Source organism: Triticum dicoccoides, chromosome 4B (genome assembly GCF_002162155.2).
Source record: "Triticum dicoccoides isolate Atlit2015 ecotype Zavitan chromosome 4B, WEW_v2.0, whole genome shotgun sequence".
NCBI lineage: Eukaryota > Viridiplantae > Streptophyta > Magnoliopsida > Poales > Poaceae > Triticum > Triticum dicoccoides.
In genome coordinates this window covers 652,528,771-652,600,859 of record NC_041387.1, presented here as the reverse complement: position 1 = coordinate 652,600,859, position 72,089 = coordinate 652,528,771, and the positions used below count along the sequence as shown (strand labels likewise).

Here is a 72,089-nt window from a genome sequence, read left to right as displayed (position 1 = left end):
TCGAAGAAGGCAGCGAGCGCCGCCGGAGTGGCTCGGGCTGAACCCATAGGACAGCGAGGATTCGGCTGAAGTAATCGACTCCGGCGATGAAGGGGAGGAGGAGGAGGAGGAGGAAAGCAAGGATGACATGTCGGAGGTTGGAGCGGATGGTCAGCCTCAACCTGACCGGGCCTCAAGCAATGATCCACGCTCCAAGGCGCCGACCGCTGCTGGAGGCGGCCAGGCGGAGACCGACCAGACGCCCGCTCCACCAACGGACGCCACCGACTCTGCCGTCCAGCCGTTCGCCGCCCCAACTGGCGCCGCTGACTCCATCATCAGCCCAGAGCCTTCTGCTGCACCAACCGGCACCACCGACTCCACCATCAAGCCGGAGCCTACTGCTGCACCAACTGGCACCGCCGACTCCACCGTCCAGCCGGAGCCTTCTGCTACCCCTTAGGATGTTGTCTTTTTCTTTTTCTGCTTGCTAGTCTAGACAACTTGGTTAAATTCACACAATTCCACCCTTGGGGTGTACATCAAACTTTGTTGAATGTTGGCCAATAGGCCTTTTTCTATGTAAATATTTTATCGCAATTCATGCTTTGCTTTGCCGGCTTCTAACTCCTCTTGCTTTAAGCTCCTTGCATTTTTCCTTTGCCGCCCTCCCTTGGCTATTCTCTTACCAGTCGAGCATCCGCTCTGCTGACTGTGGCTGGGTTGAGTACTTAGCTTTTAAGAGAGGGAAAGTACTTAGCCGTTTGGAGTGTTGGCAATACAAATAGAAACCGACCGGCTCGCTGCTCAGCAGACAGTCGAACAGGCGCGATGCTGGCCTCGACTATATGCATTCTTTCCTTAGCCATTTTTCATGTGTGGGCACTGTTTTGCAACCCTTGCCCGCCATTCAGTCGCTCTGCGAGCTGCGGCTTCTGACAAGGGAAGCTTTTTGGTGCCAACACATACTTGTCCGGATGCAGGAGGCGGCATATAGCAGAAGGCGGCGAGCCTTCGGGCCGACTGGTTGAACCCGGTGCTAGGCGGAAATAACAAAACAATACATACTCATAGGCATAACACTTATCATATAGATAAAAGAGGGTAGTCCCCGAGTTCTTCTCGGGGAATCCGGAGTCTTCGTACATAATACAAAAGGTAGCGTGATACATACTGCTCTCAACTGTAAAATCTTCGGAGGAGGTTTGCGTTCCATGGCCTCTCCGTCTCCTTGCCTGAATCATCTCTTTTGCGTGCTCTGGGCTTCTGAGCATCGATCAGATAGTAGGAATCGTTGCCCAACACCTTGCTGATGATGAAAGGGCCTTCCCAAAGTGCCGAGAGCTTGTGCTGGTCGGCTGTTTGCTGGATCAGCCGGAGCACAAGGTCTCCCTCTTGGAAGGATCTTGGCTTCACCTTGCGGTTGTAGTATCGGCACAAACTCTGCTGGTAGATGGCGGACCGGCTGAGTCCCAACAGCCGGCCCTCCTCCAGCAGGCCGTCTTCTCGTGCCTCCTTGGCATCCACCTCGGTGTACATGGTGACTCGTGGGGAGTCGAACTCTATGTCCGTCGGGATGACGGCTTCAGCACCATAGACGAGGAAGAAGGGCGTGAAGCCGGTCGACTTGTTCGGAGTCATGCGCAAGCTCCAGAGGACGGCCGGCAGCTCATCGAGCCAGCAGCCGGTCGAACGCTCTAAAGGCTCGACCAGTCGGGGCTTGATGCCGGACAGAATGAGGCCGTTTGCTCGCTTGACTTGGCCGTTTGACTATGGATGGGCTACAGACGCTAAGTCCAGTCGGATGCCCTGCGTCGCGCAGAAATGAGCCAAGGCTCCTTTGGCAAAGTTTGTGCCGTTGTCGGTTATGATGCTATGTGGTATGCCATATCGAGTGGTGATGTCGGCGATGAAAGTCACGGCAGTCGGCCCGTTCAGCTTGTTGATTGGCTTTTGAAAGTGCAACTATCCTTAGGTGATTTTGGTAATTCCTAACAACATATAGCTCATTGAGCTAATGCTATTTCTAGATAAATATTTCAGGAAAGCTCAATGAATGGCATGGCATGGATGAGAAAAGTGGACCCCTCAAAATGCTAAAGACAAAAGGATTGGCTCAAGCTCAAAGCTCAAGACTCTACATTTTATATTTTAGTGATCCAAGATCACATTGAGTCTATAGGAAAAGCCAATACTATCAAGGAGAGATGAGGTGCTGCTTAATGAGGTTCTTGCTCAAAGTGCTTAGTGATATGCTCCAAAGCCCTCAACTACTTTCTCACATACACATATGACCTAAACCAAAAGTCAAACTCGGCCCCACCAATTCTTTCTATCCGGCGCCACCGAGTTTAGATGTCATAGCCACTGCCACAAACCCTAGGCAAATCGGTCTCACCGATAGGGATCTCGGTCTCACCGAGATGGGATTGTAATCTCTCTGTTTCCCTTCATAACGTTTCGGTACCACTGAGATGAGCGATCGGTCCCACTGAGATTGCAATGTAACCTCTCTGTTTCCCTTTCGTAACATTTCGGTCTCACCGAAATGAGCGAACCGGTCCCACTGAGTTTACCTGACCAGCTCTCTGGTTAGCTTATTACCAAAATCGGTCCCACCAAGTTTGTGTAATCGGTCTCACCGAGATTACATTATGCCCTAACACTAACCATATTGGTCCTACCAAGTTGCATGTCGGTCCCACCGAAAATCCTAACGGTCACTAGATTTGTTGAATCGGTCCGACCGAGTTTCTCAAATCGGTCCCACCGAGATTGGCAAGTTGTGTGTAACAGTTAGATTTTGTGTGGAGGCTATATATACCCCTCCACCTCCTCTTCATTCTTGGAGAGAGCCATCAAAACAAACCTACACTTCCAACTTACATTTTCTGAGAGAGAACCACCTACACTTGTGTTGAGACCAAGATATTCCATTCCTACCACATGATTCTTGATCTCTAGCCTTCCCCAAGTTGCTTTCCACTCAAATCTTCTTTCCACCAAATCCAAATCCTGTGAGAGAGAGTTGAGTGTTGGGGAGACTATCATTTAAAGCACAAGAGCAAGGAGTTCATCATGAACACACCATTTGTTACTTCTTGGGGAGTGGTGTCTCCTAGATTGGCTAGGTGTCACTTGGGAGCCTCCGACAAGATTGTGGAGTTGAACCAAGGAGTTTATAAGGGCAAGGAGATCGTCTACTTTGCGAAGATCTACCGCTAGTGAGGCAAGTCCTTCGTGGGCAACGGCCATGGTGGGATAGACAAGGTTGCTTCTTCGTGGACCCTTCTTGGGTGGAGCCCTCTGTGGACTCACCCAGCCGTTACCCTTCATGGGTTGAAGTCTCCATCAATGTGGATGTACGATAGCACCACCTATCGGAACCACGACAAAAACATCCGTGTCTCCAATTGCGTTTGAATTCTCCAAACCCTTCCCTTTACATTCTTGCAAGTTGCATGCTTTACATTCCGATGCTTATATACTCTTTGCATTCTTGCTTGAATTGTGTTAAGATTGCTTGACTTCTGCTAAGTTAAGTAAAATCTGCCAAAGACTAAAATTGGGAAAAGGATAAGTTTTTATTTGGTCAAGTAGTCTAATCACCCCCCCTCTAGACATACTTCTGATCCTACAAGTGGTATCAGAGCTTTGGTCTCCATTTGCTTTGATTTCCATAGCTTTTGGTGGTCATAGCCTTGGTTTCACAACCTAGGAGAGTATGGCGTCTAGCGAGGGAAACTATCACCGTAGAGGTCCTTACTTTGATGGTACTAATTTTGCTAGTTGGAAGCATAAGATGAAAATGCATATTCTTGGACATAACCCTGACGTTTGGTATATTGTGTGTATTGGCTTGCAAGGTGAATTCTTTGATGGGAGAGAACCGAACCATGAAGCTAGCACGGATGAGTTGAAGATGCTACAATACAACGCTCAAGCTTGTGATATCCTCTTCAACGGATTGTGCCCCGAAGAATTCAACAAGATCAGCCATCTTGGGAATGCAAAAGAAATTTGGGATACGTTGATTGATATGCACGAAGGTACCGACTCCGTCAAGGAATCCAAGTTGGATGTGCTTCAAAGTTAACTTGACAAGTTCAAGATGAAGGATGGTGAAGGCGTCGCTGAAATGTACTCTAGGCTTGCTCTCATTACAAATGAGATTGCCGGCTTGGGAAGTGAAGAGATGACCGACAAATTCATCATCAAGAAGATCCTAAGAGCTTTGGATGGAAAATATGATACCGTGTGCACATTGATCCAAATGATGCCCAATTACAAAAATCTCAAGCCAACGGAAGTCATTGGAAGAATTGTTGCTCATGAGATGTCACTCAAGGATAAGGAGGAGCTCCACAACAAGTCAAGTGGTGCTTACAAAGCCTCATGTGAAGCTCCCACATGATCAAGTGAGAAACAAACCTTCAATGAAGAATTGAGCCTAATGGTGAAGAACTTCAACAAGTTCTACAAGAGTAGAAGCAAAGAGAGAAGCTCCAAGTCAAGGTCCTACAATGACAAAAGATCTTCTAGTCGAGAGCGTAATTGCTACAATTGTGGAAGACCCGGACATTATTCCAATGAGTGTACATATCCCTACAAAAGAAGAGAAGAATCACCTAAGAGGAGAAGTAGAAGAGAGAAGAATCACCACCAAGAGAGAGAAGGAGTAGAGATGATCGTTATGAACGAAGAACATCCCGGAGAAGCAAGGATTCGGAAAGGAAGGACAAGTCATCAAGGAGCTACACAAAACGAAGACATCAAGCTCATGTTGGTGAATGGGTATCCGGCTCCGACTCTGACAATCACTCCGAGAGAAGCTATCACTCCGACTCCAAACATATTCAAGATGAAGGTGTTGCCGATCAAGCACTTGTGTCAACCAACTCCTACGACATATTTGATTCATCAAATGAAGGACTTGGAAGATACTTCATGGCTAAAGGCCCAAAGGTAACACACCCCGAGTATGTTGATTTCAATAGTGATGAAGATGACTTGTTAGGTGATGATGATTTACTTATTGACAACTCTAGTGATGAATACTATGATGAAATGTTAATTAATCATGCTAATCAAGATAAAACGAATGACAATGATTGTCGATGTCAAAACCGGCGGATCTCGGGTAGGGGGTCCCGAACTGTGCGTCTAGGCGGATGGTAATAGGAGACAAGGGACATGATGTTTTACCCAGGTTCGGGCCCTCTTGATGGAGGTAAAACCCTATGTCATGCTTGATTAATATTGATGATGTGGGTATTACAAGAGTAGATCTACCACGAGATCAAGGAGGCTAAACCCTAGAAGCTAGCCTATGGTATGATTGTTGTTCCCTCCTACGGACTAAAACCCTCCTGTTTATATAGACACCGGAGAGGGCTAGGGTTACACAGAGTCGGTTACAATGGTAGGAGATCTACATATCCATATCGCCAAGCTTGCCTTCCACGCCAAGGAAAGTCCCATCCGGACACGGGACGAAGTGTTCAATCTTGTATCTTCATAGTCTTGGAGTCCGGCCGATGATGATAGTTCGGCTATCCGGACACCCCCTAGTCCAGGACTCCCTCAGTAGCCCCTGAACCAGGCTTCAATGACGACGAGTCCGGCGCGCATATTGTCTTCGGCATTGCAAGGCGGGTTCCTCCTCTGAATAATTTATAGAAGATTGTGAACACCAGGATAGTGTCCGGCTCTGCAAAATAAATTCCACATTCCACTGTAGAGAGAATAATATTTACACAAGTTCAATCTGCTGAAGTATTTTGTGGCACGATGTCACACCACAACCAAGCCTTTACTTGAATCGTTTTTGTTATACCACCTCATCGCGTTTAGCGAAGCGGTTTCCTTGGCACGTCTTATCGAAGCAGAGATCGTGTTCCCCTTATTCCGGGATTCCCATCAATACGGACGTGGGTAACCCAACGGCGCCATTGATTGTGGCGCTTGGGAGAAAAGCGAGTTTTACCAGGCTGGTGGGGACACATAGTTTCGTCCGCCCATATATAAGGGGATTAGGATCCACCTTTTTACCTGCGCCTTCTTCCTCCTTTGCTTATCCATCTCCGCGCACTCGAGCTCCAGCGCCCAAGTCAGCACATCTTACCTCAACCTTCTCCAACTATGTCCGGAGCGGGAGGCAAGTGGATGGCCTCCTCCGTTACGGAGGAGCACATCAAGAAGCTGCGCAGCGTCGGATATCTGTCGAGCGACATCGCGCACCGGCTCCTCGACGAGGGGCAGCTCATCCCCACCCCTGGGCCCCATGAGAGGGTGGTATTCCTTCCCCGTTTCCTCCGCGGACTGGGCTTCCCACTCCACCCCTTTGTCCGGGGGCTCATGTTCTACTACGGTCTGGATTTCCATGATCTGGCCCCGAATTTCATCCTCAACATCTCGGCGTTTATTGTCGTGTGCGAGGCCTTCCTCTGCATCCAGCCCCACTTCGGCTTGTGGCTCAAGACCTTCAATGTCAAGCCGAAGGTTGTGAAGGGCAGCATGGCGGAGTGCGGAGGCGCCATGGTGGGCAAGATGCCCAACGTTATTTGGCTCGAGGGCGCTTTCATGGAAACCATCAAGGGGTGGCAATCGGGGTGGTTCTACATCACCGAGCCGCGTGACCCTGAATGGGCAGCGGCTCCCGAATTCAGATCTGGCATCCCCACACGGCTCACCTCTTGGAAAGAGAGTGGCCTGACCTGGGGCGATTCGGCGGAGCTGACCGGACTCCAAGCCTTCGTCCAAAAGCTAGTGAACAAGAAGCTCAAGCTTGTCAACGTAGTCCAGGTCATGCTCATCCGCCGGATTCTCCCGTGCCAACAATGGGCCTTCAAATTGTGGGAGTTTGATCCGGCCCAGCACCGAACCTTGAGCAGGCTCTTCGACACTACGTACGAAGATGCCTGGAAGGTGCTGTTTAAGGGCGCCGAGGCTCCCGCATCCGCTACCAAAGATCGCGGATTCAGCTCGCAGCGCCAGGCTAGCGAGGTAAGCAATTCTACCCTTTACGGGACACTTGTTTTCCATAGTTTGACTCTATGCGGGATCTAAACTCCCTCTCCTTTGATAGGACTGGCTGAAGAAAGCCGAGCTGACTAACTGTCCAGCCCCTTTGCCAGAAGACCCAGCGGACGCCCGCTTAACGGGGCTGCTGGTTCCGGCACCCCACGTGGTGCCGGAGAAGAAGGCCAAGAAGAAGGCCACGGGCACTCGAAAGAGTTCCCGTTTTCATGTGTTATCGGACTCATCGTTCGATGACTCCGAGGCGGACTCCTCCCACGAGGACGAGGAGGAGAAGAAAGAGGCCTCTCCCCCAACGGGGGGAGGGAAGAAAAGGAAGGCCTCCCCAACAAGGGAGGCCGAAGGGTCCAAGAAGGGAAGGACTCTTCCCCCAGACTGTTCCACCAACGCCCGTGACGACGACGAGGATTGGCCTTCAAGGGCCAAGCCCCTGGCGAGATCGTAAGTATCCGGACTCCCGAATAACTTCATGATTTTTCTTTTTGCCACACGGTGTCTTTCTAATGCCGCATACAACCCTGCAGTCCGCCCAAGGACGATCTTCCTGCTTTGTCGAGCGGGTCCTTGGGTACGTCCGATGTGGATAGTACTTCACTTCCAACCGCCTCCACCCCCCGTGACACCGACGACGCCAAGGTGGGATCCCATAGAGGGACCCACCCGGAGGAGGAGGCCCCGGAGGTGCCATAGGGCAACCTCCCGGACTTCGTACCGGACTCCGCATCGGAACCTGCACTGGTTTCGGAGTCCGGCGGGCAGCCCCTTCATAAGAAGGGCAAGACCGTGACGCCAGCAGCCTCCGTCCAACCGGAGGCACCGGATAACTTGCTGGAGGCGCTCAATGGCGCTTCCATCGAGGAGGAACACTGCACTGTCATGAGTGTGGTGATTCAGAAGGTTCGGCTCACCAAAAGCGGGCTGACCGAAGCCTGCAGCAGCCTTCTAACAGGCTTTGAGGTAAGAATATTAATATATGTAAAATAGTACCGCATAGATAGTAGCCCTTGATGCTCGGTTCGGTGTTCGGAAAGAAAAGCCGGACTGAGGATCTAAAAAGATATACGCATGAGTCTTAAAAAATATGTCAATATGGGATTGCAGGCTGTGCTGCTAGCCTCTACCGCACTGACTGCGGAGGTCGATGCTTTGAAGCAAAGCCTCGAGCGGTCCGAGAACAAGCTCGGCCGTGCCAAGAAGCAGCTCGAGGACAAGGAAGGTGAGTAACACCTTATTAACGTTGTACCTTACAGAAAAGGATTTGGTTGCAAGAGAAATGACAAGGATAACGTGGGTACTTCAGGGGCCACGAACGAGGTGGCGACCCTAAAGGAGGCGGTGTCCGCGGCCGAACGTAATGCGGCCATGGAGCGTGCTGGGCGAGAGAAGCAGGAGGCGCGGGTGGCGGAGGTACAGCAAGAGCTCCAGGCTCTCGTGGAAAAGCATGAGAGTTTGGAGCGCGACTCGAAGACTCGAGAGTCCGAGCTTGCATCGGCTCTTGAGAGTGCCAAAGCCGCTAAGGCCGAAGCCCACAAGGCCCTTCAGGAAATCGAGGCGCTGAAGAAAATAGCGGCGGGTAAGGCATTTTTCATGCAAAGCAAGCATGTGAATGTGAATTACCTGTTACTTACCCGAATTCGGAGCTCTCCAGGAGCGTTCGCAGATCTGCCCCGCAGCGTGTCCGATGCTGCCGCTTTCTACAGGGCCGAGGAGGGGAGCTCGATGGAGAAGGTCTTCTGGTCTCAGTATGCTGAGGCCGGACATCCGGTGCCCCTTAGCGACCAGCTGAAGCAGCTGGTCGAGCTCCACAAGGTGGCCGAACAGGCCATGAAGGGCCTCATAGTTCGGCTGTGGCCCAAGGAGGCCATGCCTGGGAGCTACTTCGGCCTGGTGCGGCGGCTGGTGGATGCTATGGGTTGAGGTCATCAAGCAATCCGCCTGTATTGAAGGTTCCCGTCGGGCCCTTGCCCGTGCTAAGGTGCACTGGGGCAAGATGGATGCTGAGAAGCTTGTGACGGACGCGCCACCGCCGGGCAAGGAGTATCGCACGCCCGAGATGTATTATAAGGGTGTCCTGAAGGGTGCCCGCATTATTGCGGGTGAGTGCTCCAAAAATGTAATATTTGAGTAGACTCGCATTTTGTTATCCTGTGCGCTGAAAACTTTGTTCATATGCGCTAAGCAACGCTTGTTGATTTAAAATATTACCTTCTGTGCGGCTGTTTATCAAATCTGAGAGATGGCAAGTCGTCGGCTTCAGCCCCCATGCCACGATTGCTGGGGTGTTCGGGATAAATTTGAGCTCTTGTTCCCATATTTGGGTCCATCTAGGGAGGTGCTCAACACAACGAACGAGGCAACTGGACTTATAATGCTTGAACACTCTCACTTAGCCATAAAATTCTATAATTTTAAATTTCGGTGAAGCCCCTAGTGTTCGGAAGGCCGAATTCGGGGCGCTATCCACGCCTGGGCCGGACAAAGCCGGTTCCTCGCTCTAAGCGGCATAAGTCTTTAGGGACTCGAAAAAACCTCTCGAACAGCGACCGGCTCTCGCCTTATCATGACGGTCAGTTTTAGCTTTCTCCACTGAGGCGCTCGCCCAGCTCAACTGGGGCGCAATCACAGTGGTTCTCCCAGTGCTACCTTAGCCGATACAACGGAACATAAGGTACCAAAACATGGGAGCCGGACAAACCCAACTATTGACCCAAGACATGATTCGGAGCCGATGCATATAATGCTATAAGTTCGGGGTGCCGCGCTTGTGAAAGTGTTCGGACTTATCACACCATAATGTGGGGAACTTAAGCCCCTGGTGTATTTAGCCGTACCAAAGTGTACGGATGCGACATGTCATAAATGAACATATGTATAAGAAAGGAATGCAAAGCAAAAAGGTGCTACATTGTTTATTTAAGTAATACTGCCATGAATGCAGAATGATACAAATAGTGCGGTAAGCAAGGGATGGGACTATTAAACATGTCCCCCTCCAGGGGTAGGCTGCAGAATGGTGTATAAAACAGATTTAATGCTCGTAATGGAGACCACCTGAATATTCGTCGTAGCCTTTCTCCTCCCCTGGCTGTTGCATCGTGAGTTCGGCCGGTCTACTGCCGGACAGGGCCTCTGGTGAACGGAGTCCTGTGGGTAAGAAAGAAAAAGATAAAAAAGAATGACACACTTGGGAGCCCCTGGTGTGGTTAAGCCGCATTCTGGGCCTGTCGTGGTCGTGCCCCTCCCCCTATGCCCATGGTATCTCCAGAGCGTAATGATGTATGCGAAGGACCAGTCTTGCAATCTTGCGAGGGATGGGGTTGGGGTCGCATTGCTACGCGTGCTCGGAACGTGCCAGGTGGTCTTGTTGTAGGTTACTCCGGGCACGATTAGCCGTGTCCGGTCGCTTAACGGCCGGACTCGAGAATTGCCTTAAGAGGTTGCATTGTACTTCTGCCGTGAGAGCCGCTGTATGTTCCTCCGTTCGGAGGGAGCGTTCAGTGTTTCCGTTGACCGTGATAACTCCTCGAGGGCCTGGCATCTTGAGCTTGAGGTATGCGTAGTGCGGCACCGCGTTGAACTTTGCAAACACGGTCCGTCCGAGCAGAGCATGATAGCCGCTGCGGAACGGAACTATGTCGAAGATTAACTCCTCGCTTCGGAAGTTATCCGGGGATCTGAAGACCACTTCTAGTGTAACTCAGCCTGTACAATTGGCCTCTACACCTGGTATGACGCCTTTGAAGGTCGTCTTTGTGGGTTTAATCCTTGAGGGGTCTATGCCCATCTTGCGCACTGTGTCCTGATAAAGTAGGTTCAGGCTGCTGCCGCCGTCCATCAGGACTCTGGTGAGGTGAAATCCATCGACGATTGGGTCTAAAACCAATGCGGCGAATCCGCCGTGGAGGATGCTGGTGGGGTGGTCCCTTCGATCAAAAGTGATCGGGCAGGAGGACCATGGGTTGAACTTCGGGGCGACTGGCTCCATCGCATATACGTCCCTGAGTGCACGCTTCCGCTCCCTCTTGGGTATGTGGGTTGCGTATATCATGTTCACCGTCCGCACTTGTGGGGGGAAACCCTTCTGTCCTCTATTGTTCGGCGGTCGGGTCTCTTCTTCGTCATCGCTATGCAGCCCCTTGCCATTGTTTTCGGCAATTAGCTTGCCTGCCTGCTTGAATACCCAACAGTCCCTGTTGGTGTGGTTGGCTGGCTTTTCGGGGGTGCCGTGTATCTGGCACGAGCGATCGAGTATTTGGTCCAAATTGGACGGACCCGGAGTAGTTCTTTTGAATGGCTTTTTCCGCTGACCGGGTTTGGAGCCTCTGAATCCGGCATTGACTGTCGTATCCTCATTATTGTCGCCGTTAATGCGGCGTTTGTTCTTGTTGCGATGCGACCTGCCATTGCGGTCCTTGGTATCCGGACTGCCAGAATTTTTGCTGAGGTTGTTGCTACGGGCTAGCCAGCTGTCCTCTCCCGCGCAGAAGCGGGTCGTGAGTGATGTGAGGGCTGCCATGGATTTTGGCTTTTCCTGTCCCAGGTGCTGGGCAAGCCACTCATCGCGGATGTTATATTTGAAGGCCGCGAGGGCCTCCGCATCCGGACAGTCGACGATTTGATTTTTCTTAGTTAAGAACCGTGTCTAGAATTGTCTGGCCGATTCGTCTGGCTGCTGAATTATGTGGCTTAGGTCGTCAGCGTCTGGTGGTCGCACATACGTGCCCTGGAAGTTATCAAGGAATGCAGCTTCCAGGTCCTCCCAACACCCAATTGATTCTGCTGGCAATCTGTTAAGCCAATGCCGAGCTGGTCCTTTAAGCTTGAGTGGGAGGTATTTGATGGCGTGAAGATCGTCACCGCGGGCCATGTGGATATGAAGGAGATAGTCTTCGATCCAAACCGCGGGGTCTGTTGTGCCATCATAGGATTCAATATTCACGGGTTTAAACCCTTCGGGGATTTGATGATCCATTACTTCATCTGTGAAGCATAGTGGGTGTGCGGCGCCTCTGTATTGGGCTATATCACGACGGAGCTCAAGGGAGCTTTGTCTATTGTGTTCGGCCCGACCGGACTTGCTGTGTCCGGCGCGACGGTTGTCGTCATGTATCATGGGGCACCCACGCGATCCGTAGATTGATCTTGATTGTCTTGCCTTATCCTCCAATATATCTCGCAAGTCCTGAGCATTCCCCTGCGGCCTTGTGCTTTTCGAGCGATGCTGGGGTACGGTTCTAGTGGAGGGCCTAGAGGCCTCTTTGTCGCGGCCACGAGGTGGTCAGTCAGCCGTATTGTGCGCTGATGATGCAGGTTTATATGCCTCCTCCTCTAATTCGGGGAGAAACTTGCGTTTGGGGTAGCTTTTGGAGGGGCGTTCGAGCTCACGCTCTTCGGCCGCAAGGACTTCAGTCCATTTGTCGGCTAGCAGATCTTGATCAGCTCTAAGTTGTTGCTGCTTTTTCTTGAGGCTGTTTGCCGTGGCCATAAGCCTGCGTTCAAAACGCTCTTGTTCGACAGGATCCTTAGGCACGACAAATTCATCGTCGTCGAGGCTTGCCTCGTCTTCGGAGGGAGGCATGTAATTATCATCCTCTACCTCTTCGTCTGCCGCTCTCTCATGAGGGCTGGCTTCTCCGTCCTCCTGTGCTGCATCTTGCTGGAGGGGGTTGTCTTCGGCACTGTCTGGGGTATTGTTATCTCCGGTGCCGGAATCTCCATTCTTGCTGTGGCGGGATTTAGAGCGGCGCCGCTGACGCCGGCGCTTGGGCTGTTTCTTGGAGGGGTCTTCCTCTGCTGTTCCCTCGCCATTCCCATCCTTTGGGATATCCACCATGTATATGTCATATGACGAGGTGGCTTTCCAGTGCCCAGTAGGCGCTGCTTCTTGGTCGTCTCCGGCATCGTCGTCCATACCATCGATGTCATCGGAGTCGAAGTCTAGCATGTCGGTTAGATCGTCGACAGTGGCTGCTAAGTGGGTGGTGGGTGGGCCTTGAATTTCTTCGTCGTCTGCATCCAACCGTCCTGACCGCAGTTCGGCCAGGGCTCTCCTGATAACGAGAGATACTTTAGCGAACTCAGGATGTCGCCGAAAGGTGAGTGCTGAAAGATGTCCGCAGCGGTGAACTCCATGATCGGCGCACAGTCGGATTCGATTGGAGGGGGCGTAGGAGGTTCGGAGTCCGGCAAGGAGTCCGGCACCTCGGAGTCACGAGCTTCACAAGGGACAAGGTCAGTATTCGGCTCTATCACCGTAGAGGTTGCAGCCCCCGAGGCGGTGTCTAACCACCCATCCTCGATCTGCACAGCCGGCTCCGAATTGAGGGTCGGAGCGGACTCGTGTGCGGCCTCTAGGGCACTGTCCGGCAGCAGAGCTAAATCATGCCCATCATGACAGTGCGGCGCGCTCGGCTGTGGCTGGAATCCATTGAAGATCAAGTCTCCACGGATGTCAGCCGTGAAGTTCAGACTTCCAAACCTGACCTGACGGCCAGGGGCGTAGCTTTTGATCTGCTCCATATGGCCAAATGAATTGGCCCGCAGTGAAAAGCCGCCGAATACGAAGATCTGTCCGGGGAGAAAAGTCTCACCCTAGACCGCGTCGTTGTTGATGATCGAAGGAGCCATCGAGCCTATCGGTGACGACACAGAGGAACTCTCAATGAAAGCACCAATGTCGGTGTCAAAACCAGCGGATCTCGGGTAGGGGGTCCCGAACTGTGCGTCTAGGCGGATGGTAATAGGAGACAAGGGACACAATGTTTTACCTAGGTTCGGGCCCTCTTGATGGAGGTAAAACCCTACGTCCTGCTTGATTAATAATGATGATGTGGGTATTACAAGAGTAGATCTACCACGAGATCAAGGAGGCTAAACCCTAGAAGCTAGACTATGGTATGATTGTTGTTCCCTCCTACGGACTAAAACCCTCCGGTATAGACACCGGAGAGGGCTAGGGTTACACAGAGTCGGTTACAATGGTAGGAGATCTACATATCCGTATCGCCAAGCTTGCCTTCCACGCCATGGAAAGTCCCATCCGGACACGGGACGAAGTCTTCAATCTTGTATCTTCATAGTCTTGGAGTCCGGCCGATGATGATAGTTCGGCTATCCGGACACCCCCTAGTCCAGGACTCCCTCAATGATAAGGAGAAGATTGAGCTCCTAACTAAAGAACTAAACACTCTTAAGTTAGCTCATGAAACTATCTTAGGGGATCATCGAGAACTTTTAAGGACTCATGAGAAGTTACGCTTTGAAAAGCTCAACCTTGAGTAAGAGCATGAGTTCTTAAAGGCAATCAATGATGATCTTTGCAAGAAAAGTTCTTCTTACATTGCCAAGCATTTACTCTTATCTACTTACATGCCTCAAGTCAAGTCTAGTAACAAGAATAAGAAGGATTCTTCCTCTAGTTGTAACAATAATCATGTTAAATCCAATGTTGTTGCTTCTAGTAGTTCTCTTGATTCCACTAATGATTCTCATAGCCAAGTTACACTTGATCAATAAAATAGGTTATTGAAGGGAATTATAGAGAAAGGTGTTTACAAGAGCCTTGCCGGGAGTAAGCAATTCGAGGAAATTGTACGCAAACAAGGAAGGCACCGGAAGAACCAAGGTGTTGGTTTTGAACGAAAGTTCAATGCCAATGGAGTTGAGTGGGAAGAAGATAAATACCCCAAGACGAAGTTTGTTCCTCAACAAGAGAAGTATGATCCTACTTCCTTCAAAGGAACACAAGCTCAAGATGATCTTCCACCACAAGATCACAAGCAAAAAGGCAAGGACAGGCTTCAAGAGGAGATTGATGCATTTGAAGAAGCTCCTAAGGCCTTGATCAAGTGGGTTCCCAAGACTACGTCAAGTTCTACTTCATCAAGTACGACTACAACTCCAAGGATTCCCATCAAGATGATGTGGATCCCGAAGAAGAAGAACTAGAGAGTTCTTGAGGGTGACTCCGCCAACATACTTCACTCATATCATTTTGGCGAGGACAAGTGAAATAAACTCCCACATCTTGCACTAGTTCATGGAGTCACAAACCCTCTTGTTGGTAAGACAAGGGACAAGGTAACCTAATGCTTTCATAGACATCACTTTGTGTGTGCATCACTCTATGTCTATGGATATCCTTGTTTGTTCCTTGTGGGACTAACCCGTGTAGGTATTGAAAGTGCAACTCACTCCAAAGGAATGTTCCAAATGATCTACATCAACATTGAGCATCCACATCTTCAACACCTACATGAAGTCATCATCGACAAAACCCAAGGTTAGTTCATCCCTCTAAGGGGGGATCTCGAACCTAGGAGGATCTTTACTCTAAGAATTGAGCTAAAGCAACTCAAATGGTGTGAACACAACAATGCATTATGTAAAAGTGGCAATCCCACTTGAGCTTAAACGATGAGTATGACCTATGATCAAATGTTCTCATTTGACTCCTAAGTCAATATACTCATATATAGATGACCTAGTCATCTCCAATTGCTTCATAGATGCTAGAATGGTTGTGCATGCTTTGCCACATATTTCATTTGTCATTTTATTGTGTGAGCATGTTGGTTGCATAATTTACTCATTCGAGGACATCCACTTGTAGTTTTGATTGTTTGATTTCTTTTCTTTTGCCAGTGGATGGACAAGAATGCCTAAGAACCTTCTCTAGCTATCTATGCTTTTCTTGTCTCAAACTCTATTCATGCTACATCACAAAGTTTGATCAAGTCAGATTCGAACCACTCTGTGTGAGGAGCACTCGGAGTCCTCGATTTCTCAAAGACTTAAACTTCCAAAACTTCTTTGTGCATTTCGGTCTGACCGATTCTTCCATTTCGGTCATACCGAGATCACTAAGTCGATCTAGGTTTTCAATCTCGGTGCAACCAATTTGAACTTTTCGGTCACACCAAGTTGCAGTAACTGCTTGCAGTTATGCATCTCGGTGCCACCGAGTTGTTCCACTCGGTCACACCGACAGGGTCGGGCTATATACATCCACGGGCCAAAATTTGGAAATTTCTCTGAACTCTTTCGCCCGCGCTTAGCCTGCTCTGCCTCCCTGGGTCTCCGAATCGTCCTCCTCATCGCCAGTTGCCTCCCGCTACTGGTCTCCACCGCCGTCAACGGGAATTGTCTCCGTCGTTGCCGCTGTAGCAAGTCCATCGCCGAACTAGGGTATCGACTTGATCCTTGTGCTAATCTCACTCCGATTCCTAGCACATTGTTTTGCCATGTATCTTGCCATGATTGAAATCATCTTATCCAGCGAAAACACTCCGTATTTTAGTTGTGGATTGAAAATTTAGGGTTAGGTTTCCGCCAAAACCATCTCGGACCAACTCGAGTTGTAGAAATCGGTTCCACCGATTTGGCCAAGGCCATTGCACATGTGACCCTCGGTCTGACCAAGAATTGCAAATTGGTGTGATCGAGTTCAGGACTTTGTGAAACCCTAGCAGCTCGGTGCCACCAAACCGTGACTCGGTCTGACCGAGTTCACTAGTTTAGGTTCCAAAAGCTGCTTCGGTATCACCGAGTTTATAAATTGGTAGATCCAAAATTCTTTCTGTGGAAAACTAAAACTAAGTTTTTGACTCATTCCTTTGCAAAAACCTCTGTATTTTGTGATGCTCATCCTATCTACCTCATCTATATCTATTCACAGGGTCTGCTGTCAGTGTTTGCAACATATCTGATCAAAGTGACAGTCAGAACAAGTCTGATGAACAGGTTCACATGAGTGATGGCACTAGTCCCTCTAGCAGCTATGATGGTAGTAGGAGCACACCCAGCAACTTGCCTAAGGCAGCCACCGGGGCCAGAAAGAAGAAAACCTCATAGTCTGAGCATGAAGACTATGTGGCTGTTGAGGATGAGGCCACTTCCAATAAGAAGGTGTTCAAGAAGTAATATGGCACAGCTGCTGCCACTAAGCCTGGCATGAGGACCAAAGCACCTGCGAGCAAAATTCCCATGTCTAAAGCCAGGGCCTCCACTCAAGTACCTTTGGAATATGAACCCAAAGAGGCTGCTGCAGAAGGGAAGAAGAGGAAGGAAAGGGTCAAGAAGACCATGGCCAGGGTTGTTGGAAAGCCTTCCATGATGGAAGAAGAAGAAGAGGAAGAGGTTGCTGCACCAGCACCTAAAGCTCAAAATCTTATGGGTGATGCCATCAGGTCAGAGGCTGCTTCATCAAAGCCCAAAGAAGATCCCAAGGCAGCTGCTCCAAAGCCCAAAGCTGCACCCAAGAGGAATACAAGGAACATTCCTGCTAGAGAGAAGAACAAGGCCCCAGTGCCTGAAGCTGCTGTTGAAGAAGAAGATGATGAGGAACATGTCTTGAGGAAGTTGAAGCCCAAAATTCCAGATCACAATGATGATCATCCTGTAGCTGAGGATATGAAGCTAAGGAAGGATGCAGGACTCAGACAGTGGAGATTGACTGATCCCTATGTAGTCAGGAGGAGAACTGCTGTGGACTACAGGTTCCATGCAAAGGAACAACAGGATTTCTATGAGACAACGCTGCTTGACAAGAAGCCAATAGTCTGTGATATGAGATGGGTGGACTGGAAATATATCAGGGAAAATGAAGAGCATTATCCAGGAGTGTATGGTAGTTTCATTGCTTGTGGAGTGGATGACTTTGTTGGGCAGAAGCTCACAAAGTGGAATGATGAGCTTATAATGCAATTATACTCCACAGCTCACTTCTATCCAGATGGAAGGATTGTCTGGATGTCTGAAGGTACTAGGTACCAATCAACAATTGAAGAATGGGCAAATCTGATCAATGCACCTAAGGAGACAGAGGATGACTTAGATGTCTATGCCAAGAAGAAGAAGGATCACAACTCCATGGCACATATGTACAGGGACATCCCAGATGCTGCTATTGAAACACACAAGTTTGGATCAGTACATTACCTTCTGTTAGGATTGCCAACAATCAACTGGATCCTCAGGCACACTCTTTTGCCTAAGTCAGGTGATCACAAGATGATCAGAGGCCATGCTATCAACCTGCTTCACATATTTGATGTGCCTCAAAAGTTCAAGGTCATGAGCCTGATAGTGGAAACTATCAAGAGGACAGTTGCTGACCAAAAGAGAAGTTGTGGGTATGCCCCAGAGATCCAGGAGCTAATCAACTCCAAGATGGGCACTGGCACATACCTCTTGGACAAGGAACACATGCCCATCTACCCAGATTTTGAGGACAACACAGTGGTTATGGATGAAAATGAACCATCTTCTGTGCAAGCACAAGCGAAGAAGGAGAAGGCAAGGACTGAAAAGGCTACAAAGATGCCAACCATTGATGAGGCATCTCAGTATTTCCTGAAGATCAAGCAAGATCAGCTTGGCTACTTGATTTGCCTCCACTCTAAGGATTGAGAAGGGATTGGCCATCCTGACTCAAAACCAGGAGAGCCTGGAGAGGATCATGGAGCAGAAGTTCTATGACTTGGATGTGAAGGTCACTGAGATATAGTCAGTTGTTGAGAAACTTTAGGATGACATGCAGGAGAGGAAGGGCAAGACTACCACTGATGCGTTTGCTAGAGTGCCCAGAGCACAGAGATCTGTTGCAGTGCCTGTTCCAGACACCAGAGAACTTCATCTGCACCAGCTACAGCTGCAGTGCCACCAGCTCCAGCACCTACTCCACCAGCTCCATCTTCATCAACTGATGCTTTCGTCCTTGGCGCTATTTCTACACCACCGGTTGAAGACCAAGCCTGAGAGTCGATTTAGTACTATGCATTTTCTATGAACTTTTTGGTAACTTGTTGCCAAAGGGGGAGAAAAATGTATAGATCATAGGCTTTGATAGAGAGCGTTGCTTTTTATTCTCTCTTGTTTTGGTGGTTGAACTTTGTTTGCTTGTTTGATATACTTTATGCCTGTGTGATACTTGGATGATCATGTGTTTGATCATATGCTACATTAATGCTTGTTGGATGACATTATCCTTTTATCTCTATATGATCATTCACTTTGCTTGGTGATGAGTGCATGTATTTAATTATTATCATTTTGAGCGCTCCACCAAGATGTATGTGACATGGGAGTGTAACTCATGATTCTAACTCATTATGCATTTGCTGTCCAAAGCAAATCTTAAACTATGCACAAATTTAGGGGGGCTCTCACAGTTCACATACTTCTCAAAGGGACAATGTTTTTCAATCTTATTATCATTTGTCGAAGCTTTGAACTATATGTTGTCATCAATTACCAAAAAGGGGGAGATTGAAAGTGCAACTATCCCTAGGTGGTTTTGGTAATTCCTAACAACATATAGCTCATTGAGCTAATGCTATTTCTAGATAAATATTTCAGGAAAGCTCAATGAATGGCATGGCATGGATGAGAAAAGTGGACCCCTCGAAATGCTAAGGACAAAAGGATTGGCTCGAGCTCAAAGCTCAAGACTCTGATCCAAGATCACATTGAGTCTATAGGAAAAGCCAATGCTATGAAGGAGGGATGAGGTGTTGCTTAATGAGGTTCTTGCTCAAAGTGCTTAGTGATATGCTCCAAAGCCCTCAACTACTTTCTCACATCCACATATGACCTAAACCAAAAGTCAAACTCAGCCCCACCGATTCTTTCTATCCGGCGCCACCGAGTTCAGATGTCATAGCCACTGCCACAAACCCTAGGCAAATCGGTCTCACCGATAGGGATCTCGGTCTCACCGAGATGAGATTGTAATCTCTCTGTTTCCCTTCGTAACGTTCCGGTACCACCAAGATGAGCGATCGGTCCCACCGAGATTGCAATGTAAACTCTCTGTTTCCCTTTCATAACATTTCGATCTCACCGAAATGAGCGAACCGGTCCCACCGAGTTTACCTGACCAACTCTCTGGTTAGCTTATTACCAAAATCGGCCCACGAAGTTTGTGTAATCGGTCTCACCGAGATTACATTATGCCCTAACCCTAACCATATCGGTCCTACCGAGTTGCATGTCGGTCCCACTGAAAATCCTAACGGTCACTAGATTTGTTGAATCGGTCCGACCGAGTTTCTCAAATAGGTCCCATCGAGATTGGCAAGTTGTTGTAACGGTTAGATTTTGTGTGGAGGCTATATATACCCCTCCACCTCCTCTTCATTCGTGGAGAGATCCATCAAAACAAACCTACACTTCCAACTTACATTTTCTGAGAGAGAACCACCTACACTTGTGTTGAGACCAAGATATTCCATTCCTACCATATGAATCTTGATCTCTAGCCTTCCCCAAGTTGCTTTCCACTCAAATCTTCTTTCCACCAAATCCAAATCCTATGAGAGAGAGTTGAGTGTTGGGGAGACTATCATTTGAAGCACAAGAGCAAGGAGTTCATCATCAACACACCATTTTTTACTTCTTGGAGGGTGGTGTCTCCTAGATTGGCTAGGTGTCACTTGGGAGCCTCCGACAAGATTGTGGAGTTGAACCAAGGAGTTTGTAAGGGCAAGGAGATCGCCTACTTCGAAAAGATCTACCGCTAGTGAGGCAAGTCCTTCATGGGCGACGGCCATGGTGGGATAGACAAGGTTGCTTCTTCGTGGACCCTTCCTGGGTGGAGCCCTCCGTGGACTCGCGCAGCCGTTACCCTTCGTGGGTTGAAGTCTCCATCAACGTGGATGTACAATAGCACCACCTATCGGAACCACGACAAAAACATCTGTGTCTCCAATTGCATTTGAATCCTCCAAACCCTTCCCTTTACATTCTTGCAAGTTGCATGCTTTACATTCCGCTGCTCATATACTCTTTGCATGCTTGCTTGAATTGTGTTAAGATTGCTTGACTTGTGCTAAGTTAGCTAAAATCTGCCAAAGACTAAAATTGGGAAAAGGATAAGTTTTTATTTGGTCAAGTAGTCTAATCACCCCCCCCTCTAGACATACTTCCGATACTACAGCTTTGCTTCTATCCACTTGGTGAACTTGTCCACGGCGACAAGTAGATGAGTCATGCCACCACGGCCGTCTTGAATGCCCCACCATATCCAGCCCCCAAACAGCAAAGGGCCAGGCAATGGGGATGGTCCTGAGTGCAGAAGCTGGTAAGTGTGGCTTGGACCAACTCTTTGGCATCTTCGAGGGCAATCAGCCAGAAGAAACCATGGCGGAAAGCTTTGGCGACAAGTGAGCTTGAAGTCGCGTGGTGACCACATTCGCCTTGGTGCATGTCTTTGAGGATTGCTTGACATTGGTCCGGCTCCATGCAGCGCTAGTATACACCAGTGACACTGCACCGAACCAGTTCTCTATTGACTATGGTATATGGTGTTGCCCGCCGTTGCACTTGTCAGGATAGGATCTCATCGGCCGGCAGCTCTTTGTTCACCAGGAAGTTGAGGATGGGTTGAGCCCATGAGGGTGCCGCTATCTCTCCAACTGCCACGACTACAATTTGTGCAAGGGCGGTTGGGCTGTGAGGCGGTGGGTTGGAGTCGACTGCCGCCTGCTGTGTCGAAGAAGTCCCCGGGCTGACTGCTGCAGTCCTCGAGCCGGGTTTTGAAGTCCCCGGGCCGGGTGCGACAGCTGCAGTCCCCGGGACGCCTGCCGAAGTCCCCGCGCCGGCTTCTGGGATCCTCAAGTCGGATCCGACTGCTTCGGGAGGGGCCGGCACGAAGATGGAGTCGGACTCTGGTGATGGCTTGACAGACGGCTTGAGGAGGCGTTGCAAGGCGACACTGGCTGGTATGACCTGGCGGGTGGAGCCGATTTGTGCCAAGGCATCTGCTTGCTCATTATCATTTCTTGGCACATGGAGGAACTCACACCCGTCAAAGTATCCACTGAGTTGCTGCACGAGGAAGTTGTAGCTCGCCATATTTGCATCCTTGGCATCCCAGTCGCCTGACGACTGCTGGACCACCAAGTCGGAGTCACCATAGCACAGGATCCGGCGAATGCCGAGTTCCTTGGCAAGCCGGAGCCCATGTATGAGTGCCTCGTATTCGGCTACATTGTTGGAGGAGGCAAAATGGATTTGTAGCACATATCTGAGTTTGTCGCCTTTGGGAGAGGTGAGGACGACGCCGGCTCCCAGACCGGTGCACATTTTTGAACCATCAAATTGCATCCGCCAATGGGTGGAGTCTGGCGCTGGCGGCAAATACTGGGTCTCGGCCCAGTCGACGAGGAAGTCGGCCAGTGCTTGTGACTTGATGGCGGTGCGAGGCTGGTAGTAGATGGTATAAGGGGACAGGTCAGTAGCCCACTTGGCCACTCGGCCCAAGGCATCTCGGTTTCTGATGATCTTAGCAAGCGGAGCAGTGGAGACAACAGTAATTGGGTGCTCTTGAAAGTAAGGCTTCAGCTTCTTGGCGGCAAAGTGCACACCATAGCACATCTTCTGATAGTGTGGCTAGTTTTGCTTGGAGGCAGACAATACTTCACTCAAGTAATATACCGGCCTCTGGACCGGCAATGCTCTGCCCTCCTCCTTGTGTTCTACCACCATGACAGTGCTGACCACCGGACTGGTGGCGGCGATGTAGAGGAGCATGGGCTCTTTCCCAGTTGGAGCCGCCAAGATAGGCGGGGTGGTCAACATCTTCTTGAGTTGGAGGAAAGCTTCGTCCGCCTTGTCGTTCCACTCAAAAAAGTGGTCTTCTTCATGATTTGGTACAGGGGAAGGGCCTTTTCGCCCAGTCGGCTGATGAAAAGGCTGATCGATGCCAGGCAGCCAGTGAACTTATGCATGTCCAGCAGTCGGGTGGGCACTTCCATCTTCTCAATGGCTTTGATCTTCACAGGGTTGCACTCTATGCCGCGCTCCAAGACGAGAAAACCGAGAAGCTGGCCGGCTGGTACTCCAAAGACGCATTTCTCCGGGTTGAGCTTGATCTGGAAGCGACGTAGGTTCTCAAAGGTTTCCTTGAGGTCTTCCAGCAGCGTGCCATGCTTCTCCGTCTTCACCACCTCATCATCCACATAAACATGGGCATTTCTGTCGAGTTGCTTGAGGAGACACTTCTGCATGCAATGCTGAAACGTGGCGCCGGCATTTCGCAAGCCAAACGTCATGGTCAGGTAGTAGAAGGATCCAAATGGCGTGATGGAGGCGGTCTTCAGCCTGTCGGCCGGATTCAGCTTTATCTGATGGTACCCTGAGTACGCATCCAAAAAACTCAACAGCTCGCATCCGGCTGTCGAGTCTATTACTTGGTCAATTCTTGGCAGGGCAAAAGGATCTTTGGGGCAAGCTTTGTTGAGGCTGGTATAATCAATACACATGCGCCACTGCTTGTTTTTCTTCAGCACAAGAACTGGGTTGGCCAACCACTCTGGAAAGAATACTTCCATGATGAAATCGGCTGCTAGAAGCCGGGCTATCTCTTCTCCGACAACTCTTCTCTTCTCTTCTAACAGGCGACGCAAGGGCTGCCTGACCGGTTTGGCGTCAGATTGGACATGTAACTTGTGCTCGGCGAAATCCATCGGAACACCCCGCATGTCTTTGGGAGACCATGCGAAGCTGTCCCGATTCTCATGGAGGAAATCGACGAGCTCGCTTTCCTATTTGCTGTCAAGGTTTGCACCTATGATAGCGTGCCTCTCCGGGTGCTCCGGGTCCAAGGGTATCTTCATTGTTTCCTTTGCCAGCTTGAATGAGCCCTCAACCTCCGACTCCTTGGGGATGGTTGACATTTCCGGCTTCTTGCCTGCCATCATCACCACCCGGTCAAGGAGCCGCTTCTCAGCTGCAATCACGAGGGACTTGGCCAGTCGGCTACTCCGCGGTGCAGGCGGACGACTTCTTGTAGTCTCCGACTACAGTCAGGATCCCCTTGGTACTCGGCATCCTCATTTTGAGGAAAGCATAGGAGGGGACCGCCATGAACTTGGCCAGGGCAGGTCGGCCAAGCAGCGCATGGTAGGGGCTCTCAAGGTCCACCACTTCAAACCAAACTGGCTCACGGCAGAAATGATTCTTGTCTCCAAAGAGAACATCAATTTGGGTCATGCCGATTGGTGAGCAGGAAAGGCCAGGGACTATGCCATGGAATACAGTCCGACTGTGGAGGAGCTGCTTCTGCTTGATTCCCAATTTCTCCATTGTGTCATGGTACAGGATATTGATGCTGCTGCCGCCATCTATCAGGACTCTGGAGAAACGAGCTGCCCGCCTCTCTGTTGCAAAGGTAGCATCTAGGACCAGGGCATAGGAACTGGGGGAAGGCATCACTTCCGGGTGGTCGGCCCTGCTCCAACTAGTGGGCTTCTCAGACCAGTGCATGAATTCTGGAGTATTTGAGGCCACTGCCTATACTTCTTGATGTTGCTACCGTCTGCTGCGTCTGTCATCGGCCACGCTAGTGAACACAACATAGGCTCCATGCTCCACAGGATACTCATCTTGTATGACACCGACTGGTCGGGCCGCCGGCTGCTGGAGCGGAGGAGGCGGCGGGCCGGCGGGCGGAGGAGGCAGGAGGCCATCTCCCTTGGCGATCCTAGAGAGCCAATGACACTTCCGAGTGCTGTGGTTGGACGGCTTCGCGCCACTATGGAACTTGCAGGGTGCATCAAGGGTTTGCTCGTAAGAGAAGGTGGGCAACCAATTGGGCTTGCCACCCTTCTGACGTTTGGGCACTGGCTGCCCTTCCGGCTACTGGTCCTCGACTGTCGCCACCTGTCGGCTGGTGGAAACCGGCTGGGTGGCCTTCCGCTTGTTGTCTCTTGGATGCTGTCGCCGACTAGTGTCACCAGCCGGAGTCCGACGAGCCTGAGGTGCCACCTTGTCGAACGCATCAACTAGGATTTCCTCCTTCATGGAGGAGTTGGCCGTGGTGTGCTTGTCGCGATGATTAACAGTTCGTCAAGAGTGGCAGGCTCGTTGCAGAGAAGTCGATGCTTGAGGAGGGTGCCTTCTCGGCACCCGGCGGTGAAGTACTCGGTTGCCTGCACCTCGTGCACGCCTTCGCAGGAGTTGTGCAGCTCGGCCCAGCGTGTAAGATAGTCGCGAGTCGATTCGCTGGGCCCTTGGACGCACAAGTAGAGCTGTCGGGGCTTGGGAGACCACTTGTACGTGCTGGTGAAGTTGCGGATGAAGGCTTCGGTGAAATCAACCCAGCTGTTGATGCTACAGGGCTTCAGGCTGTTAAGCCAGATCCGGGATGTGCCTTGAAGCGTGAGCGGGACGTACTTCACAGCAACGCGCTTGTTGCCATTCGCTATGCTGACGGCCGTGGAGTAGTCGACCAGCCAGTCCTCCGGCTTCACAGAGCCGGTGTACTTGGGCATATCTCTTGGGAGCGTGAACCCTTTGGGAAAGGGCTCATCTCGGATTCGTGGCAGAAGCAGGGCGGGCCTAATGCGTCATCTTCTTCTAGTGCCAGGGATCGGTTGAGATGATCGATCCGATGGCGGGCGTCGTTCTCTCCGTCTCCCTCTCGGCGGCCAAGGCGGTCGCCGAGTGTCGGGTGCGTGACAGGCGTTGGAGTAGGGTGCCTTGCTCCACGAGGCGGAGGAGGAGGCGGGTCGCCTCGCTGCTCCACCGCTCGAGGGCGGCCGTCTTCATCCCGCTCGATGGAGAGGCGTGTTCGATTGCGGCTGGCAGCCGGCTCGTTGCCTCTTCTTCTGCGGGCGCCACCAGTCGGCGTCCGGGACGTCTCCCCATGGTCCTGGCGAGGGGGCGGTTCATCGTTCCGCTGGGCGGGCACTTCAGTGCGGCAGCCGGCTTCGTGCTGCATGACGGCCGCATCTAGGAGCTGCTGGACTCGCTCCGTCATGTGGCGGCGCTCATCGCCGTCGTACTTGTCCAGCTCATCCGTCACCGCCTGGGCGGCCCGTATGTTTTTTGCAGGTGTGGCATAAATGGGGCGCTCTGCCCCGAACATGCTAGCGATGGTCGCGCCATGCTGTCGGGTCGTGCCGATGCGGCTAGGCCCCTCAGGAGCCGGCGTGCCACCAACGACTCGATCCATCTCGCGCCAGTAGGCGTTCGAGAGGCATCGCATGCTGGCCAGTCGGCCAGCGCTCTCGAGGAGCTGTACGCGGCGTGCCTCCAGCATCTCAGCATATGCGCCCTCTGGGATGGGCGCCGATAGGTCTCGCAGAGCCGCGTCGAGTGGGTCTCGAGCGCCTCCGTCCGAGTGCTCACCACTGTTGATGACAAGCACCTCTGTGATGGTGTTCCCACCGCTGTGCTCGCGAGAAGGCGTCTCGTCGTAGGCCACCATGTTGGTCGGGAACGCATCAAACGACGCCGTGTCCGAGTCGACGATCATTGGGTTGGTGGAGCCAACAGACTCCAGGTCCACAGCAGGCTCGCTAGCGACGTGGAGATGGTCAAGGAGGCTGACAAGGCGGCTCTAGGGGCAGCCGGTGCCCGCGTCGGAGGCCGGCTCGTCGGAGAGGTCGACCTCGCCAACAAGGTCGGCGAGGCAGCTTGCCGCGCAGGCGATCTCCGCGCCGTGCAGCACGTCGAGGCTGACACCGTCAGGCGTGCTGGGCTGGCTTCGCTCGCCAGGAAGGAACAAGGTTCCCGTCCAGAGCAGGTCTCCGGGAGACAGTGCACCTAGCCCCACGGTGGGCGCCAAATATCGGGGGTTGGGTGTGACATATGCCAATGGATGGCTTATCATGGTGGGAGCGAGTAGAACGTCGTCAGTGCCTCGAAGTGAGATGAGGCGTAGACACGTACGCCGGTGCACTTTACCCAGGTTCGGGGCTCTCCTAGGAGATAACACCCCTAGTCCTGCTCTGCGGGGTCTCCGCATGATCACTAAGGCACAAGTGATACAATGGTGCTCCTTGAGCTGTGTGCTAGAGGCAGAAGGAGGCAAGGCTAGCTCCCTTCCTGCTCTAGGGTTGTGGCTAGTTCTAAATGGAGTGGGAATCCTTTGCATGGGTGCCCTGGGGGGTTTATATAGGCCTACCCCCAGGAGTAAAACGGTAATCTGGCCGGGTGCTGGACCCGGCTGTCAGTGTCTCTGGCCTCTGGCTTCTCCGCCGACTACTGGGGCCCGCCGCCTGGTGGGCCCCGCCGACCGGTCCGGTACGGAGCCGACAGGCCGCTCCCACCGCCGGTGGGTCTGGTTGGTGGCTGATCACTATAGCCGTGCTTCTAATGACGCGGGCTTGGTCAGCTGAGTATGGCTATAGTCCCGCCGCCTGGTGGGGGACCACTGTAGCCACACCTTGTCGTATCAGGTTAATGGTGCACTGACTTCAAGGGAGGGGGACGGCCGCCTGCTGGAGGCCGTCCTCCCCAAGTCCGACTGGTCCGACATTCGTCGCCTCCTGCGCTATCACTGCTTGGCAGGGCCCGCAGCCCGTGGGCCGTACCGACAGGTCGTCGTGGAGAACAGGGCTCCGCCTGTCCGGGGTGACGTCAAGATGGGAGTGGCAGCAGTGCCGCGACGTGCGGAGATCTCCGCCCGTACAAGGCACTGTGGCCACGCTGAGCCCAAGTTTCGGGGGTGAGGGATTACACTGTAGCCACACCCAGTGTCGTCCTCTTGATGGGGGCGCAGACTCTGAGGGCGCCAGGTGGCTGCCTGCATGACGTCGTCCTCTCTAGAGGCCGGCCGGCTGGAGCTGGCCACTCTCGGTGCCGTCTGCTGGTGGTTGTCCGTCCTTCGGTGGCCGGCCGTCGAGCCAGCCGGCCTCCGGAGGGCGGAGCTTCGACTTGGGGTATTGCGGGGCGCATCCGGCCCGTAGTTTTGATAAGTTCAGGCAGTCGGGTGAGGCTACCAGTGGCCCATTACTCTGACACCACGTATATAAAGGAGGGAGGGAGGCTGGCCAGCCACCTAGGGGTGCGCCTAGAGTATGGAGTCCTACTAGGACTTTCAGGTCCTTGTAGGAATCCCTTTCCCTTTTGGAGTAGGAGAGAAGGAAAGAGGGAAAGATAGAGGCAGTGGCAGAGGACGAAAAAATTGAGGTGGGGCGGACTATAAAGAAGAAAAAGGATAGGATGCAAAATCAAATTCACACCATGAAAAATACCACTAAGATCATTGTATTATCAATTGTTAAGCAATTTTCATAACAGAAATTTACAAATTTAGAACTATTTTTTAAAAAAAGTATGTCTTAATCTGCCTTTGTTGCCCCCTTTCCCTTAATACCCATCTTTTACTTCTAGACTTCTACCACTCACCACCGCCCAGCCATCACACATCTGCATTAGATAGCAGCAACAGAATCATTCAGTACCAACAGCAGCACCACAAATTACATTAATCAACCCCACTCTGTCTCTCATAAAAAGAAATAGAAAATCAGTAGAAATCCCCATCCCAGTCGAAGCCTCTCTCATCTCTAAATCTCTCACAACGATCGTTTCCAGTGCATGTTGCCTCCACACACATCCATGATTTACCGCAGCCTCCGGTTCCTGGATTGACGAGGGAGGCGAAGAGAGAAATAAAGAGAGTATAGAATCAGGGAGCGATCGGGGTATTGGTGAATTTCTCTAATTGCATATCGATGGATGACAGTGGGAGTTCAGGGGCTGAGGGCCCAAATTATGCAGCCCACGTGTGAGTGTGATGGATGGCCAAACCCTTTCCTATTTTTCTGAAGGCAACGAGGAAGCAGTCAACCAAAAAACACCAGCGATGATGCATACCACAAATTGTATCGCACGGAATCAAGGTAGGGCGGCCGCCCAACCTTGCCCTACCGGGTCCTCCACCTGTGGATAGAGGTAGTAGGAAAGGGCAAGGGGGGCGCCGCCCCCTTCCCCTAGTCCAATTGGGACCCGGGGGGGGGGGGGAGGGGGCGGGCAACTCCCCTTTGGCTTGCCTCCTCCTTTCCCGTATGGCCCAATAAGGCCCATTACTTCTCCCGGTGAATTCCCGTAACTCCCCGGTACTCCAAAAAATACCTGAATCACTCGGAACCTTTCCGATGTCCGAATATAGCCTTTCAATATATGAATCTTTATGTCTCGACCATTTCGAGACTCCTCATCACGTCCGTGATCTCATCCGGGACTCCGAACAAGCTTCGGTCATCAAAACACATAACTCATAATACAAATCATCATCGAACGTTAAGCGTGCGGACCCTACAGGTTCCAAAACTATGTAGACATGACCGAGACACATCTCCAGTCAATAACCAATAGCAGAACCTGGATGTTCATATTGGCTCCTGCATATTCTATGAAGATCTTTATCGGTCAAACCGCATAACAACATACGTTGTTCCCTTTGTCATCGGTATGTTACTTGCCCGAGATTCGATCGTCGCTATCATCATACCTAGTTCAATCTCATCACTGGCAAGTCTCTTTACTCATTTCGTAATGCTTCATCCCACAACTAACTCATTAGTCACATTGCTTGCAAGGCTTATAGTGATGAGCATTACCGAGAGGGCCCAGAGATACCTCTCCGATACACGGAGTGAAAAATCCTAATATCGATCTATGCCAACCCAACAAACACCTTTGGAGACACCTGTAGAGCATCTTTATAATCACCCATTTACATTGTGACATTTGATAGCACACAAGGTGTTCCTCCGGTATTCGGGAGTTGCATAATCTCTCATAGTCTGAGGAACGTGTATAAGTCATGAAGAAAGCAGTAGCAATGAAACTGTAACGATCATAATTCTAAGCTAACGGATGGGTCTTGTCCATCACATCATTCTCCTAATGATGTGATCCCGTTCATCAAATGAAAACACATGTCTATGGTTAGGAAACATAACCATCTTTGATTAACGAGCTTGTCAAGTAGAGGCATACTAGGGACACTATGTTTTGTCTATGTATTCACACATGTACTAAGTTAGAGAGAAGGAGGGCGAGTGGCGGAGAGAGAAGGAGGGTGAGAGGGCTGTGACGACAGAGGGGACCAGCGGTAGAGGCGGCGCCCGTTCGACACTCTCACCGGAGTTGAGAGAGACAGTGGCCATCGGCCCGTCGTTGGGCAGCGAGGGAGAGGTAAGAGAGAGAGAAATAGTTTTTTTAGATTGGTCCCACCTATACGTGTGTGAGGGAGAGGGGGTGAGAGAAAGGGTTTATTTTATTTTATTTTTGAGTGTGGGCCCCACCAATAAGTGACACATTGAGACAGGGGCAAAAATGTCAAAGAAACAGCCACGTAACAGTCAAATGGCTTTTGATTGGACGGAAATGACACGGAAGGGTATTTCTATAAGTGCAACTAACGGCGAAGGGGCAAATTTGAGCATGCTTCGAAATTAGGGGTAAATCTGAGTAGTGGGTTTGATTTAGGGGCATAAATGCAAATGCCCCAATATTCAATTAGCATGGTATTCATTTGACTCTTCCATCATTCCATGCCTTTTTTCACGCATGCCGGGTTGTGTTGTATGAGTCTGTCAGATGAGTTATTTGGCGACACCGGTTGAGGTTGCTTGGTGGTGTACGCAAATCCTTCTGATGAGTTACTTGGAGGGGTGATATAGGAGGTTTGCCAGCAACAGCCCCACAGTCCTTTTATTCCAGAAATTTTGCACAGGCCTATTTAAATCCACTCCCACCGGGAGTCGAACCCAGGACGTGGGGTGCTACTAAGGTCGCTGCAACCACTAAGCTACATGCCCGTTCGCAAACACCAGATTAGGTCACCTAGCAACGTGTCTGCACTGTGTGTTGTGTTCATGCCCCCCAAAAAAATAGCGCCCTTGAAGTTGAATATGCCCTACATTTACCTCTTAGATTCGCCGTTGTCACAATGCATATTGTAGCATGGGAGGGAAATGCTATTACATGACATACATATGAAGGAAATATGCCCTAGATGCAATAATAAAGTTATTATTTATTTCCTTATTTCATGATAAATGTTTATTATTCATGCTAGAATTGTATTAACCGGAAATTTAATACATGTGGAATACATAGACAAAACATATTGTCCCTAGTATGCCTCTACTTGACTAGCTCGTTAATCAAAGATGGTTATGTTTCCCGACCATGGGCATGTGTTGTCATTTGATAAACGGGATTGCATCATTAGGAGAATGATGTGATGGACATGACCCATCCGTTAGCTTAGCATTATGATCGTTACAGTTTCATTGCTACTGCTTTCTACATAACTTATACATGCTCCTTAGACTATGAGATTATGCAACTCCCGAATACCGGAGGAACACTTTGTGTGCTACCAAACGTCACAACGTAAAAGGGTGATTATAAAAGGTGATCTACAGGTGTCTCCGAAGGTGTTTGTTGGGTTGGCATAGATCGAGATTAGGATTTGTCACTACGTGTTTCGGAGAGGTATCTCTGGGCCCTCTCGGTAATGCTCATCACCATAAGCCTTGCAAGCATTGTAACTAATGGTTTAGTTACAGGGTGAAGTATTACAAAACGAGTAAAGAGACTTGTCGGTAACGAGATTGAACTAGGTATGATGATATCGACGATCCAATCTCGGGCAAGTAACATACCGATGACAAAGGGAATAACGTATGTTGTTATGCGGTTTGACCGATAAAGATCTTCATAGAATATGTAGGAACCAGTATGAGCATCCAGGTTCCGCTATTGGTTATTGACTGGAGATGAGTCTCGGTCATGTCTACATAGTTCTTGAACCCGTAGGGTCCGCACGCTTAATGTTCGATGATGATATGTATTATAAGTTATGTGTTTTGATGACCGAAGTTTGTTCGGAGTCTCGGATAAGAACACGGATGTGATGAGGAGTCTCGAAATGGTCAAGAAATAAAGATTGATATTTTGGACGGCTATATTCGGACACCGGAAGTGTTTCAGAGAAGTTTTGGATAAAACCAGAGTGCCGGAGGGTTATCGGAACCCCCGGGGGAACTAATGGGCCTCGATGGGCCTTAGTGGAGAGAGAGAGGGGCGGCCAGGGCAGACCACGTTCCGCCTCCCCCTTCGGTCCGAATTCTACTAGGAGGGGGTGCGGCGCCCCACTTTCCTTCTCCCTCTCCCTCTCCTTCCTTCCCCCTCTCTCCCTCTTGGTGGAAACCTACTAGGATTTGGAGTCCTAGTAGGATTCCCTCTTGGGGGAGCGCCAAGGAGGGCCGGCCGGCCTTCCCTAGCTCCTTTATATACGGGGGTAGGGGGGACCCTAGAACACACAAGTTTCTCTCCCAACCGTGTGCAGTGCCTCCCTCCACATTTACACTCCTCGATCATACCATCGTACTGCTTAGGCGAAGCCCTGCGCCGGTAGCATCATCATCACCATCGCCACGCCATCGTGCTGACGGAACTCACCCTTGTCCTCAACTGGATCAAGAGCATGAGGGACGTCATCGAGCTAAACGTGTGCTGAACGCGGAGGTGCCGTACGTTTGGTACTTGGATCGGTTGGATAGCGAAGACGTTCGACTACATCAACCGCGTTATTGAAACGCTTCCGCTTTCGGTCTATGAGGGTACGTGGACACACTCTCCCCTCTTGTTGCTATGAATCACCTAGATAGATCTTACGTGATCGTAGGATTTTTTTTCTAAATTACCGTGTTCCCCAACAGTGGCATCTGAGCTAGGTTTTGCGTAGATGTTATATGCACGAGTAGAACACAAAGAGTTGTGGGCGATAATAGTCATACTGCTTACCACCAACATCTTACTTTGACTCGGCGGTATTGTTGGATGAAGCGGCCCGGACCGACATTACATGATCGCGTTCATGAGACTGGTTCTACCGACGTGCTTTTGCACAAAGGTGGCTGGCGGGTGTCTATTTCTCCAACTTTGGTTGAATCGAGTTTGACTATGGCTGGTCCTTGTTGAAGGGTAAAACAACACACTTGACAAAAATCGATGTGGTTTTGATGCGTAGGTAAGAACGGTTCTTGCTAGAAGCCCGTGGCAGCCACGTAAAACTTGCAACAACAAAGTAGAGGACGTCTAACTTGTTTTTGCAGGGCTTGCTGTGATGTGGTATGGTCAAGGCATGATGTGATATAAATTGTTGTATGAGATGATCATGTTTTGTAACAAAGTTATCAGCAACTGGCAGGAGCCATATGGTTGTCGCTTTATTGTATGCAATGCAATCGCCATGTAATTGTTTTACTTTATCACTAAGCAGTAGCGATAGTAGTAGTAACAATGGTTAGTGAGACGACAATGATGCTATGATGGAGATCAAGGTGTCGCGCCGGTGGCGATGGAGATCATGACGTTGCTTCGGTGATGGAGATCATGAGCACAAGATGATGATGGCCATATCATGTCACATATTTTTTGATTGCATGTGATGTTTATCTTTTATGCATCTTATTTTTCTTAGTACGGCGGTAGCATTATAAGATGATCCCTTACTTAATTTCAAGGTACAAGTGTTCTCCGTGAGTATACACCGTTCCTACAGTTCATCGTGCCGAGACACCACGTGATGATCGGGTGTGATAAGCTCTATGTTCACATACAAGCCTAGCATATGCAGATATGGCCTCGGAACACTGAGACCGAAAGGTCGAACGTGAATCATATAGTAGATATGATCAACATAGTGATGTTCACCATTAAAAACTACTCCATCTCACGTGATGACCGGACATGGTTTAGTTGATTTGGATCACGTGATCATTTAGATGACTAGAGGGATGTCTACCTAAGTGGGAGTTCTTAAGTAATATGATTAATTGAACTTTAATTTATCATGAACTTAGTCCTGATAGTTATTTTGAATATCTATGTTATTGTAGATCAATGGCCCATGCTACCGTTCCTTTTAATTTTAATGCATTCCTGGAGAAAGCTAAGTTGAAAGATGATGGCAGCAACTACACGGACTGGGTCTGTAACTTGAGGATTATCCTCATTGCTGCATAGAAGAATTACGTCCTGGAAGCACATTGGGTGCCAGGCCTGCTACAGATGCTACTGATGACGTTAAGAACGTTTGGCAAAGCAAAACTGATGACTACTCGATAGTTCAGTGTGCCATGCTTTACGACTTAGAATCGGGACTTCAAAGACGTTTAGAACGTCATGGAGCATATGAGATGTTCCAAGAGTTGAAGTTAATATTTCAAGAAAATGCCCGAGTTGAGATATATGAAGTCTGCAACAAGTTTTATAGCTGCAAAATGGAGGAGAGTAGTTCTGTCAGTGAACACATACTCAGAATGTCTGGGTACCATAACCACTTGACTCAGCTGGGAGTTAATCTTCCTGATGATAGTGTCATTGACAGAGTTCTTCAATCACTGCCACCAAGCTATAAAGGCTTCGTGATGAACTATAATATGCAAGGTATGAACAAGACTTTTCCCGAGCTCTTCGCGATGCTAAAGGCTGCGAAGGTAGAAATCAAGAAGGAGCATCAAGTGTTGATGGTCAACAAGACCACTAGTTTCAAGAAAAAGGGCAAAGGGAAGAAGGGGAACTTCAAGAAGAATGGCAAGTAAGTTGCTGCTCAAGAGAAGAAACCCAAGTCTGGACCTAAGCCTAAAACTAAGTGCTTCTACTGCAAAGGGACTGGTCACTGGAAGCGGAACTGTCCCAAGTATTTGGCCGATAAGAAGAATGGCAAAGTGAAAGGTATATTTGATATACATGTTATTTATGTGTACCTTACTAATCCTCGTAGTTGCGCCGGGGTATTTGATACTGGTTCTGTTGCTCATATTTGCAACTCGAAATAGGGGTTACGGATTAAATGAAGATTGGCTAAGGACGAGGTGATGATGCGCGTGGGAAATGGTTCCAAAGTCGATGTGATCATCGTAGGCATGCTACCTCTACATCTACCATCGAGATTAGTTTTAGACCTGAATAATTGTTATTTGGTGCAAGCGTTGAGCATGAACATTATATCTGGATCTTGTTTGATGCGATACGGTTATTCATTTAAATCAGAGAATAATGGTTGTTCTATTTATATGAGTAATATCTTTTATGGTCATGCACCCTTGCTGAGTGGTCTATTTTTGTTGAATCTCGATAGTGATGATACACATATTCATAATATTGAAGCCAAAAGATGCATAGTTGATAATGATAGTGCAACTTATTTGTGGCACTACCGTTTGGGTCATGTCAGTATAAAGCGGATGAAGAAACTCCATGCTGATGGACTTTTGGAATCACTTGATTATGAATCACTTGGTGCTTGCGAACCGTGCCTTATGGGCAAGATGACTAAAACTCTATTCTCCGGAATAATGGAACGAGCTACTGACTTATTAAAAATAATACATACAGATGTAGGTGGTCCAATGAGTGTTGAAGCTTGTGGCGGGTATCGTTATTTTCTTACCTTCACAGATGATTTGAGCAGATATGGTTATATCTACTTAATGAAGCATAAGTCTGAAACATTTGAAAAGTTCAAAGAATTTCAGAGTGAAGTGGAAAATCATCGTAACAACAAAATAAAGTTTCTACGACCTGATCGTGGAGGAGAATATTTGAGTTACGAGTTTGGTCTTCATTTGAAACAACATGGGATAGTTCCACAGATAACGCCACCTGGAACATCACAGCGAAATGGTGTGTCTGAACATCGTAACCATACTTTATTAGATATGGTGCGATCTATGATGTCTCTTACTGATTTACCGCTATCGTTTTGGGGTTATGCTTTAGAGACGGTTGCATTCACTTTAAATAGGGCACCATCAAAATTCGTTGAGATGACACCTTATGAACTGTGGTTTGGCAAGAAACCGAAGTTGTCGTTTCTTAAAGTTTGGGGCTGCGATGCTTATGTGAAAAAGCTTCAACCTGATAAGCTCGAATCCAAATCAGAGAAGTGCGTCTTCATAGGATACCCAAAAGAAACTGTTGGATACACCTTCTATCACAGATCCGAAGGCAAGATCTTTGTTGCTAAAAATGGATCCTTTCTAGAGAAGGAGTTTCTCTCGAAAGAAGTGAGTGGGAGGAAAGTAGAACTTGATGAGGTAACTGTACCTTCTCCCTTATTGGAAAGTAGTTCATCACAGAAATCAGTTCCAGTGATTCCGACACCAATTGGTGAGGAAGTTAATGATGATGATCATGAAACTTCAGATCAAGTTACTACCGTACCTCATAGGTCTTCCAGAGTAAGATCCGCACCAGAGTGGTACGGTAATCCTGTTCTGGAAGTCATGTTACTAGACCATGGTGAACCTACAAACTATGAGGAAGCGATGATGAGCCCAGATTCCGTGAAATGGCTTGAGGCCATGAAATCTGAGATGGGATCCATGTATGAGAACAAAGTGTGGACTTTGGTGGACTTGCCCGATGATTGGCAAGCCATATAAAGTAAATAGATCTTCAAGAAGAAGACTGACGCTGATAGTAATGTTACTGTCTACAAAGCTCGACTTGTTGCGGAAGGTTTTTGACAAGTTCAAGGAGTTGACTACGATGAGACTTTCTCACCCGTAGCAATGCTTAAGTCTGTCTGAATCATGTTAGCAATTGCCGCATTTTATGATTATGAAATTTGGCAAATGGATGTCAAAACTGCATTCCTGAATGGATTTCTGGAAGAAGAGTTGTATATGATGCAACCAGAAGGTTTTGTCGATCCAAATGGTGCTAACAAAGTGTGCAAGCTCCAGCGATCCATTTATGGACTGGTGCAAGCCTCTCGGAGTTGGAATAAACGCTTTGATAGTGTGATCAAAGCATATGGTTTTATATGGACTTTTGGAGAAGCATGTATTTACAAGAAAGTGAGTGGGAGCTCTATAGCATTTCTAATATTATATGTGGATTACATACTGGAAATGATATAGAATTTCTGGATAGCATAAAGGGATACCTGAATAAGAGTTTTTCTATGAAATACCTTGATGAAGTTGCTTACATATTGGGCATCAAGACCTATAGAGATAGATCAAGATGCTTAATTGGACTTTCACAAAGCACATACCTTGATAAAGTTTTGAAGAAGTTCAAAATGGATCAGTCAAAGAAAGGGTTCTTGCCTGTGTTACAAGGTGTGAAGTTGAGTCAGACCCAATGCCCGACCACTACAGAAGATAGAGAGAAAATGAAAGTCATTCCCTATGCTTCAGCCATAGGTTCTATAATGTATGCAATGCTGTGTACCAGACCTGATGTGTGCCTTGCTATAAGCATAGCAGGGAGGTAGCAAAGTAATCCCGGAGTGGAGCACTGGACAACGGTCAAGAACATCCTGAAATACCTGAAAAGGACTAAGGATATGTTTCTCGTTTATGGAGGTGAAAAAGAGCTCGTCGTAAACGGTTACATCGATGCAAGCTTTGACACTGATCCGGATGACTCTAAGTCGCAAACCGGATACGTATTTTTATTGAATGGAGGAGCTGTTGGTTGGTGCAGTTCCAAGCAAAGCGTTGTGGTGGAATCTATGTGTGAAGCGGAGTACATTGCTACTTCGGAAGCAGCAAATGAAGGAGTTTAGATGAAGGAGTTCATATCCGATCTAGGTGTCATACCTAGTGCATCGGGTCCAATGAAAATCTTTTGTGACAATACTGGTGCAATTGCTTTGGGAAAGGAATCCAGATTACACAAGAGAACCAAGCACATCAAGAGACGCTTCAATTCCATCCGTCATCAAGTGTCGGAAGGGGACATAGAGATTTGCAAGATACATACGGATCTGAATGTTGCAGACTCGTTGACTAAGCCTCTTCCACGAGCAAAACATGATCAACACCAAAGCTCCATGGGTGTTAGAATCATTACTATGTAATCTAGATTATTGACTCTAGTGCAAGTGGGAGACTGAAGGAAATATTCCCTCGAGGCAATAATAAAGTTATTATTTATTTACTTATTTCATGATAAATGTTTATTATTCATGCTAGAATTGTATTAACCGAAAACTTAGTACATGTGTGAATACATAGACAAAACATATTGTCCCTAGTATGCCTCTACTTGACTAGCTCGTTAATCAAAGATGGCTATGTTTCCTGACCATAGACATGTGTTGTCATTTGATAAACGGGATCACATCATTAGGAGAATGATGTAATGGACATGACCCATCCGTTAGCTTAGCATTATGATCGATACAGTTTCATTGCTTCTGCTTTCTTCATAACTTATACATGTTCTTCAGACTATGAGATTATGCAACTCCCGAATACCGAAGGAACACTTTTTGCGCTACCAAACGTCACAACGTAAAAGGGTGATTACAAAGATGCTCTACAGGTGTCTCCGAAGGTGTTTGTTGGGTTGGCATAGATCGAGATTAGGATTTGTCAATCCGTGTTTAGGAGAGGTATCTCTGGGCCCTCTCGGTAATGCTCATCACTATAAGCCTTGCAAGCATTGTAACTAATGGTTTAGTTGTGGGATGAAGTATTATAGAACGAGTAAAGGGACTTGCCGGTAACGAAATTGAACTAGGTATGATGATACCGACGATCGAATCTCGGGCAAGTAACATACCGATGACAAAGGGAACAACGTATGTTGTTATGCGGTTTAACCGATAAAGATCTTCCTAGAATATGTAGGAACCAATATGAGCATCCAGGTTCCACTATTGGTTATTGACCGGAGACGAGTCTCGGTCATGTCTACATAGTTCTCTGACCCATAGGGTCCGCACACTTAACGTTCGATGACGATATGTATTATGAGTTATGTGTTTTTGATGACCGAAGTTTGTTCGGAGTCCCGGATAAGATCACGAACGTGACGAGGAGTCTCGAAATGGTCGAGACATAAAGATTAATATATTGGACGGCTATATTTGGACACCGGAAGTGTTCCGGAGAAGTTTCGGATAAAACCAGAGTGTCGGAGGGTTATCGGAACCCCCAAGGGAACTAATGGGACTCGATGGGCCTTAGTGGAGAGAGAGAGAGGGGCGGCCAGGGAAGGCCGTGCGCCCCCTCCCCCTTGGGTCCGAATTGGACTAGGAGGGGGGCGGCGCCCCCCTTTCCTTCTCCCTCTCCCTCTCCTTCCTCCCCCCTCTCTCCCTCTTGGTGGAAACCTACTAAGACTTGGAGTCCTAGTAGGATTCCCCTCTTGGGGGCCTGCTAAGGAGGGCCGGCCGGCCTCCCCTTGCTCCTTTATATACGGGGGCAGGGGCACCCTAGAACACACAAGTTTCTCTCCCTACCGTGTGCGGTGCCCCCCTCCCCCCACAGTTACACACCTCGATCATACCATCGTAGTGCTTAGGTGAAGCCCTGCGCCGGTAGCATCATCATCACCGTCGTGCTGACGGAACTCACCCTCGTCCTCAACTAGATCAAGAGCATGAGGGACGTCATCGAGCTGAACGTGTGCTGAACGCGGAGGTGCCGTACGTTCGGTACTTGGATCGGTTGGATCGCGAAGACGTTCGACTACATCAACCGCGTTATTGAAATGCTTCTGCTTTCGGTCTACGAGGGTACATGGACACATTCTCCCCTCTCATTGCCATGCATCACCTAGATATATCTTGCGTGATCGTAGGATTTTTTTTTGAAATTACCGTGTTCCCCAACAACATACACAAAGTAGGAGGAAGGTCACAACACGCGATCAGACTGATTTATTTTTTCTGAGTGAAGTCGAAGTAAAAAACATTCGATTAAAATTTGAGAATTCTACAGAAGAAGGTAGCTCTATTTTTCGATAAATGATGCTTTTATCATTCCATAATATAATATCAAGGAGTTACAAAGCATAATTAGCATACACCTGCCTCTTGTATGATTAGTATGCGCACATCTAACACCAACTCATACCCACGAGATCTTTTTATTAGCACGTATAAATAGTGCAGCTGACCAATTTTATTGCTCGATACTCCATGACGGTTGGACACCAGGTACTCACGCCCACGAGATTTGTTTATTAGTACATATAAATTGTGCGGCTTACCAATTTTATTGCATGACCCTCCATGAACGGCCAGACCATCAGCTAGCGAGTGTGGTGGGGAAGCAACTGTCGTGCACGCAGCTGAGCACGTCACGGTAGTCCCTGTGGATGGTGAAGGAGTCGTAGACCTTGCCATCGCTGCTCTTCATGTACTCAAACAAAAGCGACGAGTGGTTGAAGGCCGTCAGCTTGGTGAACCCGTAGTCGTGATCCCTGAATATGCTCCACTTGGGGATCGCCGTGGTGTACTCCGACAGGTGGCTACCGCCGCCGCCGGCCACGACGAAGATGGTCCCGTTCATGGTGCCCGAGTAGTGGCTCTTCTCGTTGTTGACGCACTGGCTCTGGTAGAGCGGGCATGTACGCTCGTAGTTGTGGACGTGGCCGAAGTAGGCAATGTCGACGCGGTACTTCTGCCACAGTTTCTGCAGGCTCTCCCGGCCCTCTGGCTCCTCGAAGGAGCCCTGGTCGGCGTACCACGAGTTGGAGGAGTAGCCGAGCACCCTGTGCGCCGTGAAGATGAGCCACGGCTGGTGCTTGCGGTCCACCGTGGAGAGGCATTCCTCGATGAACTTGTACTGTTGAGTCCCCTCCCGCCAGTCGTGCTCCGAGTCCGCCACGCAGAACCGGAACATCCCATAGTCCACCTTGTACCTTTAGATTCATCGATGATAGCCATTTTGTCACTTGAAATTAACCACCCAATATTTTCATATGAATTTTACAAGAAACCATTCGATTTCTAGGTGCTTACCAAAAGTTTGCTCTGTTTTCGGCTGGGTAGTAGTACATGGTCTCGGCGGGCACGCCGCATTCGCCGCCAGAGTCCTCGACGTCGAAAAACCCACCGGTGTTGGGCCAGTCCCTCTCGTGGTTGCCACTGCACACGCAAGGCGAGGATTAGTAATAAGCTCCCAGCATGCCATTTGTTAACATGGCACTACTCCATACCAACATGGTCATGGCATGATGTACCTTGCAACCATGTAGGCCTTTTTGGCGCTGATGGGGGCAACCTGTGCGGTGAACTGGTCCCACTGCGAGAGGTACCCGTTAGCGTAGGGCATGTCGCCGATGTGGAAGACGATGTCGTAGTTGTCCAGATCTTCAATCAACCTATCCGTCGTGTTGAGCGACCCTGGCTGGTAGTTGGCGAACTCGTTTGATCCGTCCCTCTCCGCCTGAAAGACCAAACCATGTGTACCATATGTAAAAAAATTCATGTAAAATGAAGTGAAATTGTCATGCGTGCGATACACATTAAGAGAGACACATTCAATTGTACCTTTCCCATGTCACCGAAGACGATGATGCGCTGCAGCGAGTTCTGGCCGGGGGTTGGCGGTGCCCGGAAGGTGTAGGGCTTAGCCCACACCACGGTTCCGTCGGAGAGCTCATGCCCAATCTTGTAGAAGTACCTAAATCACAATTCACAAACCAACCGATGTTGGATAAATTAACCTGATCATTTGAGCATTTGTCAAGGACGACTCTATCATTCTCCTCGGTAACACATCTGCCTACGACGTACTCTTTGTTGGGCCACAGGTTCCTCATGAACGCCGTGTGGATGAACCCGGGTTCTCTCCACCCAACCGTTCGCGCCGGCTCGCCTGGATAATAAACAACCAAAACAAAACAAAATAGCACGGTGAACCTTCTATCTTCTTGCCCGTGCATGTATGATCTGAGTTGATGCTCCACATACGTACGTACCGCACATGCTGCCGCGGTTGAAGGTGAGCGTCCCGGCGGGCGTGCGCGTGCCGGCGGCGCCGACCATGCCCCACTCCACGAACGGGTAGGCCTCGCTGACGTCGTAGCCGCTGGTCCACGTCACGGTCATCTCGTCGTGGGTCTTGCCCTGCGCCAGCCGCGGGAACACCGGCGCCTTGGGGTTCTTGAACACCACCGCCTTTGACACCGACACCAGCTTCGGCTGCAAAAAGTAAAGGGAACCCACAGCCAACGGGCGCTCACAATTTCAGATCCTCATTGGCTCCACTTACGTAGAAATTGCACATGCTAGAACAGTAGGTTCGGATCGGGAGTGGTTACGTTTTCGAGGCCGCCGGTGAAGAGGGCGAAGGAGAAGTCGGCGCGCTGGTTGATGAGCTGGAGCCGGATGGTGCCCTTGCCACCTTTGAGGTAGTTCGCCGAGTAGTTGGCGTACTGATACTGCAGTCACACACCAATATATCATGATTCATGGCCATGTTGGCATATGGTTGTCATGAAATTTCATCTTGGTTAGTTAACCAACTGACCTTGATAGGCGCCGTGCAGAGCAGCGGCTCGGCGGGGTACCTCTCAGGGTTAGGGCACGTGCCCGAGCTGCACACGCACAAGAGACGCAAGCCAGAGGATCCAACAGGAATTAGAACTTGAATTTATTATGCTTGGAAATTTGGAATGTCAAGGGGGGAATTCTTACATGAAATCGGCGGGGGAGAAGACGGCGATCCAGTCGTCGGGGGTAGGGTTATCCCAGCCGTACTTGACGGTGACCCACACAGTGTCCTCGTCCTGTCAGATGCATTCAGCTCTAAATTCTGAGTTGCTTAGATTCATTGTTTATTACTCGATCTACCTGCTGTTTATGTCATGTAGTAGATGATTAATGACAATTTTCTATAGACAATAGGGGCTTCACGTCACGGTCCGTTGTTTTGTGCACTTTCTTTTGGCTTTTATGTGTAGCTAGTTTAATAATCAGCCAAGCCGGTGCAACTATGAGATGCTAAGCTAACAAGATGCCTTTTGTTATCTACACATGCACAGAATCAGCAGGACAAAGTCATCCGGCGTATCCATGGTGACAGTGTCCTGATTCGTAAACAAGCAGACTAATACTAATCAAATCAAAAGCTGCAACTAGCAAATCTGCAATTGTCACGTAGTGAGGGGAGGGGTCCCATATCTAATGGACAAGTGGCTCTGTTTGTCACCATTCTTTGCATCATTTGGTACTGTGGGTCGCCAGTAATGCTACAGACGGATAAGATTACTAAGTATGGGCTGACGTGCCATCACGTGATTGGAAGCTTAAACCTGTAAGCTTAGCAATTTTGTGTCGGCCATTCAATTAAAAGTTGGCAAATCTTATTGTTTCATTTTGTTGTATAAGATGTCCCCTGAACATTTGGGAAGCAAATGAACTAGGACAAATCAATGGACAATGGGTCGGCTGTCTGCTCTCAAAATTCCCAACGTGTGAGTAGCGCCAGCGCTATGTGGTTACCACTTAGCAGCACCATTATAGATTTATAGTCCAAATACATCAAATTTCCGTGTTATTAGTTCCTAAATACAGTACTGTTTTGCTAGTTCTGTCCTTGGATGTAGTGAGATCCAACTAGCACACTGTGCTACTGCAACCATTGCATTCCAAACTGCAAACCCGAAGCCAGCATGGCCCGACAGAGCTGTTATCTGTTCCGTCGGTCAGATTAGGCAGATAAACATTGATAAAGTAGCTGATCAATTAGCTTTACATACCTGGCCGCCGAGCACTGCCGGCGTCGCCCGCACGTACGCGGAGGAGCGGTGGAGGTCAAGGTGAACGGCGGCCTTGTGGATGGCGATCTTGGACAGCGGCTGGACCCCCAGGGCCGGCGACGCGCTCACCGTCGCCGCCGCTGCCGCCATGGCCAGCACCGCTGCCAGGGCGACATGCGCCATCCCCATGCCTCTGCTTCAGCTGTAGCTCGTGCGCGCTGGCAGCCGCTCCTTCCACTGTGCCCAGGCTGGTGTGTGTCCAGCGTACGCCATGGCTGCCGGCCTATATGTAGCCAAGTGGCAGGAGAGGGGGCCCCGGCCCGGGGCCATCACAGTGACAGTATATGTAAAAAATGGTAATTACATAGTACTACTCCATGTGGTAGCGGCCGGTATGTTCAAAAATGGTTATTCCAAGTGGTACCTGGCGAAGCACGTCATCCCATGGATGTCGACATCTAATCCTCTTGTTTTTTAGCACCCGTGCACCTCGTGCTCCATTATCTATTTGTTTTTATTTATTCTTTGAGTTGGACAACATTTATTATCTGACATCGACTGACGTGACATTGTCGATTCTTGCCAATCGGGGTGCGATATTCGCGTGGGTTTGATTTTTTCAGATTGAAATCCATGATTTTTTTGAGATTGGAAGCCGTGGTTTGTGTCATCACATAAATGACCAATAAACTCTTACCGCCAAAATACTGAACTTAGTTCACATTATACTCAAAGTAGTGATGCTCATGCATATCCTCAAAAAAAAAAAAAAGTGATGCTCATGCATAAATTATCTTCAACTCGTAAAGTATGATTTGGTAATGTTTACAATAATCTGGGGCTCTGGCCCTGTATCGGTCACCCCATCCGATCAACACGTGCCATTGAGCTCCACCGAAGCAACGTTATCCTTCTCCAAAGTTTTCTAGACCACATGTATTCTTCTCCCCACACACCTCCCAAATTCTTCTACCAAATAAACATCTCGCTCCACCATCGCCAATCCCATCCTTCATACACTGCTTCTGACAGCGCCCTCCTCCATTCCTAGCATCGTGGCACCGACCCAGCCGCTGCAAATATGCTACTCCAATCCAGGTGGCAACATCGCTTCCGCGCCACTCCTGCCAGGCTAGCGAAGCTGGTTGCCATCAGTGGCGGACCTAGGGAGTATTTTGACTGGGGGCAAACTACTTGAGTGGGGGCATATTTTATAAAATTTCAAAGAATTTATGTATATTTTTCAAAAACCACAAGCAAAACCCACTGGAATTTCAAATTTTGAGTGGGGGCCTGGGCCCCCATTCACCTCTACATAGGTCCGCCCCTGGTTGCCATTGTTCTTTGGGTGTGGCAAGGCTGGCTGCCAATGCTGGTGGTGGTTGTCGATGCTGGTCAAGTGTCGCGCGGCGAGAGATGAGATGCGATGTTGTGAGCTGCGGGGGCGGTGCCGCCACTTCATGAGCAACGAGATCCCCTACCTAGGGGTGGATGTTATGATGCGCACGCGACAATGCTGATGCTACGGGCAGTACGGTCGTGCTGCGACGACACACACGATGCTACAACGGGAGCGTGGTGGTGCTAGGGATGGTGCCCAGAGGTGCTCGAACCGACATACGACATGACTACGACCAGAGCGATGACAAACGATGGATCCTGGAACCACAAGCGATGATGCATCAGTTGCGAGCCGACTGCTGCAAGAGCCCATGACGATGCACATCGGATGCTGGAATCGGCAGGCTTCGGTGCTTCGACCATGATCCGGCGATGTTGCAAGCGCAGCTGGTCGGTGCTATGAGAACAATCGGCGTAGCTGCGAGATGCTGCAAGGAGACATGAGTGTTTGGCTTGTGGGGTAATACAATAATGACGTGACCGAGGCAGTTGGTGGCGCTCTGCAATGGTGCCATGGCCGAGGCGGCTGATGGCACGCATGGCGTCAATGTGTGTTGCGGCTGGGACCATTGTGCATGGAGTGAGATGCAGGCCTAGGGGCACAATCGATCGTGCGTCTGGGACCAGCGCAATCGGACGACTCTAGATGAGATAGATCCTAGGTTAGGATCGGTCGACCAACGGATAGTACTGGCCTTTGTTTCATAGCACCCGTGCATCTCATGCCATATTACTTTTTTTCGACGTGCCATATTACTTATTTATATGTATTTTTTGCGGTAGACAACATCTATTGTTTGACGTTGACTGATGCAACATTGTCCATTTTTTCCAACCATTTGTGTGGTTTTTTTAGATTGGAAACCGCGATTTATGTTAACAACCAACAAACTCTATCTATTTTTCTCACAAACAAAAATAACTGATGTTTTTTTACCAAACACTATACCATTTTCTTTTTGTGGGAATACCGAATGTAGTTCATCTTTACTCAAGATAGCAATGCTCGTGTGCAAATAATGTTTTACTCGTGAAGTATGATTGAAATGTAGATTTTTTTTCCTTACATCCATCACAGAATTGCAATTTCTTTTACACATTTTGCTACCTTTGATATTATTGTTGTGAAATCAACCCATAACAGAGCCATATACTAGGGGTACACCAGCAAACTGGAATTTGCTCCACCTGGCAGGAAGTTGGTCTACCAAAGGCGCTATCTACTTGTACTCTAAAACCTTGTACAATGCAAGATGCTTAGGGAGGTTTTAGGAAAATAAATCAGTGTTTCTTTAAGCACTGGTGCTTATTTGTAGAAAGTAGACACTTAATTAGGTGTCTCTCATGTAGAAATAGTCACTGGTGCTTAAGAGAAAACTGGTTTATTTTGGTAAGCACCTTCCTAAGCACCTAGCATTGTACAAAGCCTAAGTCATATACTCCCTCCATTCCACAATGCAATACTCCCGCGTTTTCAAAGATCTAAGTTTGACCATAAATTTAACGAACGAGACCGACTGCGACAGGAGAAAAGAATATACCATTGAATTCGTATCAATATGGGGAAGTACTTGGAAGCCTTCTTCACCCTCCTTGCGAAGCGTCCCGACGCCTCTTCTCTGTTCGACTACCGGTCGATTAGCCTGATTCATCTGGTTTCCAAGCTCGTAGCAAAAGTTCTCGCCCTGAGGCTCGCCCCGCGGCTTGGGGAGCTTGTCTAGGTCAACCAGAGTGCTTTCATCGCTGGGCGCTGCATCCATGACAATTTTATGCTGGTTCAGCACACAACGAGCCACCTTCACCAGGCCGGTGCCCACCGGGTCCTCCTCAAGCTCGATATCTCTAGGGCGTTTGACTCCGTCTCCTGGCCCTTCTTGCTTGAGATCCTTCGTGCGGCTTCGGCCGAAGATGGTGCGAGTGGGTGACCATCCTGCTGTCTACGGCCAGCACGCGTGTCCTCATGAACGGCTCGCCGAGGCCGCCGATTCTTCACGCCAAAGGACTCCGGCAGGGCGACCCGGTTTCCCCCATGCTTTCCACGCTGGTGATTGATGCCCTTAACTCCCTCCTGCAACAGGCTCTCCAAGCTGGGGTCCTGCGCAGGCTAACCGCCCGGCTACTCGCTTCTAGCGTGTCCCTATACACCGATGACATCGCCATCTTCTGCCACCCTGATGCCAACGACCTTCGAGATGTGCGCACCCTCATGCAGATATTTGGCGAGGCTTGTGGTCTTCACTCCAACATGGCTAAATCTTCGGCCACCCCCATCCAGTGCTCTCCGGAGGAGATCAAGGTCGTGGCTAGTGAGGTGGACTGTCCCATCACCTCCTTCCCTCTGATTTACCTGGGCCTCCCCTTGTCGCTCCGCAAGGTGCCAGCCTCTGCCCTCCAGCCCACGGCCGATCGCATGGCAACAAAATTGTGCACTTGGCACGCTTCGATGATGTCCTGGGGTGAGCGCCTTGCCCTTGCCCGACATGTGCTCTCCGCCACGCCGACTCACATTATGATGGCCATCGCTCTGTCTGCGCCTACCCTGAAGCAGATCAATCGGATCATCCGGGATTTCCTCTGGCACGGCCGCCGTGACGCCTCCGCTGGCCATTGCCTGGTCAACTGGCATAAGGTCTGTCGTCCCCTTGCCCTGGGTGGGCTCGCATTCCTGATCTTCGCCGCTTCGGCATTGCCCTGCGTGCTCGTTGGTGTTGGCTTCAGCGTACGGACCCGGCTTGGCCATGGAGTCATCTTCGGATCCCTGTCGATGCCGACACCGCTGCCATCTTTCGGGCTTCGACCACATGGATGCTTGGCGATGGCCGCGCCTGCCGCTTCTGGTCGGATCATTGGCTGAATGGCAAAGCCATCATGGAGATCGCCCCCACACTCTCTCCCCTCGTCCCTCGTCGCCGGCGCAACGCGAGGATCGTTGTTGATTGCCTGCATCAATGCTCCTGGGTCAGGGACATCCAGGGTGCCCTATCCCCCACTGCCATGGTGGAATACATCGACCTCTGGCGCTTGCTTGGCCATGTCACCCTGACTTCGGAGCCGGATAGGCTTGTATGGTGCTGGACCACTTCGGGCGCGTACTCCGCCAGCTCTTTCTACCTTGCGCTCTTCCATGGCTTGACCCACGCCCCTCACTGGAGACTTCATTGGAAGGCTTGGGCGCCCCTCTGTGTCAAATTCTTCACCTGGCTGGCCCTCCAGGACCGCTGTTGGACGGCTGCTCGCCTTGCCAGACACGGACTTCCCCATGATCCACGTTGCCGCCTATGCGACCAGGAGCCTGAAACAACACATCACTTGCTTATTGGCTGCCCCTTCTCCCGACAGATTTGGTGTGACTTGCTCGTGTGGTGCTCGCTTGCGGTCCCTCTTCCATCTCCGAGTGATGACTTCCTGGAGTGGTGGCATTCTGCTAGCTCTAGCTGCCCTACGCCGTCCAGGAAAGGACTCTCATCCATGATACTCCTCATTGCCTGGTCCATTTGGACCCACCGCAATGGGTGTATCTTCGACGGGAAGCAGCCTTCCACACTTCTCCTCTCCAACTCCATTAAGGAAGAAGCTAAAACTTGGGCCAGGGCGGGGGCCGTTGGACTCGCCAATGTCCTGCAGTAGCTGCGTAGGGCTTAGTGTGGGCTGAGCAACCCACATCCTTCTCTGCTCGCGATGATGTGGTCGCCATCCCTGTGTACGACTCACCTCATCGCCTCCTCCTCGCTTCTGCATGTACTCTTGCACTTCCATCTTCTTCCTATCAATGAATGATACGCAAGCCGTTGTGTATTCGCGAAAAAAGGGAAGTACTTAGACAAGACCTACTTGGGCTACAAGTCATGTAAAATGACTTAACTTGGGCTACAAGTCATGTAACTGATTCAGGCCTATTTAATCCCCCCTGTCCACCTATATAAGGTGAGATAGGGGCCTTCTGAGTCATAACAAACACATCTTATAGGGGAGACAATCACCATCAATACAATTAAACATGCAAGAGTGGGGTATTACTCACCTCGTGGCCCTGAACCTAGTTAAATCCTTGTCTCATGTGCACCCAATTTGATTCTTTACACATACTCTACCCCCATAATCACCCCTTGATCGTTGTTGCCAGAAATTACATGGCAAACGATAAGACATGGTACCAATTGATATTAAGGAACACATATTCTAACAAAAATAATTCTACAATGATACATACTGAGCTTTGTAGAATTTGAAATGAGACCAACCAGAACTAGCCCTTGGCCACATATTTTTATAGCAGAAACAACCTGAGAACCCTTCATTCTACCAGCTCTCCTGATCCTTTGACACTCCGCTGAAGTGTAGGCTCTTCGTTTAGCTAACTGACCAGGGGTCCTGTTTAACTACAAACAACCTCACGCCAAGCGCAGTTGGCCACACAGACAAGCATGCCTCCTCTGTATGCAATCACAGGAATCCTCATCACAAAGGCAAACCTGTCAGCTGCCCTTGCAACTTAAACTGGCGAACCTTCTCCTGTAGAGAGGTGAGAGCGCACTTCCCCGCGATTAGGCAATGAAGAATCCAAAAGCAATCATTGCCCTTGTATGGTGGATGATCTCGTTGAAGCGAAACACTAGGACTTCCAAAGCCATAACGAGATTTCCTCAAGTTGTCCTCGACAAGATGATGATGGAAGCGAGCCTATGGGTGAGCACGGGCAGAACATGTGTTCAAGCGTTGGTGCACACTGCACACACCCTTCTAGCCTGACTAACCGTCCCTCCGTTGATTTTCTTGAGTATCATGATTAGATAGGAAATGTAGGGATAGTGTAGGAGTAAATACAATTGCTACTCATCCCCTCGCATTGTCCGCTCTCGGGCGACTCGAGGGCGAAACCCCACGCGCCGCCAGTCCCCGCCTCCCCGTCTCCTCCTCCCCTACCGCCGCCGGCAGCCGTCGTCGGGCTTGCCCGCGCGGCGGGGGCTTCCCCGTGCACCCGCCTCGGCCTCTGGAGGCCTCCCACCCCGCATCGGGAGCCGCCGCCCGCTTCCCCTGATCCGGCCGCCTAAGCTCCGATCTGGCGGCTGGTGGGACGGGGTTCGCCGGATCCGGCCGGCGTGGCCTTGCCTCGTCCTGCCCAGCTTGGTATCACGGTGTGCTGCTCCCTGGTGGCGGAGGTGTGGGTCTTTCTCCATGTCTCGACGGGATGTGTGCGGTGGGTGGATGCCGGGGCCGCGACCTCGGGCGGTGAGTTGCCGGTGGATCTCCTTCTTGCTGCAGGCTCTCTCCTGCTGTACTGGATGGCTTACGATCACGTTCGTTGGCCTCGGTGCGTTCATGGGGGCTGGTAGAGATGACATCGGACCGGAGGAAGCTCTGGATGAATCTTTCATCCCGACGGTGGTGGCGACCAGGGTCACTGTTCTCCTCCTTGCAGGCACCATTGAGGTCCCTTCCCTCTACCCCGACCCCATGCCCGGGTGAAAACCCAATACCTCAAATTTGGCGGCGGCGGCACTGCGTGTGTCGTACCCTTCTTGGAGGCGCTGCCTGGGGCGTTTGGGTGCTCGCTTAGAGGAACTGCAGACGGAGGGGATGGGACCAGTGGCAGCAGGTGGTGTTCGCGATGGAGGAGCTTGCGTGGCATCTGGCACGTCGACAACGGCGGGTCTCAACGGCATGGAGCTGCAGGGTCTCGCCGGTGGGCCTGTGATGATGGACGAGCGCAGGATGGTGGCGTTGTCTGGCATCGTGGTGGCGTCGACGGCAACTAGACCGGGCAAGGTAGATGCAGCAGTACAATACTGAAGATGGATTGATGGCAGGTGGCTGCGGCGTCCTCATACTCGGCAGGCGTCCTGGTTGAGGAGCACGCCAGACTGGTGGGTGCCCATACCCGGCAGGCGTTCTGTTTGGGACCTCAGGTCTTAGATGTTAGGTTTGGTTGCGAGGTCTATTTGGTATTAGGTCAGACTATCAGCACCCCTTCATCATCTGGATAGTAGTGCGACAGATGTTGCTTAGATGGTGTCTTTAGTCTTACTGTTGTATGACTTTGTAAGGTCTTATGTTAATAATTAATAAATTGGTTGTATGCATCGACCAGATGCAGAGGCCGGGGGTCTTCCTCCGTTTCTAGAAAAAAAAAGGATAGCGTAGGATTTATTCTACCTCTTACACATTTTTCATTTTTTTTGATTTCTTTTGTTACCCTTGATCTAACTGTCTCACTCTTCTAAACGCAATGAAAGCAGCTCCGCCGCATTTCATAAAAAAATGTAGTAGAATTTTAGTGGTAGATCGGGAAAGCACATTATGGACCCAAGTATCTAAATTGGTGTTCGTTTTCAGTGACTTATTGGTTTAGGGACTTAAAAAAGTTCCTATAAGTCCCACCTAAACCAAACACAAGGGACTTATTGGGACTTATTGTGGTGATTTGGGACTTATCAAATAAGACTCTCAGGGAGGAGCTTATTGGGACTTATCCCGAGCCGGACCTACTCCGCGCCGCTCCAGGCTCGTTCCCCGCACGTCGCCTGCCTCTCGGTCCAATCGCCGCCGCCGCCCCGCCTCTCGCCCCGTCGCCGCCCCGTCGCCACCCCGCCTCGGTTCGCCGCCCCGTCGCCGCCCCGCCTCGGTTCGTTCTGCCTCGGTTCGTTGCAGCGGTGCCTCCAATCGCCGGACAAGCCCTCTCCTGAGCCTCGTTGCAGCGGTGCAACATGAACTTATAAGTCCTGTAAACAAACAGGTAGGGACTTATGACTTATAAGTTGGGACTTAAAAAAGTCCTAGGACTTATGAAACAAACATGGCCTAATTCTTTTGTTTTGAAGTGCTCGTACCACATTATTGTTTTATTTTTTCTATGGACCACATTAATTATTTGTCATTGAGTGATGCGACATTGTCGATTCTTGCCAACTGGATGTGATATTTGTGTGGGCTTGATTTTTTGAAATTAGAAGCCGCACGATTTGTGTTTTCAGATCAACGATAAACTCTATCTAATGTTCTCGCATCGAAAAAAGAAACGATTTTTTTCCAACTCAACTTTTTTTTGCGAGAATAGCAAACTCATTCCATATTTGTTCAGTCACGCACATATCATTTTAACTAAGGGAGTGTAGGTGAAGCATACATTTTTTTTGCGAAAGAAATTTCCAATCTAATCATCAATCATGGCAGTACAGAGAACACGAGGTACTAAAAATTACAACCAGATCTATGGACCACCTAGCGACGACTAAAAGCACTGGAGCGAGCCGAAGACGCGCCGCCGTCATTGCCCCTCCATCACCGGAGCCGGGCAAACCTTGTCGTAGTAGATAGTCGGGAACTTGGCATCCATAAGAAGTTACCATTTTTTTCACACATTTGGCTACCTTTTGATATTGCTGGAGTGGAGACATTACCATAAAACATCATACTATTGTATATTACGTCAAACATATTGCAAGCACTATTTTTATTTACAATGGCACATACATAATATTGTAAAAATTAATGTTTAACTAAACACATTGCTTAAAAAAATCAAATAACATGAACACCTCGAAAGCAAAAACATGCAACAAAAAAATCACCGAAAATGTTGCGTAAACAACCAAATGTAACCATAAGGCATCCTTGTCTGCACTATTTTTAAGTAAACTAAAAAAGATTATATTTCACAAAAAAAATATTTGGTTACATTTTATAGCTGTAAGCATGCTCGATTTGTGTGGGCTAGTTGATTTCAATACCCACCGACATTATAATTGGAGCCTGATGATAGGTGTACATTAATTGTTTGCATCTTCATGCACATGCTCGTATTTGGATTGTGAACATATATAGGTGTGCATCAATTGTTCACCGGTGCATCTTAAATATATTTTTGGGGCCTATTTGTGCATCTTTTACTTTTTTTATTAGGTGTCCTTTTGTGCACAGTGATCAAGGCATTGGTTTGAAGATACTTTGGACTAAAATACCCTTGGTTATATTGTTGAGTAGAGAACTAATTACCAACGGTTATTTAATAGTCCTTCCGAGAGGGGTAGAATTGGCTTCTAATGGGGTTAAACGGAAACTGCGCCTAATAATTAAGAATATACCTAAAGGAAAATTTACATAATAAAAATGAAGGGATGTAATATATAATTAGAACCAACTAGAATACATTCAATTGAAAACTATGCAATTGATTCATTGGGAGTTACCATATAAGTTATTCATGGATACAATCAGTGATTGGTGAAGTGTCTATATCTTTTGTCATAAATATTGGATGCATAATTATGAAATTGTACTAATAATTTTGGACTTCTCAAATGAAAAAAAATACTAGTCACCAGTAGAGTGTACATATTTATCCATAACCATTGAATGGATTTTTTTTTGAGAAAAATAACCATTGAATGGATTTTTTTTTTGAGAAATAGGCCCCAAAAATAACCATTGAATGGATAATTGTGAATGAATGAGTTTGGGTGGGCCCAGTCAAGACCCATGGGCTAATTTCAGCCCGCTAGCAACGCGCATTGCCTTTGCCACTCATGTCTTGGCCCATAGTCTCCCCGCACGCGGCGGCGGAACCAGGCCGGCGATGGAGGAGCGGCCACACGGGACGACGACATCGGCGGCGGCGCTCTGGGGGCACGCGCACCTCCCGCCGCTGGCCCGCGCGCGCGGGCCAAGGACTCGGTAGAGTACATCCTGCGGGCACTCTGGCGCACCCCAGCCTCGACGCCGCCGACCGCGCCGTCGTCCGTGACATCCTCCAGCTCCCCTCCGAGATACCGAAGCTTTTCCCTCAGGAGGTGCCGCCCCAGCTGTAAAGGTTGCTCACTCTGCTTCTGCACAAGTTTCAGCCGAAATGGCGAGAGGACGCCTCAAAGATTCAGGTAACGTAGAGCAACGAGAGGACGCCTTTATTTATTCATTTTTCATCTCAAAATTATGCAGTTGATCCAACGGTAGTTATCACAAATTATTCCAAAAGTTTCTGTAGTCGTTTAGTTTCACAAGTTACAAGAGCCTCAAGCTGTTCAGTACTGCGGTCAATAGTTAGCCTGTTCTTAGCTTAATCTTTTTGTCGGTGTCTCTGTAGTGATGCCGACAGAAAATCTGCGCCTCAGTTTAGCGCGATGCGTTATTTTGTAGGCACCCATGCGAAATTCAGACACAGCGAAAAGCCATCTTGAGTACAAAATCAAGAAGCGCCAGAGCAACCAGCGACAACGCAGGTAGTTGAACCAATCGCTACCATGTGCTTTTGCATAAACATAAGTGCCTTGCCATTTTGCTGGCATAGGCCTGATCTGTGAGATGTTAATTATCCTTTTGTAGGTGAGGCAGTAGTTCATTGATTGGTTTGTGAAGCTCTGTTAAGAAAACTATTTCAGCAGTTCTGGGGTTACAATCAAGATATCTTGGATAAAGATGTTACTCGTGTGAATTGTCAGTAGGACATCGTCAGCAAAGGTCTTGTCTGAATCAGGAGAGAAAGACGCGAAGCACCAATTAGCTAAGGATTCTTTAGACAAAATGCTCAAGGACATATACACAATCAGGTGTCAAGTCTCAAATGCTGCCAGTAATGATTCCTTAGACAAATGTAGAGTTCGGCTGGGAGTTTTCGTTTTCCCTTTTGCAATTCAACATTTTTGCAGACTTGCAGTAAGTAATTTCAAATGTTTCTCATTATCTTTTGCAGGGAGGGACATGGAGAAGCAGCAAAAAGCACTTAGGAAAGGATGATTTTGCTCCTCTGTTTTCTAGCTCTCAGGACATTTTTCATCAGCAAAGCACTTCAGAAATGATGCCAAAGTTGCATTTCTTACATGAAGGTAACACGATCGATGTTTTACATTTATGATGAGGCACAGTTGTAGGATGAAGAATGTCCTTACAGGGAGGGGTTTAGCTTTTAGGCGGCCCATATGTAATTGAGGTTAAGACACATATGTGAATTCACAGGTAGTATCTTTTCTCTTTTTAAATCACTGGTAATATCAGTGCTGTTGCAACTGCACGCAGAAGTCTTTCCACATATGAGGGGGGACATCACATCGTTGCAACTGGAAATGTCTTGTTTATCAGACAGAACACAGCACCTCCCATGTTCTTCTGTCTTTTTTAGTCTGCACCTCATGGCTAATGCAACACCTGCCATGTTCATCTAAGCAACAAAAGATGAAACAGTAATGCATCCAGCAGTGAATTTACTTACTGCCTTAGCTACTATCTCAGCATTTGATGCTATGTCCAACGTAGCCACAAAAGGTACCCATGTAATATTTTGGAATTCCTCTTCCAACTCGTCCCGGAATGGGCGTTATGCCCACTTGTCAATTTTAGCTCCATCTGAGCCGTACTGCACATTGCTTTCCTGATACCTATGAGTTTTACCCCCATCGACAGATATATTTACTCTTTCAGTATCCAGCAATTCTACCCTCATCAAAATTTAGTGATGCTACCTACGCAAGCTGCAGATTTAGTGTGCACATCCCTTTCTATCATGAAAGTAATACTAACCTTTCCTTCCTTGATAACATCCATGTCTTCCAGGGTGCAAATAGCAGACTGCTTTGTCAAATCCAAGAATATTTGAGATAAGATACCCAAAAAAACCAACTTAACTTTATTGTCGATACAGAAGGAAAAAAAAAGAGATGTTCTATGAGAATGCTTCATAGGATCACAGGTGCATCTGCAGTAAATAAACCAGCAAAAAAGAAAACAGAACAAACTCATGGTAAATTAACATCTACAGGAATACCAGCTCCACTAATCATGAAAGGTAGCATCTAAATTAGGACACAATATTCTGTTACAAAAATTTAGAACCCTTTTAACAGATTCTTGAATCCAAGGTCAAATCTTGGCAAATGTCAGGCCTACACTCTCCGGTTGGACTGCTTATGTATTCCAAGTTTCCAACACCCTATTAACTGTTTTATTAACTATTCAAACTTTGTCCTTTACTGTTTATGTATTCCAACACCCTATTAACTATTAACTGTTTTATTAAGTATTCAAACTTTGTCCTTCGTGTTTCTGATATCTTGTGATCAATTTCCTAATTTTACAGCGGAGCTCTCTAAACAAGTGGAAGCACACCAAAGTATGGTCTCACATTCCAAACTATGGTGTGTGTGCATGACGTGTTCATGCAAAACGTCACCTTGGATTCTCTCCTTCAAGATAATCTACTCCTGTGCTTTGATGCAGCAATGCATCCATTTTGTAACTTTTAACCTCATGTCGCGTTCGTTTTTGTTTTATTTCAATGCATCTTCATTTTCTCATCTTGCTGTTGCTAATTTCCTAATTTGTATTTGTTTTATTTCATTGTATGCACCACGAATTGCTCATCTTGCTGTCGAGACAAACCTTCAAGCTACAACGCAAGGAAGAAAAAAGAGGTGCATTGTATTTTCTATTGTTTCTAGCATTTTTCCTTTTTATCACTGCAGATCATATCCTGTTTAGGACAGGTTGAGAGGTAACATCCCTACTCACTCGTCAAATAAAGAGAAGTAGAACTCTTTATTCTTGATGTAATACATGCCTGTATTCCAATAAGTATTTGGGATGGGATCACACAGTTCTGTAGTTACTGAAGTCCAATTATTCATGTGTACTTTATGGGACGAAATAACTCACCTTGGTGTTGTTCTTCCTACACTCCTGGACATTTTACAGCCGTCCTTTCAAAAGCCTCTACTGATGTGAATTCAGAAAAGCATTTTTTTTGTTTCCTCACATCCTATATGTCTGCTGACTTACTGAGGTACTTTCAGATTGGTGCTGACCTATGACTACGATCAACCGAGAGCTTTTGCCGAGGTACTATAATTAACAGACTAGTTATAGTTTGGGCTTTTGTTTGAATAGGTAATAGGAAATTATTTGAATGTTTCTATATTCTTGGTTAATCGTCATATACTTGAATCGCATATCATTGTGCTTTTGTTTGATGCTGATGTGTTTGCTTGACTGAAAGTTTTGAAGCTATGTGATGAGGGCAATACTGAGCAGCAAAAAGATATACATAATTGTAACAGGACAGGTGTGTTGTTGATGACAACTTTTTTGATGATGCTGTTGATGATAGTACAAACTCTTTAGTGGAGGGCACCATCAAAGAACTTTACGAAGCAAGTATCAATGAAGGGGATGAGGCTGATGGTGCTACTACTATTGCTGCACTTCACGACTTTACGATACAAGCTCATTGGATGAGTACACCAACATAAGATCAGCTAGGATGTAGTGAGGAAGCAAAACACGCGATGCTTTTATGGCCATGCTCATGAGCTCCAAACAGCAAAGCAACAAGTAAAAATGGATTTGGTGAGCTTGAAGATGCTGTTATGGCCAGGCTGCAAGTCCTGAAAAGATGCGAACCTAACAATAGCAACGTCGTGAATGGGGGACAAGAGGTTTTCCATTCCAATGATTGGGTGTGTCGCTTTGAAAGAAAACAACCTGACCGCGGCGCGCGTGAGGAGCTAATTCAGAAGACCGATTTGCCTGATGCTGTTGAATACTGATTTGCCTGGTGATGCTGGGTGCAGAGCCTTATCTGATGAAGTGGATAGCAGAACCGCAAGGCAGTACGTCAGTACACATTACTTGAGGAGTCTCAGGAAACCTGCAAATGTGAATTTGCATGAGAAGCAGCTAAGCTTAAGCCACTCACCGTCAGAATGGGAGCATGTACTGAAGGAGGACCTTTTCCTCCCAGGAAACCCATTGAAGTGAAAGGCATATGCTCTCCCCTTGGTTTAGTTCGAAAATCTTGTTGTGATGCACACATATAGGTATGTTCTTAACTTAAATGTATGCAGATTGCGACATAAGCAGCAGGATCAAGCGTCGTAGTAGCTAGCTGGTGCCTAAAATAATGTCAGCTCTGTGTAATATATGTTGCCTGCGGTATCTGGTTGTATGCCTGAAAGGATCATGCACAGTACCCGAACATTTGTGCCATCTTAACATGTGATGTGATCTTTAATGCCTGTATATGCAAGTATATTTGTTGCTTCTGATTGTCTTTTCGATTCTCCAGATGTCCCTTTCCGAGATGATCGTCAAGATCCTTTTAGCCCCATTTTAAGTCGCAGTTTGCTGTTGAGTTATATAGAAAAGCGGGTCAAGTTTCTGCTGGTTCTTTCTTTAAGACCCTGTGAAGCTATCCAATGACTTGTCATCCGCTCTTTTCAGTTTTGTAATCACTGATGATGCAATCAGCATATTATACATGTACAGACCTTGCTATATATACTACTGCTTTGAGATACATGCAATCCAGGGCTCCATGGAGCCTGGATTTTTCACATTCACTTCATCTTAAGCTTTTGCATAAATGTACGTAGTATACATCATTATGTGCTTGTGCATTTTGTTCAGATTGTTTTGAAACTTCAGAATATGATTTTCGAATTTTTAAGTCTTTGTAAAGATTCCACTATGGACTACATACGAAGCAAAATGAGTGAATATACACTCTAAAACGCATCTATATAATCTGTATGTGGTCCACAGTGGAATCTCTACAAAGACTTATTATATTTAGGAACGGAGGGAGTATACAGTAGCACATACATGTTGCACTCTCCGTGATGTTGTACATTCAGAGACCTGCTGCTTGGACGGACGGCCGGCCAGCCAGCCAGCCATTACCTGGGCCGGTTGCAGGCGGGCGATCTGACTTTGTCACCTACACACTGCACCACACATCTTGGCGACTAGTAGCAGCTTGCACCAGGCACCAGTACGTGGTCTGAGATCCAACGTGGTAGGCATGTGACGTTGTGCCATTGACTGCGCAACATGGCAAATGATGATCTGCAAAGGCGCACACCCCAGGATCCAGGGCCATGCACAGGCAGGGCCGAAGTCTCCATGCTTCATACACCCTGGACCGACCCGGACGACGCTAGCCAGGATGGGTCGCCATTATTTTTATTTATTGCTAATAATGTCAGTAAAAAATTTGTACTGTACTAGTGTCAGCAAAAATCAGCATTTTATAGTCGTTTTTCTTAGGTTTTTTTGTTCTCGTTACTAGTACTACATATTACTACTCTGTAGAAACGGAAAGTGTCCTTCTAATCTGGAGCTTACAATTGAAAATAGTCTTAAAATTTTCTCGTATTTTTTTACAACAAAGATTGCTTATTTTTTGTCATGTGTGCAAATTTCTGCGACGAAATCATATTCACTTAGGTCTGGGCAAAAATTACAAAATGCGCACATCAAAATGCTTTGAAATGGTCTTTTTGGAGCAACAATTTTTTTCCCAGAGCACTAGGAGTGTTAGTTCTCGTTGAAATTTGCACGTACATAGAACATTCAGAATTTTTTTGCTGCCAAAAGTTTTTATAATCATTAGAATTTGTTTATTTTTTCAATTTTACTGTTCACAAGGGTGCACTGTAGAAAGTTTCTTTTTCCCTGATGGAAAAGTTACTGGATGCCGTGTTGACATTGTGAGAGGGAGATGAGATGAGATGACGTCCCTACAGTGGGTAATCACGGCGAGGCTGGCAGTGGCAGGCGGTGTCGCATATGTACAGTGCAGCGGGTACACACAGAAGTTATGTGCGCAAGCAGGAACAAGGGTATAGGACAGTGTCACTATTACGCCGCCAGTTGTGTTGCGTGCATGGTTAATCGCAGATCGATCGCATGGGCAGTGAAATGATCCAGCTGGAGAGATCAGGAGTAGCTGCTGGCCTGCTGGGTGATCCCCTAGCTAGCACACATTATTCAGTATAAATGCTAGACTGACGAACGGTTCAGTTGTGGAAGGAAGTTACAGCCGTACATGTCCTTCTCTCCACTTGGAGCATCTTTACTCGGACCTTCCAAACGACAGTGTCTGGACATAAAAACCATCTTCAAACAGACCTCCAAATCGTTCATATATGTCTGGGCTATTTGAATCGAAATCTATCCCATAGGTGAGGAGGAAATGGGGCTGTCCGAACGTAACCAACTCGGACCTAACCCACTTCAGATGACTTTCTATCTTTAATTTTTCCTTCTTCTCCTTTTCCCCGTCATCCCATCAATTATATGCATGTGTCCGAACAATTTGATGGGTCGCGACTACGTTCACGGACAACACGGACAAATAGGGTTCAAAGCGGACATGGTCGGGTAATGTTCAATAGGGTTCAAAGCGGACGTGTCCGTGGATAATTAGCGGGTCAAATTAGCCATTTCCAGCTGGAGATGTTCTAACCCCCTCTTATGTTTGGAAATCAGTTATTTTTTTTCACATGGCTATTTGATTTCTTCCTGAAATCAGCTGCCTCGCTGGCACGCCACGCTGTCATGTGTGGTCCCACATGAGCGTTCTCTGCCAAAGCTTCTCGCTGGAAACGGTATTCTTTCCCATATCGCTAAAAACGGTCGAGCTCGTGCTGCCCTTCTCTCTTCTCCATACAATTGTGTTGCAACGGGCTGTCATCCAAGCTCTAGATCGATTGGCTGCATTAAGCTCATCAGAGCCATGGCGTGGCATCCTATAATTGGTGCCAGTGTTGCAGGCGTGTGTCGCTCGCCGTCGCGGTGCGGACCAAACCCGCTGCCTAATGCTACAAAACTATTCTAGGTAGTGCAATAGACGGGCACTGTTCGCCATCGGATTCGATCCATGGAGGTCTTGCACCTGTGTTGCAGGTGAGCACCAGTGCTTCAGGGGGCATTGTTCGCCGGCGGCATGGGACGGATCCACGACGGAGGTCTTGTGACTGTGTTGCAGGCAGGCGTCGATGGAGGGGAGTACTGGGGTGTTGCAAGCCAGAGTTGAGAGGGTATCACCATGCTGCAAGGCGTTGTCGCAAACAACATCGTTGTTGCGATGGCGGCGACCACAACAACGACGATACTATCACAACGACGCCTGCAGCGGTGGCGATGCTGTGATGACAACGACCACAACGGCTATGACGGTAACTGCAACGATGATGGTGTTGCATAATGACGAGCGCAACAAATACGACATTGCGATGAGGGTCTCCGAGCATCGGCCAACGCGCAGCGTTAGCTCTTATTTTCACCCATGGACCTCCATGTTACTCCGAGAATTTTCGTATGTCTAAGCCAGCCCCCATTGTCTGCCTTTCAAGGAGGAAAACTTAGCATCGACATCTGGATGGTCGCGGGTTACAAGTACTCTTAGATGGACAAGTTCCCTTTTGAGCAAAAGAGGGTTTTCCCTCCGATTTCATCTAGATAGACAAGTACCATTTGACGGATGAGATCAAATCACGGCACATCGGATTCGATCCGTATGCAGCTCCGGATGCCCTTGATTGACAGCGCAGTTATTCGTTCTGCGAATCAGATCACCAGTCATTTCATTTCAAGTCAACTGCATTTTGTTTATCTGTACGAACGTTTTGGTCCGGGGTTGGGAATCCTGCGACCAATCGGCCAGCCATGGCCATGTGACGCTTTGGAGGGCTTAAGGTGGCAGCTGGTCCAAAGTCGCAGCGACGAATCCGCGATTTGCTTGCCGACCTCAGCGATCGGTGTGTGTACATACACAGGACACTGTCTGCGCGTACTATACGGCGGTCTTGTGTACAGATAGAGAGAGCGCGCGCGAGTGAGAAAGAGTGATTTTTTTTAGGGACGAGTGAGAAAGAGTGATGGGGGAACATGGTGACGGTGATGTGCCAGAAAGTGAACCAACGGTTCTGGAAGGCGTGGGCCATGGGTTTGCTAGGGCCCACACGAGCAGATCTACGTTGTTGTCATTTTGTCCTCTCCAATAATTTCTTTTTTGCGTGAAGTCTCCAATTAATTTACCTACAGTATCTTACTTATCACCGGGAGAAGAAGAAAAATATGTACTTACTTAAACTGCAAAAACCCATCTTATATTTTGATATGGAGGGAGTACTTTCCACCACCTACGTTGTACATACTCCCCTAGGTCTTTTTTACTCTGCATATTAGATTTATCATAAGTCAAACTTTGCTCACTTTCCAAATTTATATTAAATATTATTAACATTTACTTTTTTAAAAAAAGGGGGACTCCCCGGCCTCTGCATCAGAACGATGCATACGGCCACCTTTATAGAAAAATAAAGAGGTTTAACAAGGTCTTACAGTCTGAAAACAAATTAACGGCAAACTCACAAAGCGCCACAACGCCAAAAACAAAAAACCAAGAAGGCACAACCGAATGTCATAACAAAGATAGGTAAACTAATCGCCTATCCTATTACATGACCGCCATCCAAACCGGTTGAAGATATCCCGTGCTACCATCTCCCACCGGATAGATCCAGTAACCAAACGCTCCCTGGCCCCCGTCGGAGTGTGTAACGGCCACATACGGATCAGTGCAGTGGTTCAGAATATAACCTGCAAAAAATAAATATTTTTTGTTCTGTTAAAAGTCAAATCATTTCTGCAGTTCCAAATTGCCCACAACAAAGCACATACTCCTACGCGAATGTGTCTAGCTGTTTCGGACTCTATCCCAACAAGCCACGTTCCAAATAACGTACTGACCGAATTCGGAGGAGTAATGTTAAAGGCAATGTGCACCGTGTACCACAAAACTCTGGCCAACGGGCAATCAAAGAATAAGTGTTTGATAGTTTCGTCCCGATCACAAAAACTACACCTAGTAGATCATGTCCAGTTGCGCTTTACCAAGTTATCCTTTGTTAATATGACTTGTGTACAAACCATATAAACACTTTAATTTTCAAAGGAACTTTAACTTTCCAAACATTTTTGGAACTAGGAATGGCACTAGAGTTGATGACATCGATATACATCGATTTAACTGTGAACTCTCCAGACCTAGTAAGCTTCCAGCAGAACTGATCGGGCTGATGAGATAGCTGAACCTCCATCAGTCTACTCACCAAATGAAGCCACGCTTCCCACCGGTTGCTAACAAGCGTCCTCCTAAACTGAATATTAAGGGGGATGTACTGCAAAATCATTGCAACAAAAGCATCACGTCGTTGAACAATACTATACAGGGACGGATACTGAAGCGTCAGCGGCACCAAGCCAAGTATCCTCCCAGAAGCGTGATAAATATACCAAATAAATATGATGGATCTAATAATATTGATTTTGTATTATGAATTGTAATACTTTTTTGTACAAACATGGTCAAACTTCAAAGGCTTTAACTTTAGACAAATCTAAATACTCGGAGTAAAAAGGAACGGAGGGAGTATAAAATAAATCAAGTTGTATCATTATTCTCTATGCATCGTATGTCCGGATATGCAAATAAGATGGTTGTGTGCATCATATGATGCAGAGGCCAGGGGTTTTGACCTCCTTTTCAGAAAAGAAAATATCTCCGGGTGTGTGATATCGAATTTATATCTACAACGAAACCTGTCCTGTTGATATGTTGTGGTAGTGTTTATATCTTTGCGCTGTCCACTTTGTCTATTAGGAATATGGGTCTACCACCATATTAATGCATAGGAAATTGCCATCGCATCTGAATTGAATGGGATTTGGAATGCATAACACGATTTGTTAAACAAATAGTGCCCAAGGAGAGGTCCCTAGCTATTAGCTACCTTTCACTCTCCAAGGGTCCATCACGCTCAAGTCCTACCTTTGCCTAGCTAGGCATCCTCACTGCAGGGACCATCCAAGTCTAATTCTTTCTTCTTGGACAATTGGGGGTTTTCTTATAGCAAAATCCAAGCTACAGATTTGTTGCAATTGTATCACACCTTTACGCAGCTAGCTGGATTACTGATATATTCATACTAATTTTATTTGTCAGAAGATTATTTCGTTCAGGAAATGCTCATAGCTTATATGCAAACCTTAGAATCTCCAGGTATATTTAGGATCTGCAGCTACTTAGACAGCAGAAGTCCACATTGATCAGCACTGCACCGAGCTACCTCTTTCATAATCATGCACGGAGTAGTATCGGTATTAACTAAGCATGCCCATACGCGTGCATGATAGTACATTAGTACTTATTAGCAGCTACTTAGCACGTACAATCTAGCTAGCTATAGGACCCAACCCCAAAGGGGGCCTTGGTGATGTCGAAATGGCCATTCCCTCAAGGCACATAATTGGTGGTCCATGCATGGCATGGCATATGCATATGCCCTAGAAAACATCAGAAATATATATATGCTATATATATGCACATGAGAGAGAGAGAGAGAGAGAGAGAGAAGCTTTAAGCATGGCAGGGGCAATAGTAATCAATATCTTGTCCAAGCGTGGCGCCATAACGCATGTGCACTGTACCATACCACCCCCCGCTTCTTCACTGGCTCCGGCCCGGCCGGCCTTTCACCGGTCGCATTCCATCTCAAAGGGACTCGGTCCCCTCCTCTTCCTCTCCTCTCCTCCTCTCCCCTCCATTACAACATAGCCATAGCTCTCCCCCCACCACCACAACCGCCACGCCACGGCGAGCCACCGTATCGTATCAAACGACGTCGACGGCACGCGTCACGGGGACCTGTACGTACGTGTCGTCGACGTACGCGCCTCAGGGGAGGAAAGATGAGGAGAGGGATCGATTGATGGCGAGAGATTATAGATAGATAGGTAGAGATGCATGCACTCCAACATATGTAAAGACGACTAAACAGAGAAAGGTGCTGGCCGGCTCCGTGTAGCTACCTCCTGCTAGTACTCGAGGGTATCAGATGCCATGCCATTGTCTGGATTGATGATGCTTGCATGATCATTTACCTTGGCTTCTCCTTCTCCTTCAAAGTTTTGCATCGATCCATCGCTACCAGTAGAGAGGGCATGCATGCACAAAATATGTAGGTAGGCAGCTAGGTAGGGGTATGGGCCTCTGAATTTTGCATGGGACCTCTTGCATTATGGAAAAGCTAGGCACAACCGATCGATCAGGTATGTGTAGGAAGAGTGCCAAAATTATGTGTCTGCGGTTTCCATGATGTGTCCCTAGCTGACGTGCAAGTGATGTGATGGTTGCAACAATCCTTTCAAAGGCAATAGTACTCCCTCCATTCCACAATGTAGTGCGTCTGCACTTTTCAAGATTCAAGTTTGACCGTAAATTTAACCGACGAGACTGACTACGGCGGGAACAAAAATTATACCGCTAAATTATATCGAAAATACGAATTCAGCGGTATAATTTTTGCTCCCGCCAGTCACAGTCGGTCTCGTTGTTTAAATTTACGGTCAAATTTGGATCTTGGGAAGCATGGACGCACTACATTGTGGAATGGAGGGAGTACAATTTATACATGTCAAATAGATGGCCGGTACATGATCTGCCCCTGAAGCATTGCTATCAATCATGCACATGCCATGCATGATTATTTACTGATTTGCTTTGTCTAGATTAGTATTGCTAACCTGAACAAGATGCCACAGGTCAGTGCTGGCATGCTGTACAGGAGCAAAGGCTAGCTATACAATGGCTAAGCGGAAGATAGCTTTTACTACTACATGCATGTGCCTAGGCTAGGCATGCACAATGACGCATGCATTGACATTTGCATATAAGATGAGACACCATGGTAGGCAGATGCCTACCCAGCTCCTCCTTCTGGTCCTGCAGTGGAATGGGAAAGAGCTAGAGGAAGATTATTCAGGCAATCAGGCAGGCTACCTACACAACCCTCTCCTGCAGTCTCTCTGACCCCTCTTCCCTTCTCCCCTCTCTATGGACGGGGGCTCCATGCAGCTTCGCATCTCATGACACTGGCTTGAAAGAGCTAGGCTGCCTCTCCTTCCATTAATACCCACCTGCATCTAGCTTCCTGTGCAATTGCTTCAAGGCTTTGTTACTACTACATGCAAACAGTTCTATGCAACGCACTATAGCCCTATATATCGGCATCTCTGTGCCATCTTTAGCTGCCTCCCTCTTCACTCTCCTACCACATTTAACCATTTGCATGTTTCTGCCTATGCATTATGATTGCAGGATGCTGGTGGCCTAGAGATGATAGCATGTGGTTCTAGGCTTCTAGTACTTGCATGCTCAGCATGTCCAAGTGTACTTTCTTTTCCTATATGTGCCTACTCCTAGCTAAAAAAAACATACCTTCTTGAATACGATTGGAAATAGCATTAAAGTTCTGGAATTTAAAATTGGGCAACCATTTGGCTGCAATTCTAGACTTAATATGGCGTACTACCTAGATTCACGATGAACTAATGCAACTGAGATTTTGTCAAACGTCTAAATAAAAGGGCGGTACTCTGCGTCGGCGCACCGGCCGAAAGTTTCTGCCGGTCTGGCCAGATCCGTTCGATCTATACACGCTGAGAGAAAGGAGAGCGCCGCCCCGGCACCCGACAGCGAGCCGCCACCGGCGTTCCCGCGCTGTGCTTGCAACCTCGTCGCCGCCGTATGCATCCCTCATCGTCGCCGTCGTGTTCTTTGCAGCTCCTCGCCATGGCGGGTCACCGCTCTGACATCACGACTATGTAGCACCGGCCGGCAGCGGTTGCACCTCGCCACCCCATGGTTGCAACACCAGGTGAGCGCCCCAGACCGCCCTTGCCGACCCTCGCTGCCGGGTGCATGCCGCTCCCATCGCCGTCGTCTCCCAGGTCGCCACTTCCATCTGTCGCCATGGAAGCAAAAAAACTCACCGGTGGAAGCTTTGCAGGTTGCCGGTTACAACAAAAATAAGAGCTATGGTGGTAGGTTGAAGCAAAATCAAAAAACGCTTTCAGCAAACATGAACGCTCTTTTCAGCTTTTGTTTTCGCCGATTGCAACATTTTACAGCGTCGCCTGCGAGGGTGTAAGAGCTCCGGTGGTCGGTTGAAGCAAAATTAAAAAACACTTCCAGCAAACGCGAGCGCCTGTTCCAGCTTTTGTTTTTGCTGGTTGCCACATTTTACACTTGAACGTCTCTGGTTGTAGCAAAGTCAGGCGCCATCGTCGCCGGCCACGCTCGTCGTCGCCTGGTTGCAACAAAACCGGGCACCGGTGGGAGCTTCCTCAATTCCAGTTGCAGCAAAAACGTATCATCGGCGGCGGCAGAGGAGCGGGGCGTGTGTGTGTGGGGGGGAGGGGGAGCGCGGGTAGGCAGCGGCTAAGGCGTGCAGCCTGGCAACGGGGAACGGCGGGGGAACTCGCGGCATTAATAAGATGAAAAAGGGGAGTTGGATCGCGGGAGGGAGGAGGATGGTTATATGGGCCCACAAAAAAAGGGGCGTGGCCCGGTGCGCTCGCGCTGGGCGCATGACGAGGCGTGCGACCGGTCGAAGCTTCGGCCCGCGCAACGTCTATAAACGTTTACCTAAATAAAATCACTAATACAAAATGCATGTTAGTAAATGCAGATGATGACGCAAGACAGTGCGGAGTGGCAGGTACTCTGGTACCGTAAAATAAAGGGAAACAGAACATCCAAGACTCCACAACATACAAGTGGCAGTTTGATTCAGCGAGACACAACGCTCGATACGACCGCTCGGTCGTACCGGTGGTCGTCCGAGGCCAAGGAATGGCCGAAATCGCCAAGATCAGACATGATTCTTCGTGTGTTTCGTCTGCGTTTGTTCCTACTATTTACTTGGTCATCACGGGATGTTTTGGGAAAGGCTTTGGCTCACCTAGAACCCTTGGATCAAAGGAGAGAACATACATCCACAGATGAGACCCGTGGAGGCCGATTATATATATATCCATCAAACCTAGCCGCCCACCATCATCCATCATCATTTCCATCTCTCCATGTCCAGACACCATCCACATCAAGAGGCACTCGGCGATGCGCCACCGCGGCAGCACCATCTTTTTCACCAATGCCCCTTCTCCCTTCCCCGTCGAGGTCATCATGATGGGTTGTAACAACTTTTGAACCCCTTTTTAATGTGATGTTATTTGTGTAATTGTTTGTTATGGGTGCAGTCATCTATTGTTGAGTCTTTATTTGATAGATGTCATCTATTTATGTTTGTTCTCTCTATGTTTCTATTTACCTTTGCAGTAATTTTGTTATTGGAGATGCCTGATCCATCAGTGTAGTTGGAGACATCTAACTCCCTAGGCCGTGAGTTAGATGTCTCCAATAATGGAGTTGATAGGTAGTTGTGCGATCTGATAGACCTCTAGTAGACAGGTATTGTTATCTTGAGGGGAACACAATTTATCTATGAGTATATGGTTATCCATAGAACTTATTGCCATTGGTTCGATTATTGTGACCTTTGTCGGATTCCGGGCTCCGCAAACCCAAGAAAGGTTCGAACTCAGGGGCGTGTGCGAAGAACTCAACCTCTCAAGCTGATCGATCCGCTGCTCTCACGACCTAGCTCGATGAACACGGCAAGAAAGACACAACAGTTTACCCAGGTTCGGGCCACCATGCGGTGTAATACCCTACTCCTGCTTTGTGGTGGATTAGCCTCGCGAGGGGCTGAGGATAAACTAGTACAAGTGGAAGAACAACCTCAGGAGGCATGTTCTTGTGATGAGCTCTTGGTGGTCCAATGAGTAGATCACTTGATGAGTCGATCCCTCTCTATGGTGGTGGCTAGGCTATATTTATAGTGACCTTGGTCCTCTTCCTCCAAAACTTAGGCGGGAAGGGATCACACAACGACCAAATTTGAAAGGGGACAAGAAGTACATTTAATCCCGATGAAAGGTGGTCTTCGCCTGCAAAGCCTCTGAGCGTGACGTCGTGGTGGACTCGGCGATGACATCCATCCTGCCGTTCTAGCGGTCTTGGTCTTGTTGCACGCAAATTGAAACCTTTGGCTGATTCCTTGGGACTCCACACCTACGCTTGCCTCCTTTGCACCAAAGAGGAAACCTGCCGCTCTGCGCCCGCTGGCGCGCGCCTGGCCTTGGTCGTCATGGTTGATGTCATTCTAGCCTCGTGAGGCTAGGTCTTGCATAGAAATCTCCGCTCCGCTCAGGAGGCCGCCTAAGGAGGCCGCTCCCTTGGGAGGTCTTGGTGTCGCCCGCCTCGCGAGGCTTGGCCCCTCGTGAGGGTCTTGTCTTGCCATAGTTGAAGTTGGGTTGTACCAGGCCATCGATGAAGCCATGTCGTGGGCCGCAGGCAGGCAGGTCTATGTACCCTGGTTCCCAGAACACCGACAGAAGCCCCCGGGCCCAAAGTGCGCTCGCACTTGGCGTCGAGACGAAGCCAAAGGGCAAGTGCGAAATGCCGCGGGTCCCAATCGCCCGCGGGCCGGGTTGACGCGTGGCGCCTGATGAGACGTGGGCGTCTCCGCTTCCCCATGCCGCCTCGGCAACCGTTCGACTTGACAACTGCCTGCTGCATGCAGAGGAAATCATCATTACTGGGGATCATGGGAGGCCGACGATTTACCTTCTCCGGGCTATAAATGGGGGAGCGGGCGGAGGCCCGTGCCCATCTTCGCCTTCTTGCTCTTTACTTCTTCCCCCTCTTGCTCCACCATTTTGCTAAATTATCCATGGCGCCGTCAAGGAGACTCTCGGCCGCGGAGAAAAGGAAGGCCCTCAAGAAGGGGCCGGGCTCACCTCCGCCCAAGAGGGGTCGTGGTTGCCCTCGCAAGTACACCGTGACGCTTGCAGCGGCTCCCCATGGTCGTGGGCGTCCGCTCCCCAAGGCTGGCGCTGCCTCCAGTGGTCTTGTGGGCGCGTCTTCTTGTGGTGGGAGTCGCCACGGTCAGGGGAGCCGCTGCGAGGAGGCGAGGCACGCGGTAGCCATCCAACCACTGCGGTTGCGATCCCACTCAGCAGACTCTCCCTCAGAGTTCGTGGTGTGGGCGGAGAAGCCTGCCGGCGCGTGGCTCCAGCTCTCGCGCTTCTTCGCGGGCACGCTGCCGACCGGGGGACCTAGTGGCTTCTGGCTTCAGGTTGACGGCTGCTGTAGCAAGGCCTCGTGGGTGGAAGCCGAGGTCATGGCCGCCGGCAACGTGTTCTTGTACTGCGGGTGGCAATCATTTGACCGCGCGCGGGACCTGCACAAAAGGTGCACCCTGCACTTCAGGTACGACGGCATTGCGACCCTCTACGTGAGGATCTTCGGAGAAGATGGCCCGCGCGTTGGGTGCTTCCCGGAGAGTGACAACGACGACGATGGCGAACGGAGGGGTGGCGTCATCGCCGGTGATGACTTCACCCTGGGGAATGGCCGTGCCACCTCCAGTAGCGACTTCTCCTCCGCGGAAAGCTCCAGCGACGATGACTCTGCCGAGCCGCTGCGTCGCCGAGACCGGATTGGGAGGGGAGACGAGTCGCGCCGCCGCCACGCCCCGGTGAAGCGAGAGGAGGGCTCTGAGTGAGCCCGGGTGCTGTCGGAGCCGGACCTCAGGAGTTGTCGTCGTCGTGCACCTGTGTTTTTTTTCTTTCTTTCTTTTGCTGCAAGAAGAAATAGGAGGCCCTACTGGGGCGTGTAATGGATTATGGCGCTCGTGCCGTTATGCTATTATTTCTATGCTTCCTCATGATGCTTGTGACGCTATTGAGTGTGGTAGGGATAACTTATCTTAGGGTTCTTGTGATGAACTTCGACACCGCGGGAGTGCTCCTTGTCGAGAGATGCCCCTGTGGTCGCCAGGCTTCAGGAGGGGGCCCTCGTAGTTGTGGGACTAGGAGGCCCCGGGGGCGCAGTGCCTGCAAGCTCGTTCGAGAGCGTCGGGCGAGGACAAGTACGTCAAAGGGCCAGGGACTGAGGCTTTGGCGAGGTGTGCTTGCGGGCAAGCCCGAAGTGCGCACACCTGCCCAGCCCCCACGCGCGGGACGCGCGAGGAGGAGTGACGGGCAACTGACACTCCTCCTGAGGTCTCTTGAGGCAGGGCCTAAGAGAAATGAACGAGGCAAGAAGAAAGATTCTCAACCCCAAGAAAGATACTCTAAAACTCCAAATTCTATTCAAGAAGTCGCAAATCAGATACAAAAAGCAAGCAAAAGAACAGCCGCGTCCGGCACCTATACTAGTCTTCTCACCAGCGTGGAGCTAAGTGCTGCCATTAGGACGTGGGAGGGAGCCCCCTTGAGGCCCAAGGGTGATGCTCAGGAGACTCCGGGGCGTGTACATCCTCACTCATTATTATGTGAGAGTGTCACGAGCAGAGACCTTCATAGGCGCGGAACCTTCTTTGTGGCTAGAACTTATGGAGGTGCTAGATGTTCCAGGCATTCTGGATGGGGACCCCGTCCCGCGTCTCCAGGTGCGGCGCTAGGCTGGATACACGGGCGATCCTGAACAAGCCCTCTCACATGGGGGAGAGCTTGTGAAGCCCTTCCCTGGAGAGCACCCACCTCAGGACGGGGTCACCCACCTTGAGGGTCCTGGAATGGATGTTGTGGCAGTGGTAGCACCGCAGCGCCTACTGGTACCTCGCAGCTCGGAGCGAGCCCTGGCATCGGCGTTCCTTCCTCAGCAAGAGGTCCATCTCCCGTGCGGCGTCCTGACGTGCCTCGTCGAATGCCAGGACCCGCGGGGAGCGATGCCTGACCTCGTGAGGGAGGACCGCCTCGGCTCTGTAGACGAGGAAGAATGGGGTCTCGCCTGTAGGCTTGGTCACAGTGGTGCGGATGGAACATAGCATGGACGGGAGCTCGTCGAGCCAGCCTCTGCCGCATGCCTCGAGCTTTTTCTTGAAGCTGCTTGCCTTGATGCCCCTCAAAACCTCCGCATTGGCGCGCTTGGCCTGACCATTGCTCCGCGGTGCGCCACCAAAGCGTAGCGTATCTGCGTTCCAAGGTTAGCACAATATGTGTGAACTGAGAGCCATTGTCGGTGATGATGCGGTTGGGCACCCTGAAGCGGCTTACGAGGCCCTTGATGAACTTGACTGTAGAGCTTGCTGGGATTGTGCAGACAGCTTCCACTTCCACCCAGTTGGTGAACTTGTCGATGGCGACGTAGAGGTAGCGATAGCCCCCGGGCGCTCGAGGGAACGAGCCCAAGATGTCTAGTCCCCAAACCCCGAATGGCCATGAGAGCGGGATGGTCTGGAGGCCCTGAGCTGGCGGATGGATTTTCTTAGCATGGAATTGACAGGCCTCACAAGATCTTACCAATTCAGTGGCGTCGTTGAGCGCTGTGGGCTAGTAGAACCCGCTGCGGAACGCCTTGCCCACTAGGGTGTTTGATGAAGAGTGATGCCCACAATCTCCACACGCACGACATCCTCTTCCTTCTCAGGCAGGGTGCTGATAACCCACAAGTATAGGGGATCGTTTGTATCCTTCTTCGGTAAATAAGAGTGTCGAACCCAACGAGGAGGTAAAGGCAGAACAAATATTCCCTCAAGTTCTATCGACCACCGATACAATAACTCTATGCACACTTGACGTTTGCTTTACCTAGAACAAGTATGAAACTAATTTGCAAGAATAAAAATACGAGTACTTTGCGAGAATAAAACTATGGATAAATTGCAAGGTAGTAAAAGTGGATAGCTTTTGTCAACGAGAAAGTCATTTGTCCCTAGGAAATCGATAATAAG

General features: G+C 48.9%; 1 protein-coding gene and 1 long non-coding RNA gene across 5 annotated transcripts; one reads left to right on the top strand and one right to left on the bottom strand.

Annotated features, from left to right (window-relative positions):
- Positions 1 to 39,533: 39,533 nt before the first annotated feature.
- Positions 39,534 to 43,547, bottom strand: LOC119292055 (nucleotide pyrophosphatase/phosphodiesterase). The gene is made up of 10 exons (XM_037570887.1): positions 43,282 to 43,547; positions 42,218 to 42,309; positions 42,051 to 42,117; positions 41,842 to 41,961; positions 41,500 to 41,722; positions 41,315 to 41,396; positions 41,069 to 41,201; positions 40,759 to 40,964; positions 40,538 to 40,663; positions 39,534 to 40,437 (listed from the first exon to the last, which is right to left on the bottom strand). Exons 1-10 carry the CDS (start codon positions 43,468 to 43,470, stop codon positions 39,822 to 39,824), a joined length of 1,854 nt encoding a protein of 617 aa, XP_037426784.1. The 5' UTR covers positions 43,471 to 43,547; the 3' UTR covers positions 39,534 to 39,821.
- A 9,684-nt stretch (positions 43,548 to 53,231) lies between these two features.
- Positions 53,232 to 57,683, top strand: LOC119292056. 4 transcript variants are annotated; one of them, XR_005142838.1, is made up of 6 exons: positions 53,232 to 53,552; positions 53,812 to 53,894; positions 53,998 to 54,221; positions 54,365 to 54,497; positions 55,745 to 56,078; positions 56,457 to 57,683. It is a non-coding gene; the product is annotated as an uncharacterized LOC119292056 (long non-coding RNA). The 4 variants fall into 4 exon arrangements; XR_005142839.1 differs by having other exon boundaries at positions 54,114 to 54,221; positions 55,745 to 57,683; XR_005142837.1 differs by having other exon boundaries at positions 55,745 to 57,683.
- The last annotated feature ends 14,406 nt before the right edge of the window (positions 57,684 to 72,089 follow it).

Bases quoted from the DNA above. Each gene is read 5' to 3' on its own strand.
- LOC119292055 (XM_037570887.1), bottom strand. From the start codon at position 43,470: ATGGGGATGGCGCATGTCGCCCTGGCAGCGGTGCTGGCCATGGCGGCA. The intron at 41,397-41,499 runs GTACGTACGTAT...TTTATTATCCAG, and splicing joins CAACCGCGGCAGCATGTGCG to GCGAGCCGGCGCGAACGGTT. The intron at 41,202-41,314 runs GTACGTCGTAGG...ATTGTGATTTAG, and splicing joins AACCTGTGGCCCAACAAAGA to GTACTTCTACAAGATTGGGC.